Genomic DNA, 67,500 nt, shown 5'->3' on the forward strand with positions numbered 1-67,500 from the left:
AGCTGTCCAGCTCATCTTCCCCCCTTGTGGCTCGCCTCATTTATAATTAACCCAGATGACCAGGTGGCTATGTCCCTCTGTCCCTGCCAAGGCATGCTTCTTTCTAACCTCTGAACTTCTATCAGACATTCCCCAGCTCATGTTTACTGCTTGTGTCGTGCTTGCTTCACCAGCTTCACCTCAGCTCTAGTTTTGGAACACGCTGTGCGACCAGAGTAGCGGTGAGGGGCTCTGTCTTCGTGACTGGTGCAAATCTGGCACGCCATGCGTTGTAAATCTGTGCAAAGGTGTTAGTCAATGTAATTTTGCCTGTGTATTTATTTATTTTTCTTAAAGGCCAAGGCTAAGGTAACAACCAATCATGACTCACCTGTTTTCTTAATCTGAGCCGTGATTGGTTGTTGACACAAATGACAAAGACAGAAAGCAGGGAGCTGATGCTGCTTTCAAAGAAGGTGGGAAGTCGGATATATCGCATTTGGGTTCTCCCAGTGTGACCTCAAACTGTTCGAGACAAATGCAAACACAAAGATGGCTGATTCCGATAAATTGTTTGCTGTTCTGGTTAACGCAGTCAGGCCAAATAACATTGTTACGTGAACCTATTTAACTGACGAGACAACGACGAACACCTGGACAAGACACGTAGCTCAGTGAGTTGATTGCATAACAAAAGGGAGCGGGTCGACAAGCACAGGTGGATGTGATAAAACCTGACGAGACAGACAATAACAACGGTAGCAAGGAAAACATGGCAACTAAAATCCAACCAAAACCAAATCAACAAATAACAACAGAGTGTGGAGCTGATAAATATGTGCTACTTGTCCCAGAATAACTTGGAGACAGGCATTTTCCTTCTGCCCATCTTTCTTCACCTTCATAATGGCGTGGGGGTACAGAGGACAGGTCAGGGACCCAAGTCAGCCAACCCAATTTTAGCAATCAAGGAAGATCCTGTTTCTCTTGTGTAACAGCGATCGCTACAGGGTTTCTGTGCACATGTTCTGTGTAAGGTTACTATCCTAGTGATTGGGTGAGCCATTAAATGACATGCAACAAGTGAAATTCTACCTGAGTCATATTTATGCCTGTTGCTGCAGTAGTGACAGCACTTTGACGTTGTTGAAGAGTGCAGTCCCAGCTGACATTGCGCCAGAGTTGGGGTACACCCAGGACTGGACTGGTCACCAGCCAATCGCCGGGCAGTTTGACAGTTTGTGTGTCTTTGATTTTGCTTGGACATCCCTCACATTGAGCGGTGGGAAGTAATGAAGTACAAATACTTTGTACCTGTGTGTTAATTCTTAAAGTATATTTACTTAATTATTTTTCTGATGCCTTCTTTTACTCAGTGCATTTGATAACAGATAACTGTCCTCTTCCTTACATTGTCAAAATTGGTTTACTTTTTTAACCTAAGGTGTTGAAAACATAATATAAAGAGACTAGAGAGAGATGAAGCCATCTGTGGTTGAGATCTTGATTCATTGAGAATTTTTTGTCAAATAGGGATAGACCAATACCAGGACGATACAAAGATACAAAAACAAAGCCCTTAAAATTTAATTTCCTCAAATAATTGATGTGGATTTATGAATAAATATTGGGCTATGAAAAATAGATTTTTTTTTCCACCAAACCCTAACTGATACTGATACTTAGTATTGGTACCTGCCTAGAAAAACAACTAGTAAGCATTAATGACAATGGCATTCGATTCAGCACTAATTTCTAGGGATGCAACGATATCCAAACATCATGATACAATATATTTCAGGATATGAACGTCACGATACGATAATTATCACGATATTGTAGGGGCCTTGGCGATATTTAAAAAAGATCACAATATTGTAAAAAAAAACAAAAAAAACAGCTCATACTAAAAAAGCATAATTTTATGCTTTTGTACATAACAACAATGCATATAAACCACCTACAATCTCTGATAACAATATTGAGGCACTTACTTGGTAATGCAAGCACACATTGATCGCTTCACAAGCAAATTAGGTTCCCCTTCATCTGACAATTAGCATAGACTTTTACATAGAAGGTTAAAACATCCCCAATGAAAGTTAAATTGCACTAATAAACTAGCCACTAGAGGGTGCTAGAACTGCACAAATGGAAATCAACCTGACTTTTTTAACAGATGTGTTCCTTTTAAATATTGTGAACTTGAAGACGACGATATTGTGGCAGTTTTAATATCACGATATCACGATATTGCCCTTATCGTTACATCCCGACTAATCTCCCTCTCAATTTTATTCTTGTGACTGCCACACCCTGACGGCATCTTGCCTCGCTGTTTGTTTTGGCACTCTGCAGCACATCCGTCAAAGCACCTGCCACCCCAACCCAACCCAGCACCTTCATTCACACTCAGCCCGACAAGCATTCCAAAGGGTGGGCCACGTGTTCCTGTCATCCTCTAAATGGGTGACGATACCACTGTCCTCGCCCTTTAGGACCACTACAGGAAAACAGCTCACACTGGTTGTTCCACAAAGGTTGATGGCGGGACTGTGAGAACAGGTGTGTGGCAATTTTTTCTCCCCAGCTGTCCTCTTTCAACCACCCATATGCAAACAACCACATTTCTTTCTACTCATGCAGCCTAACTAGTAGGGTGGTCTCCCTTAAACACATCTTTTTTTCTTTTTTTAGGAAATGTAACCTTAAAAGAAAGCAAAACATTGTGTAAGTGAGAAAGGTCTCAGTCACCAGGTATCTATATGGGAAGTCTGAAGCATTATTGTCTACAACTAGGACAAATTCAATGGTAGAGAGGGAGTTTGTTTTCTCAGGGGTCTGAAATGGACTGATTGCATTGTGCCAGTGTCTCTCCTTCCTCAACCGTGTCTTTTCTCCCTATAGACTCTTGGCTGCTAAGGACCCCATTTAAGGTTGCTGATGGTCTTAACCTTTGGCTATCAGCAAGTGAGCACCCAGGAGAGGTCCAGATTAGGTGCTGTGATAGATGAGGTAAGGTAATAGGGAGGATACACAGTGGTCTCCTCTTCAAAGTGAACACTGCCTACATTCAGTAACACTATATGGTAGACACTTCATTCGAAGTGATTTGGTGATTACAGCACACAAGTAAAGCGACAAAAGTAAACAATTGATGTGACACTCTGAGCCATATTGAAAAGCACCCCTTAGTCATCTTGCTGATATGTATCAGTTTTAAATGCAATCTAATCTGGGTGGACATAGCATCATCAAATCTTAGGCTTTCACTGCTTCCTCAACTTGGGAGGAGTTGACAGAAAACACGATAACGCTGATTGACCTCCCACAGGCGTACAGACTGTTCGGATAGTGTGGTGGTATCATGTCACGATACTTTCAATGTGAGAAGTCCTCTGTCTTTGCAGCGCACAATAAAAGAGACACATTTTTTCCTCTCCATTCGATGGGCCACTCACAACCAAATATGCCAGTAACATAATATCCCAGCTCTGGGAGAGCTTTAACAGTCTCCTTTTAATTCACTGGATACTTCTTCTTCTTGTCAGAATCACAATAACTAGAAAAGGGAAAAGGTCAGCAGGGCTAGTGTCTGATTTATATTAGCCTGGCTAATTGTTGTAGCTGATCAGTTGTGGAGTAGTAAGAATACCTTTTTGGCATGTTGGTAGAAGGGACAATGCAGAAATTTTTATAATGGGCTGCTTAACTCATTCACTCCCAGCCATTTTCACGCGCCCAGCTGCTTTACTGGATTTTGACTGATTTTGCGAGGCCCACAGAATATTGTGTTCTTTTGCTATTAAAACATGGAACATAACAAAAGAAAGACTATTCTCTTCTTTCATCAGGGAAAAAAAGCACATTTGATCTGTTTCCGTTTTTGAAGAAATTATCATTAGAATATAGCTAAGTTTCATCATTATTTACAAATCTTTACAATTGTGGGGAAACAGCTTGTTTTCAACATGGCCCTGGTTGATCTCTGATCTCTGCTGCCAGCTGTTGGTTTTTGTAATTATTACCACTGCTTCACCTGTTCTTTGCAGTTGAGAGGCTGCATCAAAGCCTTCTGTATGCTCTAGCATTATAAATAAATAAATAAATAAATAAATAAATAAATAAATAAATAAATAAATAACGTATAAATACGTCTTTGTCACACTTAACACACTTAATGTAACTAGAACATATTTTTATGTTTTGGGTAGCAAATGAGTTAAAGGCCTTTTCACTCTGCACTTAGCACAGCATGCCATCGATTAGCTCATCCATTGTGTGCACAAGGTTGATTTAAAAATGTGTAATTCTTGCAGCAATATGACAATATATCTGCACATCTATTGGGAATTATTGTGGCGGGGTGATTTCAGAGTCACAACAGTAAGAGATTTTAGCTCAATATGGAGTAAAAGGAGGAAAAATTATCACTGTAGTATTGCAATCAAGGAGACACAAGAGAAATATCATAATGTGACTTGGTAAATATGACTGATGGACAGAAATCTCCACAACATTGAATGGCCAGGTTAGTAGAAATAAATTAAACTGGATTTGTACACTTGACAAGTTTGCATCAGCCATAAACTCACTTACATTTATTCATGGGCAGAGACCAGCTGTTACCTAAAGCTGTCAAAGCCAACAACTGGACTTTACAAGACCCTCTCTGTGAAACATCACACCAACTTTCAAACGTCTAAGCTTGATCAAAAATCAAACTTGCTAAGAGTTATGTGAAAATCCAGCTATTAAGAACTTGATATGAACTATATATTTTTGTACTCTATCGATTTTCAGAGACACCTAGCAATTCGCAATCTCTTGATTTGATAATCTGCTCACTTCAAGTGAAGTGTGGAAATTCTTTAATTCCTCAGGGCTGTTTTCTGTGGCGAGGGCTTGAAATGACAAGTTTAGCTGGCTGCTGCTCTCCCAACATACACTTGCGTGTTTGCTAAAAGACAAGACCAGCAGAATTAAACAGTCAATCAATACAGTCCAATGGGAACCAAATAATTCTGGGTCAAGTGTAATTTTGATTACTTGTTCCCTTTGAAAAGTATCTGTAATCTTGAAATATGTATATCACTTTTTTTTTTTTATATTATTGCTATGCTATTGCTGCTACTGGTTACACCTTTCCAGTTTTTCTTTGAAATTTCACATCTCATTTTGCAAAATCCTATTGTATGTGCTGTCTTCAAGATTGTGCTTATTTCCACCAGTGGATGTTTTAACAGCCTTGGATGTTGAGGAGAGTAAGGATGATTAGTAAGTAGCCAACATCCTCTTTACACTGAGCAGCTTTATTGGGAGCAACTGGCCTCAAGCTATTGGGGTGTTTCCAGTGTTCAACCATCCATCCATCCATCCATCCATCCATCCATCCATCCATCCATCCATCCATCCATCCATCCATCCATCCATCCATCCATCCATCCATCCAGCCATCCAGCCAGCCAGCCAGCCAGCCATAGATCCATTTATCCCATGATCAGGTTGGGGGGCATCAGCTTTACCAGGAAAGTCCAGACTTCCCTCTCACCAGCCACTCCATCCAGCTCCACTGTATCCAGGGTTGCCCGCTGGGCCTCCTCCAGGTGATACGTGCCCAGAACACCTCACTTGAGAGGCCTCCAGCAGGCATCCTAACTAGAGAGCAGCGGCTCTACACCCCAAGATACTCCTCTGTAGAGGGCACCCCACCCTTTTCTGCCTTCGGACCATTGTCTCAGATTTGGAGGTGCTGATTCTCGTCCTAACCTCTTCACACTTGACTGTAAATTACTACAGTTAGAGTTTACAAAACCCAACACCCTTAAGGCCACGGCCGCACCGAGAAATTCTGTCCATAATGGAAACAAATCTGACGCACTGCCAGTAATGGGGACGGAACTTTGACACTGATCGTACAAGGACAGAACCCCATACATCTACTTCCGCACCTCCTTCAACCATTTGAAGGTTAAATAACTGAATACAGTTCAAATTTATCCCATATCTCTTTTTTGACCTTTCTTGTTTGTGTTTGTCGATTACTTGACAGAATTGTCACTTCTGTGTGATAAAAAGGACCAAAATGGGAGGTAAACAAAGCACACTTTTCTCTTCTTCTTGTCATAAACATAGACATGACGAGAAGATAAAATAAATGAGGGATGTTGTCCATTATGGTCCTGGATTTCTTTGTTGAGTTTGGGTAACACTTTCATGCTCTTTGCTATCCACACTATGCCCTGTGCAGAATCCCGAACCAGATCAGGGTTTCAAAAACTCAACTCTGCGGGGCTGAAATGAACTGCTTGGAGAAAACAAGGCATTAAAGTCTGCTGCATTTTTTTGTTGGTGGTTTAATAAAGTGCAACCCACCCCTCCACCACCCCCACGTAGATGGCCAAAGAGCAGCTGGCTCTGCTATGCTCCCAGCAGATTCCGTTTTCTCACGCCACTTTGGTGCTCTGTGGCACCTGTTAATCCAACCTCAGGCAGCAGATGTTCCAGCTACATTCCATCCAAAAAGCATGACTATTGATTTGGAAGAAATCCCGACCAGAGCCCATCATAGTTGTATGCTTTGAATTACAAAAGTGCTCTGTTCCACCACTCCAGTTTGTACTGCCTAAAAAGGAGGCATATCGTTTTAGTGAGGAAATCTGTTTGTTGTAGAGCATGAACATTTCAAGTTTGATTGAGCAATCTGCCTTACTTTAAAGTTGCGGGGGCATTAGATAGGAATGAATGGCAGTTATTCCGAAGCTGCACATAAAAAAGTGCAATTGTTTTGTTATTTGTTATTTAAATGTTGTTTAGCAGCAGGCTACTTCCTGGTTCGTGGATAATAAGATAAGATGTTAGAATGATGAATGAGAGTCATCCATTTGTATTCTGGGGCAGGAAGAATATTGTAATTGTGACTCGAATAGTGAAATGACAAAATAAATGTGTCTATCTCAATGTATCTTTTGGTTTTATATGGGTTACAAAGCAGAATAGTTTAAATAAAAATAGACAAGACGTATTATGGAGCAAGTAAGCACGAATCTGTTAACATGTTCCAGACGTACCAGGAAAGTGAGAACGAAAGAGTGAAAGAAAGAGATGAGAAAGACAGGAGGAGTGAATGACAGGGATATTGCTAATTTAACAGAGATGAGAAGAGGACAAAAAGGAGAGAAATGCTTTTGTTATTTTTCTAAGCTTGAAAAGGGAGGCCCGCTCCTCACTCCTCTTGCCCCTTCTCCTCACTATTATAGCCAATGACCAAAACAGGGCTCTTTCAGACGAGTGCCATTGCAGCTGCAAGCTCTAAAGGACTATCAGACAATTGTAGGCCCTGTGGTTGCCTTGGAGATGCGGTTCTTTCCTCCCTGCCATGCAGTGTTAAGGAATAATCTGAATAATGCTGGGGGAAAACCAAACAACAAATGCTACTCTCTCCTTTTCGTCTCAAGTTTTTTCCCGCAATTCAAATGGACCAAGAGTCTGTGAGTTTTGGACCGACACATTCATGGGTGCAAGGCCCTTTGAAAGTCCTTCTCTTGTTATTGTGCTGCATTTTTTTCCTGGGGGTTGTGTGTGACATCTCCCGTGGACGCACTTTGAGTGGTTGTTTGTGTGTGCCTGCGTGCGTTTTCTGCATACAAACCTCATCTGTTTGCTAGCTGGACGCACTCTGGGAAAGTGTGCAGGCGAAGAATTCACACACAGGACAAAGGTCCAATTATGAGCCCCCACCCAGACAAGGAAGATGGTGGATAATGGGGTCTTGTGCATCTCCGAAGGGAGGTATGATGGTTTCCTTGCCTTCACCTCGTCCTCATTTCTCTTCCCAGCAAAAACATGTCACTATGTAAGAGCATGGAGCACATTTCATGTCTCATAGTTTTAATGTTACAACATCTGGAAAGATTAATAATGTTACAGCAATTTGCTACAACTTCAAGGTCATCAACCTTTTTTTTGAAACTGAGAGCTACTTCTTGGGTAATAATAATGTGAAGGGTGTGCAGTTTGATACGCACTTCTGATAACACATTTTCTCAAATCACATTTAATAAAATGTGATTTTAAGATATTTATGTGAATATCACACTGAATCACTGGTGAGCTATTTTTAGAAGAGGCCCTGTGGTCCTTGGGGGATACCTGGTGCCCACGGGCACCACATTATAGGATGACCCCTGGTATACAGTACCTTAATCTTATTATTACTTTCATTTATGTGAACTGAGAAAGCCTGCTGTCTTGTTTGAAGGCAAACTAATCTGTTGAGTGTTAGTCTTCTGGCATCCATTAAACTTCACCTCTAGCCTGTCTTTACTGTAATACAACTGATTAGATTAGCCAGCGTTGGGAGAATGTGCTGGTCACTATGTGTGTCAACTTTCAAGCCACAGCAGTGACTCAAGACTCTATAATGGTCGCAGTTCAGTACGTTGTGGTTGAGACAGTCAGGAAAATATCAAATCCATTGTGCGCCGTCCTAGAAACGGGACTATTTGACTGACTAATGCTGTGCTAGCAACAAACGAAAACTTGGGATGTCAGAGACAGATGAACAAGCGTAGCCTAATTAGGACGATGCTAGTAGCACTAGCAACGTAGATGGATTTAAAACCGGACCAAAAAATAAAAAACATTCTTTGTTCTGACATTGGCCAGAGTACATCGTGGCATCCTGGAGGTTAAAATAACTTATTTTAAAGTAAAAAGAAAGCTCAAGGCCATGTGTTAATGCGCCAATGTAGGCTACATTCTGGTATATGTTTGAATGAAATAGCCTGTTGTAAACAGAGTATCAGGATAAAGCAATATATAATTGCAGTGTATTTACCGTTTCAAACAAACTGGATTTTTTGGGGGGGACTGTGATGTATTTTTTTCAGCAAAAGTACATTCAGTAACCTATTCGAGTTGACTCAGTCATTTGGTGGCTAATGTCGTTAGAAATGAATTGTCTTACAATAATAATTACCAGTAGCTATATTTGTAATTTCATATTTGCACAGTAAATTCTGTAGAGTCAATTTGACTATATTTAGAGTGGGGCCAAATAGAGTCAATTTTAGAGTAATATTTACACTGGGAAGAAAGTAAAATAAAGAATTGGAAAAAATAAACAAAATAAAAGTGACTCAAGGTAGGAAAGAACTCATAAACTTCAGCTTGGGAGACAGCCGATCTACTCCCTGAGCCACGCAGCTCCTGCTTTCCACGATTCCATGGAATCTTCCTAACTCCAACAGACCAAAAACGATCTGGTCTCTTGGAGAAAAGCAAAAAGTAGGAGGGGCATAGCTCAGGTGGTAGTGTCGCATTGTGGCAGTCGCCCAAGCTAAAGGTCGTGAGTTCTAACCTTAACCCTTGAGTGAATTTTATATATATTTTTTATTTTACTCTTCCTGGTGTAAATCTGAGTTGACTCTAATAGAATTAAATTCACACTCCAGAATTTACTGTGTACGTATGGCTAAAAAGCATAGCAGCGAGTTATGTGTCGAGATATGCAGGTGTGAGTCGCCGTATGTAAAATACAGTCACCATGTCGTTAAATGTGTTTCCTTAAGCCCGTATCCTACTTCGGGGTGAACATTTGAGACGCTAGCGAATGTGGATTTCTCATCAGAATGTCGTGTTGTTTAATGGCTTTTCTCGTCCTTTACTTCCTCAAGTTATCTACATTCAGTGCCCCTGTCCGTGTTACAAATATGCATTCCTACACTATAGGCTGTGCGTGACACCCACAGGCAAATATGAATGCACGACTCCTAAGTGTGCATGCAAATGTGTCAGGAATGAACTGAACAAACATACAGTTGTGAGCATGCAAAGCGCGTTTGTGTGCATGTGTGTGTATATCTGACACTCAATCATGAGCAGCTGGTGAACGGCTCTCACACGCCAGGTGTGACTTGTTGCTCCAGGCTCTATATCAGCACATAGTAAGGCAATATGACACTTGGTCGCACACATGCAACCATCTTCAGAATGTGCACACAGCATGTATGCACCGAAATGCTGGACTGTATATACATGCACAGTAGAGAGTACATGTGTGAACATACGGTATTGACAGAGATGGCATTCAAAAGTCAGCATTAATTTAGATCTAGTAAGTTAATGGTTAAGAGTTGATCAAGAAAGAAAGAGCGAGAGAGACTTTGCACATTGATGGCTGATGTGATCGGGTCGCACATGTGGTAACGGCAACCAATAAACGGCATTTGGTTGCCATCTGTCTTTGTGGCCACCCTGTGTCCAACAGTTGGTCCTCAGTGTCATGCCATGGACACACAACCCAAATAACCATTAGTCCATAAAAAGGCGTACTTCCAGACGAATGCTTGAAGATTTGTATGGACAAGTATGTGCAGAGTTAAAACAACAGAGCTGTGGCCTACACTTGTTTACAACAGATAACTTGGAATCAGTAACACAGTATTTCCTTTAAAGGCATTAGGGCTGAGTCACCACATTTTCTTGAATGTCATCTTTTGTTTTTGAGAAGTAATAAAAGTCACATTTAATTGTAACAATAAACAAAGTCACTTTTATGGTCAAAACACTATTATATAAATAAGGCATACAGGAATTTTAAGACCCAATATATTAAAACATAGCAAATAAAAAACAGTTGCGGAAGAAATTAAAATAAATACTGGAGTGGGCCACAATTTTTCATCAGTGCTACTGGGGGGGTGTGTGTGTGTGTGTGTGTGCGTGTGTGTGTGTGTGTGTGTGTGTGTGTGTGTGTGTGTTGGGGGGGGGCATAGGACAATGCACTTCTTAACCAGATTCATGACCAATTTTAAATATGCTATTTTAAATATGGACAAAAAATAATGCTTTTTATATATATATATCTTTTTTGATCTTACATTTTTCAACGAATGTATAAAAAGTCCACTATTTTAACCCAATAACAAAGAATTTGAAGTAAAGAACAAAATAACCACATCCTGTATTTTTTTTTCCCCCTAGCGCAAAGGGCTCTCTTCCATAAAGATTGCTATTCAACAAGAAATTTTTGTGCATTTTTTTTTTTTTCTTCACAAAAATCAACTCACTGAATATTTTAATGTCATTGTGTTTGTCCTGCAGGTCATTCTAAAGCCGCAAAAAATATTGAATTGAATTAAAATTGAATTAAAATACAATTATACAATAATGGACCTATATTTACATTTACAGTGATTCTTTTTTTTTTTAAACATAAAATTGCCAAACTTTGCAAAATTCAATCTAGTATGCAAGATACACTCCAGTATGTCTCATGCTACATGGGAGGTCAGGTAACTCTGACCTTGGCATTTGCTTGTTTGCCTTTGGCAGTGTTCCACTTCTCTCTTCCACCTAATCATTCAAAGGTGCATCATGTGCTTCAACTCGATTTGGCCACCTGTTGAGCACGTTTGAACGAGGCATCAACTTCTTCTGATCACGAACAGTGAGTACTTTGGCCTATTCAACCTTGATAATCTGTGGAATTAATCTGTTTCTTATGAGGACATCAGAGGCGCTGAGAGACATCCTGAGGACGCTGGCACGTTTATCCCTCTCGGCAGCCGACTTCCATAATGTCTCCGGCTTCACATAAGCCACCGGCTGGGATTTAGATGGTATTACTATGTGTTGCTTTCTTTGTCCCTGGGGTCATCCATGTGAGGTGGAGGTGTGACCCTAAGAGAAACTCAGTCCAACTCGCAAGTACTGTTGTGAAACACACAATCAGGTGTGACAGAAATAATCCCCAGTGACAAAAATGGGAGTGTGAGGTTATTTAATATTTGTCAATGTTGCTATGGCGATAAAGCGGGCGGAGAAGACCCTGGTAATGTTGCTTGCGAGGGGTCAGCCCGCCTACCCCTCCTTGGAACACCCCACACTGTGAGGCCTGCGGCGTTTGAACACTGAAGGTCATGGGTGACACCTGTTTCCCGTCTCATCTCCCAACATCAAGTTGAATTGCCGGGAGAGAGGGGGGGGGTCCACCACAGTGAAGGACAAAACCTCCTGTGTTCGCTTCCTGCCTCAAGCAAGGAAAAAAAAAAGGCTGAGAAGGGGAAGAAATGGCCAAGTTTGTCTATTGGGCTGGAAAATTAATTTCCAAGGCAAAAGCATAAGCTTGCTTTTGAGAGGGAAAATGAGTTAAAGCCTCAGTTGACCAAAAAATTAATTTACTCAAGCCATAGAAATAAATCAGCCACAATTGTTATTCAATGAGTTCTTTTTTTTTTTTTTTTGCCAGCATTATATTCAAACTTCCCTTCCAAAACATTTCCCACTTATTACATTATTATTATTATTATTATTATTATTATTATTATTATTATTATTATTATTATTATTATTATTATTATTATTATTATTATTATTATACATGAAATCGCTCTGCACTTCCAAGCGACAGATTACGTCTATGCAAATAATGGTTAGTGTTTGCCCTCCTGTGGAGAGAAATGGTACTTCAGCGAGGTAATCCACAGTGCTGTTGAAAAGTGGTAAATACTTGAATGCAAGGGTTTGTCATCCTGCCCCCCACCTGAAGAAACGCACACAATTTAAAAAAAAATAAATAATAATAATACACTGACATAGAACATCTCAAGCAGGCCCAATTTTTTTGTAATAATCAGGCAGGCACACATACTCGATTACTTACAATTTACTCATGTTCCAATATGTACACATGCATCCATCGAGAAGGATAATAATGAAAACAAGCACTACAAAATCAGAAAATCATCTGCCTAAATTCAGTTTATTAGCTCTAATCCTTTTATTGGCCGTCTCCCCGGCCTGAACTCTGTGTTTGTATCCCAGATTGCAGCTGCATCTCTAAGCCTTCCACAATGACGTATTGTCAGTTTCATATCACTTCTTTATGTGCTCTTTATGAGTTGTTTTCAGAATGCATCAATGTTTGAGCTCATTTACTGAGAGAAAAGATTTAGCAAATACTGGCTGACATTCTTTTCTAGACAGCAGATGGCATCAGACTACACTTTCTTTGTCGTGCCTTTTAGGTTGTTTCAGGATATCTCAATTGTTGCAGATCTACACCTAATAATCACGAACGACCTACCAGTATAAATAATTAAATATGGTAGACAAGTGGTGAGCACGTCTGCCTCAAAGTTCTTAAATTCTGGTTTTGTGTCGCGTTTACATGATCTCCTGCATTCTGGTGAATTGTTCCACATTCCACAAACTTGTTTGGAATTTATCGATTTGGCGACCAAAGCGCTCATTTCACTTGGTGTAGTCTCATATGACAGCGCGCTTGCATTTTCGCCTCTGTGAGTGGTGGCCAACTTTAGACAGAGAGACAGAGTATTAATCAGCCCCCTCCACTCCCTCGCCCGCTGGACGCTCCCACAGAATGGACATCTGTGGCCAAGAAATGAGCCTTGAAAGTGTAATTAATGAGTGCGATGGTGAGATAATTACAGGAACAAAATTATCGATCAGGGCAGCAAAGTCTTAAAATCGTCTGACCTGTTAAGCCTTGCCTCGTAAAGTTGTCAGAAAATATGGTGAGTGAGGTAATATGATATATGTTTTCTTTTTTTCCCTCTCTCCATCCCAGGAGATTGTTTGGTATACATTAATATGCCTTGCATCAGAAATGTGAGGGAAAATGACATCTCGGTTTTGGGTCTTTATAAAAAATGTGGGGGAAAAATATGAGTACAAGTCAAACGTTTAGATACACTTTATCATGGTTTCAATGAGAATGTTCTTGTTCTACTATCTTATTTTCTTAAATTTCCTTTTTGCAGTGTGACGGAATGAGAAGTATGTTGACCCGGTTAGTGACGATTACACCCATGGATGAAAACCGGCTTCCATCAATGCTTAGTCCATCTTTAAAAAAATATATATAGTTAAAAATTATAGTTGTTATTTGTCAACCAAATGGGCGTCCATCAAGACTGGTGGAATGCCCATTTTTGGTTATCACCATTTATCATAATTTATATTTATTTTAGACTTTAATAATCCATATTTTATTTCACCGTAATAAAGGCATTGTTTTGATTAATAATAAAGTTTTTGATTGCTTCTCAAAATCCACAAATTCCAATCATATAATGCATTCATTCCTGAAACGAGTGAAGTTGAGATACAACTGAATCCATGAGGATACTGGCTGAAATGATTTCAAATAATTGTATGCACATCACAATGATTAAAAGAGATCCTCTACATTCCAATATGCACACCTCCATTTTGTCAATTTGTTCTCCCCCACCCCACCTCACCTCTTCTGTGGAGATAATGAGGCTGCAAGCTGATGACCGGATGAGAGATGGACACTCAGAGTGACTGGTTTATTTTGGTCGTATGAAAAATGATGTGTCGGTGTGAATAATTAAACAGCTTCAGCGACCCACTGATCCATCTGTCCACAGATCAATAGACAACATACAGCCAGAGCGGGCTATGCCAGAAGAGAGAAGGCTCAGAGAATATAGTGTGCGAACAAGTTAGCATAAATGGTGAGTTTATATATAGGGAAGAAGTGGAAGTATCCAAATGTCAAATAATTTCATTTCCTTTGAAATAAGTTCCAACCCAACTGAAGTAGCATTGATGTAGTTTAGCTACATACCCATCCATCAATTTGTCTCAAGACATCTTAAGTTGTGTCTTAAGACACATTTTTGAGATGTCTTGACACATCTTCTTAAGTCAAGATGTCTATAAGACGTGTCCATAGACTTGAGTCTTAAGATGCCTTAAGATGTCATAAGATATTCAGTGTCTTCAAGACACAAAAATCTGTTTGGGGGGCATCCCATGTGCTGCTCTGTCAAGGAGTGGCGTCTTCAAATGTTTGTCTTGAGACATCTTGATGTACCAAAATGTCTTGTGATGTCTTGATTTTGCTTATTAAGACATCTTGAGAAAAGTAGATGACTGATTATGTAGGCTACTCGTTCCATTTCATTGTAACTGAGCATGCTATGTATCTTCACTGTAGTGAAGCTTCATTTAGTGTAGAATACCATAACTAGTAGCCTAACTTAATACAACTAGCTTGCCTAACAAAAAATGCCTAAATCCAAACAAGTTGACTAGTACCTGTGAACCATTCTACTGCATTTAAGTATAGTTTGGGGCTTTGGGCTGTAGTGTGCTTCTATTAAATACAATAAATACATTTGCAAACAACATCAGAGTGAATCTCTTTACATTTAATATTAGACCTAATGCATATTTTGCTATCACTCCTGTTTTCCGCCTTCGTCCGCCATACATTGACTAATATTGAACAATTGCTTTAGCGTGACTGCTTTGTAAGTGGAGATCAAATTTCTATTTTATTTCTGTGTACTGAACATCAAATGCGGTAGCGGGCTCTTGTGTGGGATTGGAGGGCTTGTTCCTTTCTAATAGATCCTTGACCTTCGCGGCTCCCTGACAGCCTTCTGACATTAGTCCTTTGTGGTAGCGTCCGCTGCTCGGGCTCCTGTAATGCAAATTTCATGTCACGACATCAAACGGCACATTGATCAAAGGTCAACCCTCCTTTCTGTAGGTGTTTGATATCAAAATTTCTATTTCATCTCCAGCTGTCAAGGGCTGTTAGCGCTGAAGAGCAAAGGATGGCGGGAGGGAAGTGAGAGCAGGAGAGCTAGTTAGGACGAAAAAAAAAAAAATGAAAATCTACAGCTTGAGACTTGGAAAAGGGATCATCATGAACATAAACTGTACAATATGTATCCTCCCATCACACACAGTGGACATATATTCTGCCTTTTGTTCTGTACCCTTATATTTTCTAGACTAGACAGGAGACAAAATAAGGTGGAGGTTAGAAACAAAGCATCAGTTTTAGCAAATTAAGAAAACAATTTGTAGTGGAATATAAGTAACAAACCAACAAGAGTATGGACAATTCAGGGAAAAGTTGGGGTGTATCCAGAAATGTGACATAAATCCCACTAATATGTTAGCAATAGCATGCGTGACAAGGGTTACACAGACTGTAATTGTCTTAACAATTACATTGGCAACGTGACAAACAAGAATCCCACCTGGATATCGGATACGTGAATGCACCTCTGTTTATCACCATTAAGTAGCTAACACATAGAAAGTTTCAGAAACATATTTTTAATCTTTTTCCCCAACTCAGTTTTCCATTGTTTTAGGGATTTATATATTTTTCCTCTGTATGCTTGCATTTCTTTATCCAGATGGTAGATGGCAATACTGCTCTTCCCAAGAAAGTCCTGCTGCTGCTGTGTTACCTTTCTCTAAAGACTAAAAATATAACACACTGACTTGTTTTATTATATACGTGATTGTAATTAACTAATATCTTGTTATAGTTAAATTTCAATGGGACAACACACATCCAAAATATCTAGGTGTTTTGAAATGTTATGTTAGCACTGCTATTGCTAATGTATGATTATGCCTATTAAATTAGCAGACATGAACAAAAGAAATTTCCATATTCCAGATCCCGACTTCCCAAGTATCAAAACACCTACAAGTAATGTCTCGCTCTCCATTTGTCATTTTTAAACCTTTCTTTATCAAAATACATATGCTAGCAATTGTTACTTTTGTAATGTTAGCAACACTATTCTAGATATACCCCATTACAAAGAAATGGTGACAGCCAATTAGAGTCACTGCCCTTTGTTTGTGAAACTAAATTACAATATATTTTTGGAGATGGTCACTGCTATGTATGCGCTTGCATTGAAATAAAACGTATTAGTGAACGACAACTATAGCAGTGGTAGCTAGCTCCTTAAACAGATAAAGCACATGGCCACACAGTAGCTGCAGAGATAAATTAGTTGCATGGGGGGTAATTATTCTTCCCCTGATACAAATGAAGGCACAGGGGTTATCTCCCAGCTCATGAATAGGCTTTGTTTATAATAGAGAGGCTCCTCATCGCCACAAGGTGCTACATTAATTGCCTGACAAGCTTAACCACTGCTACACTCATGAGCATGACCAGCATAGAAGTGAGATGATTCCGTCTTTTTATTTCTTTGTGTAAGTGAGAGAGAGTGTGCGTATGTTTTCAATCTTGGCCTTGCCACCTGCTGTCAGACAGGGTGTGATGGTGTGGCGGGTGAGAATTAAAATGTACTATAGTTGGGAAAGTTGGGAGCCTGGAAGACGAAAATGAGATTGGGCACACAGGCACATAATCTGTATCAAAATGAAACAAGAAGATGGGAGACAAGATGAGCGAGGATGGCGATAACAGGCGGGGAGATGTGTTCTAGGACACTCTATTTAGTTCTTTCACACACACAACAATATAGACAGCAATCAAAATCAAATCTTATTTACACTAATGTGTTCTATGCACCCCTAGTCTAAATACAATATTCTGATGATTAGAATGTGAATTAGGTAGAAACAAGAAGAAGAAAAAAAAATCCACCAGTATTTATTCATCTCAGGGGGCAACCATTTTGCCTTGGACAGGCACTTGCTGTCGACTGAAAATGACATCACAGTGCCTAAGTTCTAAGCAGGGAATCCCACACTTACCTCTCCCCAGCCACTTCGACCAACTCCTCCGACGGGATCCCAAAGTGTTCGCAGACCTGCCGAAAGACATAGTATCTCCATCGTGTCCTGGGTCGTCCCGGGGTCCACCGCTACCTGTTCACATATTTATAAATGAAATACATCTGAAATCCACCACGATTCACCAAAACCGTGTTAGACTATCTGCGCTAGCATTTAGACATGGTCGAATCAGACAAAAGTTTAGACCGACTTTCTGCCACCATATTGTCACTCCTGTCAAATTGGCTTTGCACTGATACAAGGAAAGAAGATACCCCGGCATTTGTGCCACAGTGCAGATGTGTTGTCTATGAAAATAGCCAAAAGTGAGCAGATAGTCCGCAAACATTTTCTAGCCTTATTCTCCAACTGTCTGCTTGCATTAACCCCACCACTCGCCCCAAGCACCCATTTCTTGCTCTGTGCTCCATCTTGACACCTCAGGTCAGTAACTTTGACTCACTAACTGTACTCATTAGTATTCTAGAAAGCTTTGTGGCAGACATCCAGTTTCTGTGCAGGGTAAACTGAAGGCTAGTCGGTAGTGCGGTTGTACAGGATTCAACCGCTTCAAATAAAACCGACGGAATAGTTGGCAAACTGACTCATGGTCAAATACTGTTGATAAAACAAGCTTCTAAAGTGTTAAGGCAATTAAAGGCTTTAACATGTTGTGAAATTTAACTATACCAATGCAAACCAGGTGCTACTGTACAATGCTTTTTTCCTACAGTCAAAAACTTCCAGTTATTTGTCCTGATATACAATAAATACATTAAACTCCTTATGTATTCATATAGTTAGATTTTGAGTTGAAGTGAGTTTTTAATTTGTAAAAATATTCTCAATTTCCATAGTGTTATGTTTTCAGAATATAATCATATTCATGAAAAACTTTGTGGAAACCATCTTTTGTGACATTCTGAATGATCCTTGTAACATTGAGCCTGAGCATGCTAATTAACTGTAACTATTAAAACTTGTTTTCATCATTACATGTATTCATAAAAATTATTTTGAACAAGGATATATTTTTTCTCAGACTGAAGGAAATAATGAAAAGAACATTGTGACATCTTTTGCCACTTCGTCATTTTTGGTTAAGAGTCACCAAATCAAAGTGTACCCAAACTCAAAAGTGTCAAACTAATAAAACTAAAACTAGTCTCTAACGATAACTAAACTAAAACTAATCTAAAGATAATTACAGCAAAAATGTCCTCCATTTTCATCTTTGTCAATTAATATCATACGTGAGCTTTCGAGATTCATTTTAAATGTATATATTTCAATATTGCTGTACATCCATATTAGCTACGGAAGAAGGAAAAGTGTAGTTTACTTAATTACACAAAACTTAGTGGCCTATTGTTTTTTTGTTTTGTTTTTGTTTTTGTTTCTTACACTGGACCACTACTCCATTTATTGAAAACATCAAAAATCCAAAAATTAATCCTAACAAAAGATAAACTAAAACAACACATTTTGAAAAGAAACAAACAAACAAACAAACAAATAAACAAACAAACAAACAAACAAATAAATAAATAAAAAATAAAAATACCAAACCTGCACTGAAAACGAATTAAAACTAACTGCATTTTTAAGAATATTTTTATAATGAAAAGTCCAAAGCTATTATAATATTGGCTTAGAGTAGGGAAAATAACCAAACACTTGATAAAAGCATGCACACTTTTACACGTCATACACTTGCACTTTGCCAAACTAAATGTGTAAGTCCAAAACAGAATACAATATTTTATAATGTGATCTCAATGGCCATCATCTATCACCACCAATGTTACAAAAAAAAGTACCCTATTGATTTTATATTGATTGAACAGCTTTGCTCCTACACTTTGAGGAGCGCTATTATAACTTGCCCACTTATTGAGTGGCTTAGCCAGCGGTCATCGGATTAAGAGAGATAAGCACTAGTGAATATTCCAACACTTTTCCAATGAGTGCTCCCATTTATCACCCAGTGGGACCCGTGAATAATACATGTGCTTGTCGAGTCCGAGCACAGCCAAGCGAGGGCACTTGCAGTCGAAAAAAGTTTTACTCTCGTCCAAGCAGTTAGGCCTCCCTGAGGCTGGTTCCGACAGGTCCATTGGGAACAGTCTTGTTTGTCCTCTTCCTATGTCTTCCCCTGAGGCTATGCACACAGCCAATCAATCTGCTGATAATGCACACATCTCTGTGTACACACACGTACACAGTATTTTCCCTTACTCATTTTACCTTGGGCACACATTAGACCTGCTTTGTATCTGCTTTTTGTCAAACGTGAACTCTTTGCCTTTGTAACATGAAACATTAATGTCTGCTACACAATATCAACAAACATCCACAAAATCCAGGATGATCTCCCTCTGAGATGTGCCGCTGTTTGCAAGACAATGCTCCTGATTGTGGCACACTCCTCCGCAAGTAGATAAGATTCATGAATCCGATGGTTTCAGCAGGTGGCGGCAGGCAGCACTGCGTCCAACTGGGATCTTTCTTTCCCTGCCTGCGATCAAGCGCCTTGCAAGCACAGGCAACGTATTTAATGGGCTTCAATCAGATGGGGCAGAAATGGAGCAAAAGGCCTCAACCGAGTGCGTGCACACGGCTGCGTATACACCGTGAAATATCTTGTTTCATATTGTGAGAAACCCTATCCATAGACTGGTGTGGCATCGACTATATGACTGAGCTGATTAAGTGCTAAAGTTGCATTTGCTCCTCCTTGCAGGCAACCCCCGAGGCCAAAGACACCGCATGATTGCCTCTGTGTGCTACATTGCATCGGCAAGATGGAGCATACTCTCCTGGGGCATGACATAATGTAAAAGGAAAGTGGCTAGGAGGGGGGGGAAAAAAGCCCATCCCAGTGGTTTTTGGTGGGACCCCAGAATTCTCGACATGCAATCGGATTTGTTGATAGATCTCCCTGCTCCACTGCCTCAATATTGATGACAGGCGGAGAGGATTCATACGTGGCTGCACGCTGGCACACAACAGGGGAGTCTTCTAATCCAGTCTTACTATTAGCAACCAATACCTTCCTGCTGTGACCCCTCCCCAGCCCATACACCCGGTCTCCTTGGCTCACCCTGCTGCAGTGAGAAGCTCATCCATGCGTGTGAGCATCCGGAAGGTTGATTTGATATTGAAAAACTCTGTGACATGCACATTTTTGTCTCTCTTAAGTAATTAGTGGGAGCCTAAAAAAGGGGGGATTTTATTCAACAAAATCCATCAGCTGGACAAGGGGAGAAAATGATTAATGCACACAGCGGGGCGTGGGGGGGGGGGGGGGGGGGGGGGGGGGGTCGTTGGGGTGGTGGTGGGGGGTCGTTGGGGTGGGTTTGGGGGTTTGGTGTACAACCTTGTTTGTTTGTTTGTTTGTTTGTTTGTTTGATTTTGTAATTTGAAGGGCAGGAGAAACATAATTCCCAGAAAACTTCTAGCATTTCTCGCGAGTAGTTATGTTAACAGTTTCCTTACTGCCGATTTTAAAGGGGAAGTCACCCAACCCCCCTAAACCCCCAACCCCCCCCCAAAAAAATCTTATCAATAATATGTTCTATACACAGCCCCACTAGTCTAAATTTAGTATTTTGGTTAATATTGCATTAGTGGAATATGAGCTAAGCAGCAAAATCCAGCTGGTTCTTTTTTTTCTTTTTTCTTTTTTTTTAATCAACATCAGAAGGTGGCCATTTTGCCACTTGCTGTCGAATTAAAATGACGTCACAGTTGCTCAGTTCCCGGATAACAACCAATCACTCAGAAAACAGGTGAGCTGTGATTGGTCGTTACCTGAGCCATGAACACGATGTCATCTTCAGTCGACAATAAGTGGCAAAATGGTCGCCTCCTGAGATAGATAAAAAGGGCTGGATTTTGCTGCATAACTCATATTCCACAGATGTAATATTAACTAGAATGTCATGTTTAGTGAGGTCACATATATTATTGTCAAGAAATGTTGAAGGTTGACTTCCCATTAACTGATCACAAGTGCTACTGTATTTTTTTTTTTTACTACACATTGCTCCGGAGTATAAAACATACCAGTCAAAAAAAAAAAAAAAAAAAATAATACACACACATCATGATGAACAAAAAAGTCGCAGTTTTTGGGTAAATGTATTTTACAAAATCCAAGATTAAGAACAGTGGAGCTTCGACTCGCCTTTCAAAACGCCCGTTCCCTTATCGTGGGTGTGTTCGGAAATACACTCCGAATGCGCACTGGTTCACTCACACAGCGTTCGGAAGGTCAGAGAGTTGCTCAATTGTGTCGTTTGGTTATTCAGAGTGCCACAAAAATGGAGAGTCAGAGCTCACTGCACCAGGTAAGGAAACAGTTCAAACAAGAGCTGCTATTGCTTTATAACAGCGTTCAGAAATTATTAAAGGGAGCACGCTCTGGCTCTTCAAAAGCACATGCACACTCTCACACTGGTGTTAGGGCGTCAGAGTGAATTTCCTAACGTACCTAGTGTTGATGCAGCCAACAATTTCCGGTTGGATGCAACCTCCACCTCTGACTATGGAAATGTCTTCATTTTTAGTTTAAAATGACTTCCCTTAACTAGAATCTCGCATCACATTGTGGTCAAAAGTAGAATTTCAGTGCTTTAAATTAGTGTTGTTCCGATACCGTTTTTTTGGCACCCAATACCGATACCCAGCTTTGCCGTATCGGCCGATACCGATACCATACCGATGCTTAAAGTTTTTTTTTTTCCTCAACATGAAAAAGCTGTCCTGCTATTGGTCCAAAGCATTCAAGGGCCAATAGGATATCTTCGATCGGCATGTAGTGAACATGTCACATACCAGTGAACATCATGCACGAGCAAGATACAAGATGCTGCATCTAAAATCCTATATTAGTGTTGGAATTAATGGTATCGGCATGTTACTTGTGAGTAGTCACCGATACCGATACCACTCTTTTAATGCAGTATCGGCACATCTGCCGATACCAGTATCGGTATCGGAACAACACTACTTTAAATAGTAAATCCTTGTTGTGACAGATGCCTCATGCTAGCAGCGGCAGCATTTACGTCACACAACAGTCGCCATGACTGCAGTTCTTCTTTGTTTTCTAGTTTCTAGTTATCCTTCCAATTTCGTGTGCCGTTTGGCATACTTTTAGTGCATTACTGCCACTTTAATGGCAATGATGCATGACTACTTCTTCTTCTTCTTCTTCTTCTTCTTCTTCTTCTTCTTCTTCTTCTTCTTCTTCTTCTGCTGTTTTTTTTGGTAGTTGGTAAATACATTTGGTAATGTACAGAAAGTCAACACGATTAGGAAACGGGGATTTTGGGGTACTAGTATGAGCCTCCCCTTAAAAGGAGCAGAGGTTGATCCTGATACTGTAATACAAATGGCAGCTCTTCTCATTTATCTCTTAGGGTTTGCTTCAGAATACACTTATGGTTTGTATACCAAATCCAAAACCAGAAACCCTCCACAAGTACAGGTGTGTTGCTCAGGCTAGCCACTTTTGATTTCCTATGCTGGAAGTGTTTTGAAATTAAAAGATACCTGCGGGGAGACTCACACCATCTGCTCCTGAGCTCCTTAGGCAAGGCCATGGAGAGAGAACAGAACACCACAGCTAAAGATTGGGATAAAACATTGGGATGGACTCCAAGTCTGTATTTGCAGGAACCTCCTAGCGCTCCTATTTGTCCTCTTGTGAGTGACGGGATGGGGGAACCAATGGCTTTTTACAACATGTGCAGGAACTTGTCCAAGTCCCTTGAGGTATATAATAGCCCATTACCTCCATCTCTGACAAAAACACACATTTAAACTCCAATTACACCCTCTGCTTCTTCTTCTTCATGCATCTCATCTTGTCTTCTTTGGTTCTGCAATACATTGCGTCATTGCTAAGCTGGGACAACCCATTTAACCTCTGGCACTGTATCACTCTACTTCCTCAGATTGCTAAAGAGGGTCCATGAAGTAGGACAAAAGATGAGTAACATTAGGAATATTGTCCATTTTCCTTGTCAAACACAAAACAATCCAATTAAATTGGGTACTAAGACTCTTTTTTTTTTTCAAAGTAGACACATCAACTTTTGCTTCAACTGATGGCAGATTTTCCTTGGTGAAAACAGAGCAGCTGTTTTCTCTCTCTGACCTGGTGTAAACCAAAAGCACACACTCACCTACTCATGTATATTCTCAAGAGACACCTCTTCTAATTCCACTTGCATTTGCCATTCCTGCACTATTGCAGATTGAACAGTACATTGGGATTGCACACTGTAACAATAAATCTCTTGCTCATATTTCTGTGACCAGTAAATTCTGTGTGAGACAGGTAGAATGTATCAGGTGATCAGTTTCGATGTATCACGGAGCGACAGAACGCAGATCTATCATCAAATAAATGCGAGCAAAGGAAGCCCCTCTGTCTCATTCAGCAGATGTTGGTCCCAATTTCACAGGCTGCACTGTGGTGGAATGAAAAGGAATCAGGGAGGGAAAAAATGTGAAATTGCTTGCTTACATTGCAGTTGCAGTTTTATTTGTCTCCCTCGTTGTCATTTGACGTTAGTGCATTTTCAGTCTGCACAGAACAAGATAAGGACACTGTTTTGTAGGGTGCTATCTGCAGGTTCACACTCTTCTCGCATGAAAATATTGTATAGATGTCCTATTACAACCAAATGTCTGATTTTTATACAATTATGGAGATGATTAAATAGGAAAATGCATCTTGTATAAATATGATAATAGCATAAAAGTACAATGGAATGTCACACCCTACTTTGGTCCTATCTCTTACATTGCAGAGGAGCTACTGCAAGCATATAACGGGAATCATTGGGTAAAAAATTCTGTGCCCCAGAGCGGATGTTACATCACTAAAACAGAAAACAGAGATGAATGAAACAACTTTACTCATAATCATCTCAACTATATACGTACTATTTGTCTTGTTCATTTATAGATACAGATATAGATAGAGAGGCTGTATGTATATTTTGGAATATTGTTTACTTTTTAGGCCTGTGTTAATATCAGTATTTGTATGATGACTGAGGACTGAGACAAAGGTAGAATTTATACGTTCATTGTCAAACAATTGTTTCAAACAATTTCAAATCAAATTCTACACACAAGCCAATATAAATGAGTGCTGATGAAATAGAAACAAATCTAATGGACACGGCACAGCAAGGACCTTTATTCGTAAATCTTTAACCTTGTTGCTTTTTTCATTTATATGCCTCTCATAGGAAATTGTTGTGAAACTTTTTTTTGTTTTTTTTGTTAAACCACCATCTCAGGCTAACCCCGAAATCAAGCAAACCAGTCAAGAATGTACCTCGCCCAAAGTCAGCGAGGTGGAATAGGGCGTGACCCGAATGAGAATAAAAGAGACAAAGAAAATGGATGGGTGGGGGATTTAACAATATTACAATGCAGTGAATGCACAACATTTCGAAAGTATTTTTAACTGCATCTTATACAATGTAGTGCATGCACTACTGTACATTTTGATTTTTTTGGTAAATACATCATATGCAATATAGTGAAGCTGTAGAGCTACACTGTACATTTTGAAAGTATTTCTTTTTATTAAAGACATCATATAGGTTTGCTGTACAACAATTATGTCATTGGTGAATTCCTTTGCATTGAAAGGCCTGAATAATAGTTTCAGCTAATCCTTTGATTTCCCGTAAATGCCATATTAAATGAAATGACATTTGTTTGTTACTAGTTTAAATAATTTCAAATGAAATCCCTGTTGCACTGACCTTCTTGCTTTATAATAAATAATTTACTGTCACCGGCTACTGCACCAATGTGTATCATGTTCTCATTAAGCCAATAAACTTTTTTGCCCTATTTTAGATAGAAAGATTGTGATTGGCTGCCAGATTGGTGCCTCGGCCTCTGATTGGCTCCTCCTTGTTTCCGTGGCTCCACTGTGCACTCTGACGTTTTTTCGGTCTGCCCTGAGACAGACTGGAGAGAATGGCTGCCAGTGCAGGTTAGCAAAAATCTTCATCGTTTTGTGTACTAACTACTAGACGTAAATAACACGGCCGAAGTGATGGATGGTGTGGTTTTGTGCTTGTAGGCTACATTGTCAGGGATATTGTAGCTATACGTGACATGTTGTGTGCTTGTTGAAAGAGGCCGAGCTTTAAATGACTCCTCAAAAGTGTTTGGCTGTCGCTAGCTTGGCTTTGTGGCTAACGTTAGCCGTGCGGCTAACTTTCGGCCGGTTAGCTTGCGACCTACAGCTGAATGTGTAAACACTTGTTCGTGACCACAGACAAAGGTTTGCAAGTTTAAGCCGTCGTGTCGTTTGTCACTACTAATGACAAATACACCACGTCGTATGTTGTTACGTTGAAGCGAAAGTTAGGTTAGGGCGAAAAGCCCCTGAAGTTTTTTTTTTTAATTTTTTTTATCACCGAATTTGATCTGGTAATGCTTGAGGGATGGCTTGCTAAACATGAGCCTGGCGAGTAGCCGTCCGCTAAAAGTTTAGCAGGTAACGATTGTAACGTATCGCTTTGCCTTTTAATCAACAGCGTTGCGGTTGAGACCATCCGCGACGTGACTTGTGTTGTCAATTTGGAAAGTTGTAATCGAGCCTAGGTGGCTTACCCACCGAAGCATCGGTGAATTCAATTAGCGAGCTAGCTACCGTCTGCGGCTGTGTTTTGCAATCCCCTCATTTCAACTCTTTGTCCTGTCAAGTAGCTAGCGTTGCTCAACACGAGGTATTTGTTGTGAAAGTTTTATTCCCCTCCATAAAGATCATAAGAGAGAGGCTTCCATTTGGATTCCGCCCACGTGCCTTTACATGTGTGACAAGAAACAAATTTGTTTACAGAGGGACTAACCACAGGGAAAACTCTTCAACCATAGTTTATATTGGCTGATACACAGAATTAGTGGTCTTCAAGGTACGTATGTGGAAACGTTTAACAAAAAAATGACTATCAAAAAATATATACACAAAAAGGATTTTTCCTTATGAATTTTAAAAATGTATTTTCTATAAGAACCCACATACATCAAGGTTACTTTTCCAAAACACTTGAGGGTTGTTTTTCAGCATATATACAGTATATTAAAGGTCCTTTAATTCACTTTTAAATCAATAAGGCAGACTTACATTGCTAACCTGAATGTGTTATTGTTCTCTGTGATTTGTTTTATGGGACCTCCAAAGTTAATCCATGTACCTTTTGCTTTTGCCATTTCCAGTTGTCACACAAAAAACAAAGTGACATTTTAGCTGTTTTTGTTTTGAATCTAGCACAATAAAATGGGGTGGATAAATATGCAATATTTTTTACTTTTCAAATTTAAGATATGATCCCGATACCCAGCTTTGCAGTATCGGCCGATACCATACCATACCATACCATTCCCCCCCCCCCCTCAACATGTAAAAGCTGTCCTGCCATTGGTTCAGAGCATTCAAGGGCCAATAGGATATCTTAGATCGGCATGCAGTGAACATGTCACATATCAGTGAGTGTCGTGCATGACCAAGACACAAGATGCTGCATCCAAAATCCTATATTAGCGTTGTAATTAATGGTATCGGCATGCTATTTGTGAGTACTCGCCGATACCACTGTTTTAATGCAGTATCGGCGCCTCTGCCGATACCAGTATCGGTATTGGAACAGCACTAGGAAAGATGTTATCCATGTTAACCTCTACACTTAGACGGATTAAAGTTGAATACAGTCTCTTCCATCAGGTTAATTTCAAAGTAATTCTTCCTAAACTCTGAGCAAATAGTGTAAATTTAATTGTTCAAAAATGCCACCATCATAAGACATTATTAATTGTACACACACAAGTGAATTTCATCATGTTAGAGCTACTCACAAAGATGGGCACGCGTGACTGACTTGAGTCTGTTTTGATCACTTGTGACTTAAGGACACCTAAATTACTTCAGACTTGACTTGGACTTTTGAGTTTAACAACTCGTGACTTGATTTGATTCGAGACATGTTTAATTGATTGGTATTGATTTCATATGATATTGATATATTTTATATGATATATGAAATTCATTTGTTAATGTCCGTATGTGAGTGCACACAGAAAATGTCACTGTCACAATTGGACAAGTCACCTGTCAAAACTAGCTACGGAGAAGGATGCCCTCTAAAATTGGACAGATGACATCGCCATGTCATGTAGGGATGCGGAGAATTATTACTTCTGGCTATGAAATCTAAAAGTGTGTTTTGATAAAAAAATGAATGACAGAGCGGAATGCAAAATTTTCTCTGCAAGATAACGCACAGCAAGCATACAAAATCAAACTTTGTTCTTTGACATTTGAAGTAGGGATGCACGATAATATCGGTGGCCGATAATTATCGGCACTTATCGACCAATTTGACATCAAACAGATAAAACAGATAATAGAGAAATCTGCCGATAATTATCGGCAATTTGATTTCATACAGATAAACCAGATAATAAAGAAATCCATCAATAATTATAGACATGCCACGTTGGTCCATCTGTTGTGGTTGTGGCTCATATCAATAAAATTCAGCTTCATGGTGCTTTACATACATTGAAACATTGTGCAAAGTTTATACAATATTTCAGTGTATTTGTTAGACTTATAGTAGGACTCAAATATATTTGTATTCAAGTTAATTTTGCACACAATTATCGGCTTACTTATCGGTTATCGACATCAGCACCTCTATATTATTGGTTTATCGATATCGGTTGAAAATAGCATTATCGTGCATCCCTAATTTGAAGAGGTTATTGATCTGTACCACCCCAATAAGAAATTTTCTCTGGTGTGCGCACCTTGGCCACCAGATGGCCCTATAATACAGACGTGCAGACACACGAAGAAGAGTTTTGCAACTGACTAAAGGTTTATAACCTGCCTTTACGTGATCAGTATATTTGAGCCCGATCTGTGAGTTTAAATAAGCTTCTGTCAATACTTTGCTTTGGAAGTTCACACTGTTCCATTAGACCCAATGAATCATTTCAAGTTTTGTTTCTAACAAGATGTTCTGCTGACTTTTTATGCTTCTTGTGTGTTTAGAGGTAGGGAAGCTGTTACAAGTTCAGAATGGGACACCTCCAAGCACCAACTACAACGGGGTAGATGCCATACATGCCTGCAATATCCTTCAGCAGCTAAAAGCGTTGTATGATGAAGCTCAGCTCACAGACATTGTCGTAGAAGTGGACCATGGCAAGACCTTCTCGTGTCACCGGAATGTTCTTGCCGCAATTAGCCCCTATTTTAGGTAAGGTGATCGATAAGACTGATCTGCATCAAAAAATACATATTTTCTAGATTTGTTTTTGCACTGAAGTGGTACCATTGATTGTGCCCCATATGTTGCAGTTTTTCCGTTGCATGTTTTTGTTTTTGTTTTTGTTTTTGTTTTGTTTTGTTTTGTTTTGTTTTGTTTTGTTTTGTTTTGTTTTGTTTTGTTTTGTTTTGTTTTGTTTTGTTTTGTTTTGTTTTGTTTTGTTTTGTTTTGTTTTGTTTTGTTTTGTTTTGTTTTTGTTTTGTGAGGTTGTGCCGGGTGGGATGTTTTGGTAGATTGTTTGGTATCGCACTAGCCCAACCCCGCAACTTAAAGGGAACACTGCACACTGCTAACTTTTAACTCTTTTACTGCCACACGTTATCAAAACAAAAAAAAACTATGATATGACAAAGGCTACAATGCTTCCATCTGATGGCCATAATTAGTGTTTTTGATTCCACAACCCATTGACCAGGCAGCGCTGCACTTAGATGTTGCACTGAGAAAAAATAATAAAATAAAAAAACTTAGTTGACGTCATTTAACGTTTATGGCGGCATACGTCGTGATTTTACTGATTGTTATTAAATGTTTTTGGCGGTCAAAGAGTTAAGCTAGGTTCCAAGAACAATACCTGAACCTCCAAGGGTTTCATATAACATACTGTGTCTGCTAGACCGCTTTAATAGGTGATTTCACCTCACTTTGCTGCATATATATATATATGTACAGACCCGTCACCAGAGCCCAGGCTTAAGGGGGGCACATGAAATGCATGGGCGCGCCCAATTATTATGAATAACACTGACAGCATTAACTTGCCCAATATATTTGGATAAATTTATGTAGCACTGTCGTGCATCTATCCATTGAATGGCGCCCGCTGACAGTTTTATCATAGACCAAAGAAAAAAAAGGAAAGCAAAATCCTACCTCATTGTGGATGCCAAAACGATATATGGGTCCCGTAGTTTTTTTTTTTTTTTTCCCTCAAGTGACTCTTTAGTTGCCGACACGAAAGTAGTTTGTAATATGTCCCTCCTCACTTGTCTTGTGCACCAGCGTCGTCAGAAACTTGCAGCTTCACTTGTACAAAATGTACATGACTCTTGCATTGCACGCCGACTTATTTGTCGCGTATGCGTATAAGTCAGCGTAAGGCATACCGAGCATTATTTTCAGTAAGACTGTGGTGGCTGTTGCAGATAAGACTAAAACAAACAAAACCATACCACTATTTCTTCATATTGTGACATCTTGCAAGAATGCCACCAGAAAACATTACTTGTACAAACGGCCACCGTTGGCCGTAGCCGACGCCAAAAACAAGAACAATTCGGCGAGTGGCGAGCATCAGAAGCAATGAACTGAAGCAGCCAACACAAACGTAACATACCTCCGACACCGTGAGACCTTTGTTGCGTTTACTGACACTCGGATATAAGATTGCTAAACCGAATGAATGGAAAAATTTAATAATAAAAAAAAGGAGAACGATTTTACAGATCCATGCCTCAAATGGGCGGGCACAATCATCTTGGAGGGCGGGCACGGACCCCTATGGCCACCCTATATATATATATATATATATATATATATATATATATATATATATATATATATATATATATATATATATATATATTAATCACCTTTACTCTCAGCTAGTGGATTTGAAACAGGTGATAAAAAAAAAAAAAAGTTTATCAGGTGCTTTTAAGGACCAGCAAAAGGTAAGCTTATCCTCTACTGGTTGTCGACTCAACAAGGCTCAGTGTACAATTTGTTAAATGCATCCTAGCTTAAGCTGGTAGGTTTTTAAAGTAGATATTAGTGGGCATCTGAACATTTTTTTCAGCTTTGTTTCAACAAAATAACAATCAGGTATTTGCTGTTGCAGTTGTGATTCCAAAGTCTTGCAATAATCATCCTGTTTCAATTCTACGCTTGAAACTCCACTAAAAATGTTGTTGGCTACTTTGTTTACATTTCTTTTTTTTAAATTTATTTTTATTTTTATTTTTTTGACAATTGATGATCTTTCTCTCTTGTCGATCCCATGCCTACTAGGTCCATGTTCACGAGTGGCCTTACAGAGAGCAGCCAACGGGAGGTCAGAATTGTTGGAGTGGAATCGGAATCTATGCACCTTGTCTTAGACTATGCCTACACGTCCAGGGTCACGCTCTCCGAGTCCAATGTCCAGGCCCTGTTCACCGCCGCCAGCATTTTCCAGATACCTGCCCTGCAGGACCAGTGTGCCCAGTTTATGATCAGCAGGCTGGACCCCCAGAACTGTATAGGGGTTTTCATGTTCGCAGATGCCTACGGGCACCAAGAGTTGAAGGAACGCTCACAAGACTACATCCGCAAAAAGGTCAGTTTAACCCCGCTGATTGGCCTGTAAATTATAGATGTACTGCTGTTATTAATTCACTGCCTCAATGCAGCATTTGACTCTCACTCTACACAATACACATTTTTGTCGTAGCTTAAAAAATGTTTGCTTATCAAATAGGGGTGGGCGATCTTGCAAAAATTGAATATCACGATTTTTTAATTATAAAATCACGATTTCGATTTTATCACAATTTTTTTTTAATTAATATGAAATAGAAAGTAAATTATAGCATTGAGTAAATACTAGGCGAGTAAGGCTACACTTATTAATTTGTGAAAATGTACACTAATAATAAATACCTTTTGTGAAGAAAACTATTACTTATAAAGCAACAACACAACAACAAAAGTCACAGTTCTGTTTTAAAGTAGCGTCTTAAATTGCACACATTAAAAAAAAAAAAAAAAAAAAAAGAGGAGAGGAGCATGTAAACGCGAAGTTAAAACATACTGGAAAGTAAAAAGCACCTTTTTAGAAATAAAGGTCAATATTGTAACAAGTTAACAACCCTTGTGAGTGGATTGCGGGTTATGTAGTTTCCTATGGTCTGAAAGGGCCTTGAATAAAATGCAGAATTTTTTTTTATTTTTTATTTTTTATTTTTATTTTTATTTTTTTTTGCTAAGCTACGCACGTTAGCGTGTTGTTTTCTGGCATAAGACTTGGCTCGATCATTTCGCAAACTACAGAGGTCGCTTGTAAAAAAACAAAAACAAAAAAAAAAAGAACAAAAAACCCCCCTGCACATTTTGTATTTTTTTTGCACCACTATTTCTCTACAATTTGCATACATGTGAGGAATGGTGGTGTTTGGGGGGAAAAGTCAACAACATACGACTTGGCAGATTGTAACGCGGGCAGGCTTCATAGCTGGCTTTTTCAGTCAGTGGCAGAAAATGAGCTGGCCGTCAAATTGTGCTGAAATGCTTTACGTCACGATCAGACGATTCCACAGAAATGACAGATCGTCAGCCCTGGATATCGTCACATGATCTAATATTGTCACATCGCCCACCCCTACCTATCATCTATATCTATGTGAATTTTTGAATAATATGGTGTCATTTCACTTCCTATAATTGTAATAAAACTGATTGTAATGTGTTTTGTGCTTCATGGCCCATCAGGTTCCACCATGTCAAAACTGACAAGTGTTAACTGCTTTGAATTGTGTTCTTTTTATTTGTTTGTGGTAGTTCCTGTGTGTTTCAAGAGAGCAAGAGTTCCTCCAGATGACCAAGGAGCAGCTGGTCAGCATTTTGAACAATGATGACCTCAATGTGGAGAAAGAAGAGCATGTGTATGACAGCATAATCCGCTGGCTGGAGCATGATCTGAGTGGCCGCGAGGCCCATCTGACGGAGGTGTTTTCCCAGTGCATTCGTCTGCCTTTGCTGGATGACGCCTTCCTCAGTCTGATACCTGCACCCTTCGCTTGCGCCCTTTCGCTGTCGAAAGACCCCGTCGAGGCCAAAGCCCGCCTCACTGGCACCAATGGTTGCCCCCAGCGCCTGGGAATGACCGCTTCTGAGATGGTCATCTGCTTCGATGCCGCTCACAAACACTCAGGGAAGAAGCAGACGGTACCTTGCCTAGACACAGCCACAGGGAGAGTCTTCAAGCTGTGCAAACCACCTAACGATCTCCGAGAGGTTGGTATCCTGGTGTCCTCCGAAAATGACATCTACATCGCCGGTGGCTACCGACCAAGCAACAGTGAGGTGTCCATAGACCATCGTGCAGAGAGCGACTTCTGGCAGTACGAACATGCGGGAAATCGATGGCTACCACATGCACCTCTATTGCGAGCCAGAATTGGCTGTCGGCTGGTACACTGCTGTGGGAAGCTCTATGCATTGGGTGGCAGAGTGTATGAAGGCGATGGTCGAAATGCATTAAAGTCTGTGGAGTGCTATGACGCCAGAGACAACTGCTGGTCGGCTGTGAGTCCAATGCCAATGGCCATGGAGTTTCATAGCGCTGTGGAGTACAGGGATCGAATTTATGTCCTCCAAGGTATGTTAATCCGTCTTAGTGGAAGGTGTTTTTGTGTATACAACTCTCACAATGCAGCATTGGTCACATTTTAGATTTGCTCATGCCTGGACTTGCTTTTTAATAACACACACTTCTGAAGTAAGAGAGGATGGGAGGGAAATGTAACTTTACACTTTTTGCTGCTACATTTTCTTGTTAAATTGATACGTGAGTGAAGTTTAATACACAACAAAGTAGGGGTGTTAAGAAAAATCGATTCGGCGATATATCAGGACATTACCGCATGCAAGTCTTGTATCGATTCGATATGCGGCCTACTTAAACATCAATTTTTGATGGAAATATTCAACAAAAAGTCCATGGAGAAATGTTATATTAATGGAACATTAAGCCTTCATATTTTATTTGAATGCTCTTCAGACATAGCACAGATTGAATCCTGTTTGTTTAATACAGTGTTTTTTTTATTTTATTTTTTATTTTTGATACGTGTTTACTTCTGCTTAAAGGATCATTGTGCAGTTAGTCACTTTTTTACTTACTGCCACCTCTGGCCCAAAGTGTAACTGCAGCATATGTTAGGCTCGTTCATTGTGCGCGTGCGAGTACGTGCACAATCTTAAAGTGACAGCCACAGTTGACAAACGAAGACATGACTTCAAATGAGGTAAGGAAAACTCCGACCCTCCCCTCACTAAAGAAACTGAAGTGTGCGGGGGTCCGTACGGCTTGAATTATCGGTTATCGACCTCCTTGACTACTAATTATTAGTGTTGTTCCGATACCGATACCAGTATCGGGAGAGTCCCTGATGCTGCATTAAAACAGTAGTATCTGCATCGAAAATACTAACAAGTAGGGGTGTGAATTGCCTAGTACCTGACGCTTCAATCCGTATCAAGAATCATAGGTCACGATTCGATACCGATTAATCCCGATATGAATTTACAAGTCGATTGTTATGATTTTTTTTTAACTCAATTTAGAAAATACCATTCAGTAAACTTGTACATGTACACTGTAAGATTTGTATGAAAATTTATTATTTATTGATCTCAAACTTTAGTGTTATAACTTTGAGCCACTTTATTTAACAAACAGGTTGTAACCTTTTTCATGTTAGAACAGCATTGAATTAAAATATTAAGGCTTAATGTTCCATTAATATAACATTCTTCCATGCTTAAGGTGTGAAAGTTAGATGTTTTGTTGAATATTTTTTCATCAAAAATGGATGTTTAAAAAATCGATTCGGCTGCCTATTGAATCGATTCGAGAATTGCGTGCTGTAGTATCGCGATATATTGCCGAATCGATTTTTTTTAACACCCCTACTAACAAGGAACATGCTGATACCATTATATGCTATACCATTATATATCTATCTCTTGATCTATCTATCTATTAGGGGTGTGAATTGCCTAGTACCTGACGATTCGATTCGTATCACGATTCACAGGTCACGATTCGATTCGATACCGATTAATCCCGATACGAATTTATAAGTCGATTGTTGCGATTTTTTTTCATTCAAATTTAGAAAATACTAATCAGTAAGCTTGTAGAGTGTAAGATTTATATGAAAATGTATTATTTATTTATCTGAAATTTCAGTCTTATAGAGGTTGTAATCTGTTTCATGTTTGAACAGCATTAAAATAAAATATTAAGGCTTAATGTTCCGTTCATATAACATTCTTCCATGCTCAAGGTGTGAATCCTTAAAAAAAAAAAAAAAAAAAAAAAAAAAATCGATTCTGCCGATTATTGAATCGATTCGAGAATCGCGCGATGTAGTATCGCGATATATCGCCGAATCGATTTTTTTTAACACCCCTACTATCTATCTATCGATCTATCTATCTAATCTATTATATCGATCTATTACATTGATATATCTATCTAATCTATTATGTCTATCTTACACTAATATATGACTTTGGATGCAGCATCTTGTGTACAACAAAACTGGGTATCGGAATCGGGGGCCAGAAAAAAAATGGTTTCGGAACAACGCTACTAATTATCAGTATCGGCCCTCAAAAACAAGAGAACATGTCTATCACTATCAAATATATCAGTAATATACTCTTTTGGTCAATTGAAACCATTAAACTTTTTTTTTTATTTTATTTTTTTTTCTTCCTTTACTGAACTGAATCATTCAAATGGGGTCAAACAGACTACTAAATGTGTAAGTATTTTTGTGTGTATGTTTTCTACTTTGTCATATTCTTTTGGACAAGGTAGCACTTTCATGCAATTTTAGTTTATGAGTTTAGCTTATTTCACTCATATGGAGCAGATGAATAATGCAAATTTGAATTTATGAAGTAAATGCTAACCGTCCAGAATAATTACATTTTAATTTCATAATTTGAAGCTCTTGCTGCTGGCTGTAGGAACACAAGGTGTTACTGACAATACCAAGATGTAATTTTATAAAGTGCGAACACAAAATTTGAAGAGTTGAACAAATAAGTTTACTGTAGATATTTTTTTGCTAATGACAAGACATGAAAAGAACATGAAAAAAATTACAAATTACACATTGCATAACATGGAACTGAACAAGTATAGGTTAACAATTGGGGTCTTCACGTCCACTGAAACAATTAGACTCAAAATTGTCCTTTGATTGTCCACAGGTGAATATTTCTTCTGCTTTGACCCTCGCAAGGACTACTGGAGTCATCTTTCGCCGATGAGCGTCCCTCGGAGCCAAGGTCTGGCCGCCCTCTATAAGAACTGCATTTACTACATCGCCGGCATCTGCAGGAATCACCAGCGCACATTCACCGTGGAAGTCTACGACATTGAGAGGAACAGCTGGAGCCGCAAGAAGGACCTGCCCTTTGACCAAGCCACAAGTCCGTACATCAAGGCTATGTTGCTGCAAGGCAAATTGCACCTGTTTGTCCGGGCCACGCAGGTCATGGTGGAAGAGCACGTGTTTCGCACCAGCCGCAAGAACTCCCTTTACCAGTATGACGACGAGGCTGACGCATGGACCAAAGTCTACGAGACGCCCGACCGCCTCTGGGATTTGGGCCGCCATTTTGAATGCGTGGTGGCCAAACTTTATCCACAGTGTCTCCAGAGGGTCCTCTGATGTAGCTTGGCGTGTCGTGTGAACCGAATCTGTGAGGCAGAGGGAGTGGCGTGGTCCTGCCTGCCTTGTGCCTGGTGTTACCTCGGGTTTGCACCACAAAGACCGTTTTTGATACGTCTTAATGCCGTTGAACTTTTTTTTTGGTTTGACAAGATCAAGACCGGGGTGCTTTTCAAGATTGCAGTATTTTCTTCCCTCCCTCACTACTCACACTGATGCTTGCTCTAGAAAACCGTACAATGAATCATAAGTGCAATTACTCAACTTGTTTTGCTTATTGTTGAGCCATGCTGTTACTTGTTTTCGAAACATAAGTGAGGTTCTACAAAAGTACGTCTACATGGTGTGCACTCTGGAGATATGAATGCTACATCTCAGCATAAAGTCAAATTCTATATATACATATATAAATATATATATATAAATATATAAACTATATATTCATACGGGTAATATGAATAGCATTGCTCATTATTAGTTTGCTGACTCTGAGGTTTGTGTGCGTCCCTCTCACCTCCCTCCAAGTCAAATCTCTGACGCTCCTTTTATAGGTGACTTATTTTGAAGTGTAGTTGTGATTTGTAGTCGTTTTTTAAACTTGTATGATATTTGTGTGTCTCCTGCTCTATCCTCCACAAGCGTCAGTGTGTCAAACATTACACTGTGTTGCTTCTGAGCAATCTTCACGTTTTGTTTTTAGATTCCAGTTGCATGGGGGGCCTTGCGCCTCCCACCCATTTTCAGTTGGTGTCCATTTTATGTCACCCATGAAGACAACTTGTGATGTGTAATGTTGAAATATTCCCTCTCCACATTGGAGAAATGACAAGAGTGAACTTTGTGTCAACACTAAGTGGGAAGTTCAGACCAACTACCAGGTTTACCTCAGAGACTTCAGAGCTATTCCATTAGGAGGAGGATGAAAATAAGGACATTTCTGGACATTTTGTGTTAATGAAGCAACAGCATTGAGCTCTGTATGGGTTAATCTGGGGTGTCATTCTAACCCGTTTTGAAAAGTTAAAACGGCCTTCCACCTAAATGCTAACATGCATTTGAGGTCTTGTAATAAGTGATCTGGATGTTGGAAAGAGTTTTGTTGTAGCAATAATTCTTGGAACTGTGATTAGGCTACATGTCTTTATATGACTTAAGTGAAAGTGCGTTGATTATTTGGTGTGCTTGTCTTGATATCGAAATCACATTACGTCCACTGGAGCATGGGCGCAGGCTTGAAGTGACGCGTAATTTAGTGCAGATCACTCGCGATGCCGACGTGCCTGTGGCAACAAGGAGAAAGGCGTCAAGACTCAAAGGGTTCCTCCTGATGAACAATATCTGAAGTCTTAACTCAGCATTGCACTGAATCGCTCTCACTTCAACAGACCTGAAATGCAGACTCATTTTGCAAAAGCACCCTTCTGAAAAAAAGGCCATGAAACCGTCTTTCATATGCCACCACCAGTGGACTGACAGTTGGTGCTGCTTTCATTTTTTTGTCTTTGTTTTTTGACAATCTTTTACAGAAGTGATAACACAGCTAAGTGGCGTTTCTCAGCCTGTGTGACGTGTTCAGTACATTACTGTCAATTTGGTCATGCTGGTTTCTGTCATCTTTGCACTACTACACAAAAGTGGCCCATATTCTGAAAGAGCATCAGCAACATTATTACAATCATCCCAAATAAAATTACATGCAAATAAAGCATTCACACACACACACACACACACACACACACACCGTAAATTTGACAACACCATGAAATTAATACCAGAGGCGCTGACTTTTGCGGCTCAGTTCAGAGTTGATGTTAAAGCTTCATTCATGCAATTTACAGTTGGTAAGCGAGCAATGGGGAACTCAGGATTTCTACTGAAACAGTACTGTATTTTTAATTGTTTTTATGTGTAATATACTGTACTATAGGTTTGCCGTACTTGCACAGTTTTTTAAACTTCAGTTTCTTTTATAACTTGAAAAGTAGATGTTTTTTTTTCTCTTCAGTGTTTTTTCCTTCTTCCTTTTTATGTTATTTGCTATTTAGTTATGGTAGATTAATCCTGCTCTGAGAAGATTGCCTGCACGAGTAATACATTTGAATTGATCTCTCCCACCCTGTAGTACAGTACCGTCTCACCAAATATAAGCGTTACAGATCAATAAACTACATTTTAAATACCAGTCATGAGTTATACAGTACAACAAGCTAAAATGCTATTGTATGTTGAAGAGTTCATGGCTCTGGGCCGCAATACAAAACTCATCTCAACTGTGTGCATCCGGGTGCTACTTCACTATATTCCTCTTGCTTTTCTTTTCTCCACTTTGCTGGTTTTTGTCTCTTGGGTTTATGGTTTATAGTGGTGGTTGAGCTCAACTGTGAAATTCACGTTGCACATAACTTGAAAATAAAACAATTAAAAGTGAAGAGAAGTCAATTCATTCTGTACTCTGGACTGCAAAGGTATAGCTCTGTTAACGTCAATTCTATTTTTATTTTACGTCCTGGTTGCACATGCACACTGTACAGTAGAGTACTGTAGTCATCCGGCGCGGTTGGAAGAAAAAAAAAAAAAAAAAGGCGGAGCACGTGGTAGCTAGAAGCCTGCCTACTACACGTCGAATGACACGTGACCAGCAAGCAGAGCCGCATAAAGAAAGTTTGGCTAACTCAGTTTGGCTTTCGCGAAGGCTATTTACAAAAGGTAAGCTCACCAACCGACGATTTATATATATATTTTATTCGGAAGTGCTGTATAAAACGGTATACAAGTGCAAATTTCTTTGCCTTCTACTACTACAAGAAGACCACGTGTTAAATATTTACTCCCCTGAGATGATGCTATAATCTTCAATTATTAATGCGGCTTTTCGCTTGAATAGTTTTATAGTAGAGTGCACCACTTTGGGAAACGAAACGCTCAAAACAAAACTATAATATCTACAATACGTTAAGTTCCCATTGATTGATTGGTCACTTCTGTCACATGCTGACTAATTACGTCATAGATATTTGTGTACTTAAAAGTGGGGTAGTTATTCTTCGTTAATAGAGTAAATGGTGTGGAACATAAACGCCATATGTAAATAAGTTGTTTGACCACATATGAGCATGAACGTGGGCTGGGTATATGTTCACCTATAAACTGTATAATAATAATTGTCATACATTTTGAAATAACATGCGCTTTCCACTCTCGTTAGGAACATGTCCCCTGCACCAACCATTGAGCAGGGCTTCAAACCGCCAGATGGTGGCTGGGGTTGGATGGTCGTGATTGGGGCTCATATTTCCATCGGCTTTGCCTACGCTACGCCCAAAGCCCTCTCCATTTTCTTCAAGGATATCCAGTCAGACTTGCAAGCCAGCTCCAGTGAAATAGCATGGATCTCCTCCATCATGTTAGCAGCCATGTATGCTGGAGGTGAGTTGACCCAGTCCACTTTACAGTGGACCATCTAATGTCAATCACAATCCATTTGAGGATGCTCAGTGACCTTCATTGGCAAACAATTTCACAATAGAGCTAAAAATCTTTTTCAGGGTCAAAACAGTTGCTATAATAAAACTATTTTAAATATTTTATCATTGCTAACGGTTGCACTGTACATGTGTTAAACTAGGTTAAACATAAGTAATTTGTAAAAAACAAGTCTTAACTTTTATTATGACAAAGGAGCAATGTATGGTGTGGTATCACAGAATTCATGCCTCTCATTTTTATAACACACACATACAAATGTAAAAAAAAAAACTATATATATTAGGGGTGTGAATTGCCTAGTACCTGACGATTCGATTCGTATCACGATTCACAGGTCACGATTCGATTCGATACCGATTAATCCCGATACGAATTTATAAGTCGATTGTTGCGATTTTTTTTCATTCAAATTTAGAAAATACTAATCAGTAAGCTTGTAGAGTGTAAGATTTATATGAAAATGTATTATTTATTTATCTGAAATTTCAGTCTTATAGAGGTTGTAATCTGTTTCATGTTTGAACAGCATTAAAATAAAATATTAAGGCTTAATGTTCCGTTCATATAACATTCTTCCATGCTCAAGGTGTGAATCCTAAAAAACAAAAAAAAACAAAAAAAAAAACGATTCTGCCGATTATTGAATCGATTCGAGAATCGCGCGATGTAGTATCGCGATATATCACCGAATCGATTTTTTAACACCCCTAATATATATATATATATATATATATATATATATATATATATATATATATATATATATATATATATATATATATATATATATATATATATATATATAGTTGTTGTTGTTGTTGTTGTTTTTTTTTTAAATTTACTTAGTGTCTCAAAACCACCACAAATAGCCAAAGAAGAAGGCTAATGTACAGAGTCAATCACTAACCCTGAAAGGGACATTAAATCATATGAAGCAAAAAATTGAAGTGAATGAGGAAAATAGTTTATTTTGCTTTCCTTATCTGGCCACGAACCATACTCGTCACGTGAAAATTCTCCACAATGAAAGGAATTGTAGTCGTGTGAACTCCTCATGACATGGCAAATTGATACAGTAAGCGACTTCACATGACTGACTGCATCCATTAGCTTTAAAGGAACAAGACTCCTCTATCCATCCATCCATTGATTTTTTTTCTTTACCGATTTTCTTTACTGAAACTGAAAATATATTTTTAAATATTATGAGTGTAATATCCACCCTTTTCTTACTCCCCTTGTCTTGATTGTTGATAGAAGGAGCTACATGGCAAAATTAAAGTCACAATTAAAGTGTACTTCGCAGGTTTTTCATGAATTCATGGCGCTTTGCTCAAGGTTAACCAGTGAAAAGGTCTCTGCCTCACCCGACCTCAACTCAATGAGGCCAAACTGGTGAAATATTTGCCTCATCTGAGGCTCAGGCAATGGGCTTCATCATATTGTCCTTGGCGAGGCTTCACAATGTCGCCAAGTGGCGGAGAGCGACAGCGCAAATATATCAGCGGAAGGTCCCGCAAACTGTGGTCTCTCATCAACCCCCTCATGGGAGACACTTGACGGCCTTTTCTGAAATACTCGGACTCAAAAAGTCAAATGATAGGTGAAGTTATACTGACTGTGGAAATGTTTGTTTTCCAGTATTCCAGTTTTTCTGGTTTGACAAACCATAAACTTCAGAGTTACAGTCCACTGGTCCGCCTCAAATTTGTATTTGACAAACTTTTTTTCAAAGAGAAAATGGAAAATACTCATAATGGAAATTAATTAATGTATTCAAAACCTGCATGGTAATATTCTCATACAAGTGGCAATGGGAATTTACATCCGGAAGAAGAGCTTTGAAACCCTATAATGCCAAATGTATCATATTAAATACTTATTTTGAGCCCTCTATTTCATGATTATAATCTTTTCTTTTTTTCCCCATTAAAACCCTGACGTATATGATCTGACACATGCATTAGATCTGATAATCCATTAGAGGGCAGTATCACCCAGCTGATGACTTTTCCCGCAATCTTGCATAGTGGGAAACATCCTTTCTGGTTTGTTTATTATTATATTTTTGACAGTTATAAATGTACGAATTGAAAGCATTGTGACCAGATGTATCAAATATAACACAAATCAAGTCATATGGACCAAAGGACCAATAAATACTTTATTTACAAAGAATCAGAATTTTCTGTTATATATTTCATGGTTCAGGCTTTATGTCAGACTAATTTTGTACCAATTGCGAGTTTTTGGACTGACCTGAATCATGAAGGAGACATGCAATTTCTCCACAAATTTAAACAGTTCCTAAATTTGGAGGGTGTTCTTATTTATTTATTTACATTTATATATTTACATGTATTTATTTATTTATTTATTTAAACAAACCTCTAGTAGCAACCAGTGTTGCCACTATCGAATATTTTTTTTAATCGATTAATCAGCTAATCTGATTCATTTTAATTTTGCATTAAAGCCAAACCATTATTTCCTGATCACTGTTTATTAACCAGTCATTTGTGTTTATTTCATACTTCCTATTCATATAGTGATTAAAAAAAAAAAAAAAGGTGGATTGATGTTGTACTATATTATTGTTTCGGTCATTGTTTTCCAAAGTAAAAACAAATGTGTGCAAATGTCTTATTTTGATTAAAAACAGATGATAATCAGTCTTCTTTCATTAAGGACTACAGAAATCAGTGAACAATTACTGTTGATATGCTGAAATCTGAGATTGCTTGATTATTAAAATAGTTATCGATTAATTTGAGACTTGATAACGTGTCCATTAATCAATTAATTTTGACAGCTCTCGTAGCAAACTAATTTTGTTGTATTATTCTGCACTATACAACAATGAAGGATTTCTATTCCATTTGTTCTTTTCGTTAAATATTCTATTACCTGGTGTGCAACATTAATCAAAAAATGATCATGTTGAACATTGTGTGGAATTTTGTCTTCTCATAATTTCACAGGACCAGTAAGCAGTGCGTTGGTCAATCGCTATGGAAGCCGCCCAATAGTCATACTGGGGGGCCTGATGTGTGGGGTCTCCATGGGAGCTGCTTCCTTTGGGAACTCCATCATTTACCTCTACTTTTGCATTGGCGTCATTGCAGGTGCAGTAATCTAGTCCTTTATTATTATGATTATTATTATTATTATTATTATTATTATCATCATCATTAGTTGTTGTTGTTGTTCACCTAGAAAAGTAGTACACTGTATTTGAAGTAAACTACATGATGGGCACTTTCATGATGGTCATTGTCAAGTTTGTTTGATCAGTTAGATGTACTTGCTACTTGACATCGTTGCCCTCTGACTCGGTAGCTTTTTGTTCATGAGTGGTATCAGGGTGCTGGTTGCAGCTACTGAGGGGGCAGTTATGTGCTCAAAATGGAGCAGGACCAGGATGGTAAATAAGCAAAAAAAAAAAATACATGTAGGTCATGGTATAATATAGCGACCCACTGTTCTACTACTCAACCTCGGACCAAGGTTGTCACATGGGGATTCCTACCACCTTTAGTGGCTCATTAGCCTGCCAAGGACAACTGTGTAAGCAACTGGTCCCGCGTGTAATACCAGTGGGCACATGCGTCCTCTACTCATACACTAATGCAATAGGGCACTTTTAACTATTAGCCGGACATACACACAACTATGTGGTCCAGCAAAGCAATAGCTAATGTAAGCTGGACGATAGTTGACTATTGAATTACCGACGTTTTCTCAACCTATTGAGATATCCGAATTGCTCCCAAGTCCAACAGATCTGGTAAGGTCTTGCCTGTCATGCAAATGACTTTGTTGCAAATCACTAACCAGTAAATAGCATCTTTCTGTGAGCATTACTTTTTTTTATGACAGTATTGTTTCACATGACCTTCAGCATGTTACCAATAGCTTGTCTCTTGAATATAAAATAGTATTGGAGACAATTCCTACACAAATCATTGCGGTGTTAGAAAAAACATACCATTTTTATTTATTTTTTTGCTTTCAAAAAAAGTTTAAAAAAATTATTATTAAGAATGATTTAAAGGAGAAGTCAACCCCAAAAACGGCCTTTACAAAAATATATTCTAGTATGCACCCCTACTAGTGTATGGACACAAAATCCACCTGTTTTTATCCATATCAATCATTTTGTCACTTGCTGTCAACTGAAAATGACATCACAGTTACTCGGAGAGTCAGGCAACGACCAATCACGGCTCACTTGTTTTCTGAAGCTGAACCGTGATTGGTTGTTAACTGAGCAACTGTGATGTCATTTTCAGTCGACAGCAAGTGGCAAAATGGCCGACCCCTGAGGTGTTTTGATGCTTAATTCATATTCCACAAACACAATATTAATCAGAATGCCATTTTTAGATGAGTGAAGATGCATAGAATATATTATTTAAAGAATATTTTTGAATTTCCTACAGAATCAATGAAATTTCTACATACTTATTCAGAACATTTTTTTCTTAGGTCTTGTGGCAATGAGAATGTTTGTAATAATGTTCTGGGTTGATGCATTCCAGGTGAATTTCCCTCCTTTGTCTCCACACAGGCGGCGGACTCGCCTTCAACCTGAATGCATCTCTTACCATCATCAGCAAGTATTTTCTGGCCAAGCGTCCTTTAGCCAATGGTCTCGCTATGGCAGGAAGTCCCGTTTTTTTGTGCTTCTTGGCCCCTTTTAATCAATATCTACTGGACAAGTTTGGCTGGAGAGGAAGTCTTCTTATCCTTGGCGCGCTGATGCTCAACTGTTGTGTCGCTGGGGCCTTGATGAGACCCGTTGCTTCATGTAAATCTTCAATTCCTGCACCGCAGAAAAAGGCGGAGGAGCAGTCAGATAACGGCGACATCAAAAAATTGAAGCAAAGCGTTGGCAGTCGTGCCAGGAAAATCTTAGATTGGTCCTTTTTCAAAGATCGAGGTTTTCTTATTTACCTAGTTGGGAACATAATGTTCATTTTTGGCGCATACGCACCTATCGTGTTCCTGTCAGCCTACGCGGTTAGTCAGGGCGTGGACGAATACTCAGCAGCGTATCTGCTCTCCATTATGGGTTTTGTGGACATGTTTGTTCGCCCTGGCACCGGCCTGATTGCCAACAGCAAGTGGATCCGACCGAGAGTCCAGTACTTCTTCAGCTTTGCCATGGTCTTCAATGGCACCTGCCATTTACTATGCCCACTGATCCAAAACTACACATTCTTGGTGGTCTATGCTGTATTTTTTGGTGTGGGCTTTGGCATGGTTTTTGCTCTCATCTTTGAGTGCCTGATGGATCTGATGGGAAATCAACGCTTCCCGAGTGCTGTTGGACTGGTCACCATCATTGAGTGCGTCCCCATGCTGCTGGGACCACCCACTGCAGGTAACAAGCTTATATCTGCTTACTGTTATGACAGAATTATTGACGTTTGTATACGGGTGTGGAGAAAAACAAAGCACATGCGCATGGCTGTTGCTGTTAAGATGGACAAACAGAATGGTTCAAGTTCCACAATTCTGTTTTTATCTCTCATATGGCGCAGCTTCCTGTGTTGAGAGTATTGCGACAATCCAACAAACAAACAAACATGGAATTGGATAAGCTGAGATCTTCAGACGGCTCAGTTTTGTAAACCTGCAGTGTCTCTCAGCCTTTATTGAAGCACATACCGTATTTTACACTTCCAAATCTCATGGCAAACCACTAAAGAAAAATATCACAAAACATATACAGAATTAAACAGTACTGAAACAATTAATGACCTTATCTCATTCTACTGACAAATATATTGTAGTTGGTATGAAATCTGGGTCTGTTAAATTGACCACTATGCTGGTCTCCTCCCTCGAAGCCATGACTTGAATGGCAACCGTTGAATACAAAAGTACCTTCTACCTTGAATACCTTCTGTCATGTGGTGGATACGTAAGTAATAGCATAGATAGATGAACAATGATCAATTGTAGTTAAAAAAAAAAAAAAAAAAAAAAAAGACTAATTAATTGAAATGTCATAACTAACTCTGACCGCCAAAAACGTTTAATAGCGATTAGTAAAATCTCAATGTATGCCGCCATAAACGTTAAATGACATTAACTACGTTTTTTTTTTTAAATCAATGGGAAGTGCAACGTTTAAGTGCAGCGCTGCCTGGTGAGTGTGTTGTGGAATCAAAATCACCCACTAACTATGGCTAGCAGATGGCAGCATTTTATCTCTTTATCTATTTTCAATGGGCTGCTGGTGTATGGAATTACAATGAAACATGACGGAATCTGATGAAATAGAACGTTTTCAAGGATGACATGAACGATCAAAGTCTTTGACTAAACAAAAAATATTAGTGTCAAAATCACTGTTGTGGAGAAGATGTATCTTTTCACAAAAAGCTTGTTTTCTCCTTATTTTTCTAGTTTTGCTTTATTGCCACTCAAATAACTTATTTTCAAATGGTTATTACTAAAGAACAGAATAAGGTAGGCAGGTAGGCAGAATAAGGTTCTTTCTAATGAAAGAATGGAATGCGATCTTTCATTTGGTACCCACATTATATATGTAGTAAAAGCAAACAATAGTCTGTTTGCCTTGAAAGATGAGTTCAAATGTTCAAAATCGGCTGGAACTTTTTTTTTTTTTTTTGATAATGTGGCAGTAAAATAGTTAATTATATCACACGGTGAGTTCTCAAAACACACGTGCTGTCGGAATACCATAATTTTGCACAAAAAAATCCCAAATTGTCGCACAGTATTGTAGACATGATTCATAAAAATTCCAAATATATAATGTACATTTCATAGACAGTACCTCAATGTAAAAAAATAAAATAAAATAAAAACGTCAATTTACAGTTTAATGTCTGATGTTACAAATTTATGTAATATAAAATACCTTGATTAAAAAAAAAGCATGAGTGTGCATTGTGGGGAGCAATTGTGAGGTTAACTTCAAAATAAAATCTTCCTAATAATAATCCACAGACATCAGTGCCTTGGTAACATTTTATTTTGAAAATGTTCACTTGACTTGTCTTTCCGACTGCAAGTTGGATAGTTTGGGCCAATTTTTTTAAATTGCCACCACAAATTCTTGTCACAATCAATCGCTAATTAACGATGTTTTAAAAAACGAATTAATCACACTGACAGTGTGGAATTTGGCGCCTGTTCAAGCGTTAGCCACTAGCGGGGACTAGTGAGTGGGGCTAGCCCTAGTGAGATTTTAGACAAATCTCTTCCCATAGATTTTGGTCCATGGAACTTAACTGACGTCAGACCCATAATAACAATTTTATCACCTAAATAAATAGCACATTTGAGTAAGCCTGGTGTGTTAATAAGAAATCGGTAGGAACGGCAAATTAGTCAGGCGTCAGCATCAAAGTGTGCACAGTCCATCCAAACCGCTAATCCTCACGAAGGCATGCTGGAGTCTACCCCAGCTGTCTACGGGCTGTAGTATTTACACCTTTGAAAAGTAATGAGACGGCTGGAGCACTTTATCGCTGCTAGCTAGCGCGGCTAGCTTAGCTTGCTGCTGTTAGCTTGCTGTTAGCTAGTAGTCACCGCTAAACGCTGGCAACAGACAATACAATGTCAGCATAATTATGTCTTAGCGCTCTTACCTGGAGCTTGAGTCTGGACTAGGTTGTGTTACTGACGTCTATCGCAACAGTTTGTGGCATACAAACTCTGAATAGACGAGCACGTCGTCCACCTCTATCCAGCGACGATACACTTCAGGAAATAACTTCAAAATAAAAGTTTTACAATGCATTGATCTACATATACTACTTGGTAAGGTAAGCTTTATTTTGAAATTGGGTTTCTCACAGCCCCATGTACTGTCACGCATACTGCAAATAGTTTGACTACGACCATCTCAGCGGGTATCCGAGGCAGAAATGCCGAGGACTCGTTTTAGCCCTAGTATTAATAATCGTTTCTGTACAATTATGCCAATTTTGTAATAATGGAGGGTAGGGGTGTTAAAAAAAAAATCGATTCGGCAATATGTCGCGATACTACAGCACACAATTCTTGAATCGATTCAATGGGCAGCCGAATCGATTTTTAAACATCCATTTTTGATGGAAAAATATTCAACAAAACGTCTTACTTAGGGTTAGGATTCACACCCTAAGCATGGAAGAATGTTATATTAATGGAGCATTAAGCCTTAATATTTTTATTTCAATGCTGTTCAAACATGAAACAGATTACAACCTATTTGTTAAATACAGTGGCTCACAGTTATAAGACTGAAGTTTCAGATATATAAATAATACCTTTTCATACAAATCTTACAGTGTACACGTACAAGTTTACCGAATAGTATTTTCTAAATTTGAGTAAACAATCGCAACAATTGACTTATAAATTTGTATCGGGATTAATCGGTATCGAATCGAATCGTGACCTATGAATCGTGATACGGATCGAATCGTCAGGTACTAGGCAATTCACACCCCCTAATGGAGGGTAATAATGGAAATCGTAATTGAATTTTGATTAATTTTAGAGCCCTAAAACAAATGCACAATTTCTGGTTCGCAGTCCATAGGAGATATTTGCATGATAACCCAGGATTTGTAACTGCAAAATCATTGACATAAATACGGCAACTGTTCCCTTTGACACCTCTGAATAATTTATTGATGCCCTCATAGTGCACTGGTTGGTGTCAGCTCCACAGATAAGAGATTTCTGTGCGGGTTATTCAAAACAAAAGGCTTTGAAGAAGCACTGACGCTGCATAACTTAATCAGCTGCACACGCCAGCCCGCTGACAAACCTACTCTGCCGGCAACCTGAGTTTTAATGAGGTGAAAATTTATAGGCCCCGGGTTTGTCTGGTGCGAGTCTACCCTGTTCTGAGGCGCTCATTTAATTTAAAAGGGTAAATAAGTGCCTCCCTGCAGATCTTGCATTTTCCTCCAGTGGGCACAATCATGACATCTCTTCTTGTAACACTTCCCCCAAACCTTTGGGTCAATCCAATTAGATATAAGTGAGGTAAGTCTGTTTAATTAGCTTTGGCTGTTTAATGATGCTCCATTCAGTCTTGTAAGTCAGTGTAACCTGTGCCATATTTAAACTGGAGTATATTACAAAAGGTGACTATGCCAGATGGACCCCATTAATGCTTTGCCAAACAAAGCTCGTTTTAATGAGGATGGTCATTTGCGTACATCCACCATATGACAGTTATCAATCAGGTGGCACAACCTCCCTTGTGATGGTTGAAGGTGCTCCAGATTCAAAGTTTTATAGGAAGATATACTATTAGTATTGCAGTATTATTATTGTCATCATTGTCATCATTAGTATTATTAATATTTATTTGTTTGTTTGTTTGTTTGTTTAAAAAATACATAAAATGAAAATAGTAATATTTGCAGTACCCAAATGGTACTTTTATTATGCTGGATGGCAAAAATGCTTTCCATAGGCTTCCGATTGGATTTTGGCCAGATATATATTTTTTTGCCCTACTGTACTTTGTAATTAAATGACAGAAATCCTTAACCTTGCTCTCGCAAGATGAATTTTCGCGGTATTTGTGAGTTCACAAACTCCGGAGAATACATCTTGTACCAAATCCGTTGATTTCCACAGTGGTTCGGACCAATCACAGAGCGACATTGTGTTTGGGGCGGGACATGCAATTGTGACGAATCCAGGAAGCCAGCGCCGACTTCGGGGCTAACAAATCTAACATGGACGAATGGACGTTGCAATTAATTCTGTTCTTGCAGAATTACTCACCGTTTCTTTGTTGTTGAACAGCGAGAGGCGCTTCCACCCTTCGACAAGAATGAAGACATTTTCATCTGTGGCTGTGATTGGTCAAAACAAACCTGTACAATGCCGCATCGTCCAATCAGCTTGAATCATTCATACAGAATGTCCCGCCTTTCCCGAGCAAATTACAGTGGAGCGATACTAGTTGGATATTGCGGAGAACTACCTTGAGTGAAGCGCAATATCAATCTGGCTTATTGTCAGGTTACGAAATCCATGGCCAATAATCTATTAGAAATAATGAAAGATTGCAATGTGGTGACATGGAAAGCGCAATAGACCACATTGAAAGTGAGCGCGATAAACACCCACCGATTGATCCATGTCTGAAGGTGGGGGAGTTGTGGACATCTGGAGGCTTCAATCTAATCCAAAGCACATTTGTCCTTTTCCAAGCAGACTTGGCCTTGATCGTTAGGGCCTCTCTTCTGATTCGTTTTGCTGGCAGCTGACAAAATTGCCTTCTCGGAGACGCAGGATTTGCCAGGAGGAATGTAATGGTCCGTGGGCATTTTCCAATGTGGCGCCTCTCAATTTGAACCTTGCTCTGTTTGTCTCTCTCTCCTTTTCTCAAAAACACATATGTACATGTACAGCCACATACATTGATGAATTCATACAGGTAGATATGTGTTGTGATGCTTGTGTGTTTGTTCTTATCTCCTTACAGGGTCGCTGGTGGATAAATTTGGCGACTACAAGTACCTCTTCTTCCTGTGTGGCGCCGTGATTGTCTCTGGCGGAATTTTCCTGTTCGTCATGAACATTTACAACTATCACATGCTGGAAAAAAAGAGGGGTGCACAACCAAACCCAAATAACAAAGCAGGACAGGACCAAGCTGAGATGCTAAACACACTTAATCACAGTTTTGGCACAAACGAGTCTGAGCGCAAAGATGGGAGTGAGCCAGCGATGTGTTGAAGGATGTCATTAATTCCAATTCATTTTTAATTTCTCTGGTGTGTCTCTCTGATGCACAAGAGGATGTGTACTTCACACCTGTGAAGCCATTTGGCCATTGAGTCAGACAAGCGAAAATGTTATGAATCTTACCAATTGTTTTAATTAGCTGCAGGTACCAGGCCATGTGTGTGCTTCCGTGAAGCCATTGTTGTGGTCAAATGTTTACACTTGTAACCCATTTGCCAATACCACTGCACTGTTGTGCAACCGGTAGGCAGCCATAATGTTGTTTCAATTACGTTTACATTCCCCAATTTTTTTAAATGATTTTTCAATCTAGAATTATAATAATATTTCATATTAATAATAATAAAAATTGAACAAGTAAAAGACAGCAGGGATGTGAATTGAGACATGTTTAAATGTAATACTGTACCTCATTATTACAGTACTAGGCTCAGTAAGCCTAGGAAAAAACAAACACACAAAAAAAACAACGTTTGTAGACCAATGTACTGCTTCGGTTGAATAACTTGAAACAGCTCATAGGTCAAACTTATCTTGTTTTTACCTTTCACCTACTGTATGTGTGCCGCTCCTTTATACTGCTAAAAAGTACTATCTGGTTCTATCGATCAACTGTAACTGCTGGAAGTTGTGATCAGTACAACACAAGTTTAATCCAAAAAACACACATACTCTTGATGACGTGTTTTTAACAGTCTTGAGCAATACACGTCAACCTTTGGTTGTTAAAAGTGTAGAATGTTCCTAACAACTCAGCCGGCATTTGCTAACTAAGCTATTTTGTTACAAGCTACACGTTTAAATGCATGTCTTTTTGACATTGCCACAGTGATGAATGATCGTTGGATAAATAGTTTTTTGTACTTTTAACATCACTGGATCGTCGTTTTGTATACTGTACATTATAATAAGAAATGGCTAGGTCGTCAACAACTGTTGTCTACATTGCTTTACATGTTTATTTTGGATATGATCTTATATTGTCAGTCCTTCTTGGGTGGTACAAAAATGTGAGCAGATCAAGATGAATGTGAAATATTTGTCTGAGATGACTTAAAACTGACAGGAGATGGCGTATTGTGTAGTCATGTTGTGTGATTATGCTTGAAGATGACTAATGGTACTTTTCCTTGGCCAAATACATTCCTCTGTATTACCTAGCCATTTAATCACCACGTAACTGTTTTTATGTTCATGACCAGACTGAATTATTCCTTTCAGTACGTCCAAAAGGATTTGACTGAATGCATCTACTGGGTTGCAAAATGGCAACATTAAAATCAATCTTTACAGACATTGTGTGTTTCATATATCAAATGATTGCATCTGAAACTGTTTGTCCATGTTGATGATTCTCTTGAAGAAACGTCGAAGAATATTGGACCTGGTTTTTCCTTATCACTCATCATTATATCGCGCCAGACGAAGCCACGTTCATATCTTCAAAGGGTGTCGTATATGAAAATGCCTTCAAATCAACGCCAGCTTTGCAGTGCGAGTGACTTTGCCCAATTTTTCATAATTATGAGGCTTGGGAACAATTTTGGAAATGTCAGCAGCTTAAGGGCATGAGCAGCTAATGAAGCAAGGCCTGGATGGTTTGGGCTGGTGCGCCAAGCTGTGTTGAGCCTCACACACGTCAGCATATTAGCGGCCCACTAAAGTACAGCGGTTTCCACTTATATTATGTACAGTGGACATAAAGTCTACACACTGTGCCAGGTTTTTGTGATAATAAAACTAAGGTGAATCTTGGGGGTGGGGGGGAAGAGATCCGCGATTAGTTTGGCCCTGTACAACATAAAAATCTTGAAGTAAAAAACAACTGAGAGAGATAATATGGTTGCATAAGTATGCACACCCCTGGCCCTTATGCTGCATTCGAGGAAAGTGGGAAGTTGGACATTCCCGGCTTCAAACCAGAAAGTGTGTACGGGAACGCGCCCTTGAACTTGGAAATCCCACTTAAGAACCGTGGGGGGGGGGCTGCGGGGGCACCCCAACTTCACCGACCGACTACAATGTGACGTCACTCTCCAATTGGCGATCCCTTTGGAATCACAGACCGTGAATGGTAAAACACAATTTACTCGAGTATAAAAGTAGATAGCTTTCGTCATTTATAAATATTTGACGTAACGTCACGTAACACAACAGACAGTGACAGTATACCGCTATCTCCTGGCATTAAATTATACGGTCAACTACTGAACTGCTTGAAATGCTTATGAAACAAGATAAATACAATAAAGAAAAATTGCGAGAAAGTAAGTTTGGTGGAGGTCAAAATGTGTTTTGAGGGCTAAAATAAAAAGCAATTCATCATTATCCACCATTTTATTTGTTTAATTTTGCCTCGAACTGGAAAAAAACAACTGGGATAAAACCGACTTCCGAATACCAATCACAGCTCACCTGTTTTCTATGACGTGATTGGTTGTCTACCTGAACAACTGTGATGTCATTTTCAGTTGACAGCTAGTGGCAAAATGGCTGCCCCTTGAAATGGATAAAAATGGGTGGATTTTACTGCTTAACTATTCCACAAACGCAATCAAAGATGTCAAAAATATTCACATTCATTACTCGAGTAGAAGTATAGAAACAGAAAATAACTGAAAAGCACAACGACAAATGTGTGTGCTGCATCACCTCTAGAGGTGGGAATCTTGGGGCACCTCACGATTCGATTGCGATTACGATTCAGAGGCTACGATTCGATTATAAAACGATTATTGATTTCCCCCCCAGGCAGCAGAAAAAAAACAATGTATTTTTGTGCTTTTAATGTTTCGTACATTAGTTACAAAAATAGTACAAAAGTCCTCTCAGGCCTACATAAACTACTATTTCAGTATCAAGTTAACAGTTCAAAACAGTAAATAAAATACTCAAGTCCTCATTCTGTAACAACAGCTTTTAAGTATATTCAGTCTTCAACAGAATAAAACATAGCATTGAGCAAAAATATATTATTTTTATCCACTCAAAAGTGCATTGAGGTATAAATGAAAGACAATGTGAACTACTACTTCAATACAAATGCCTAAAAAAAAAAAAGAAGTGCTTTCCTGCTTTTTAAGTTGTGTAAAGATGAACATGTAAACATTAAAGTTTCTCAGAGGTACAAAAAAAAAAAAAAAACCCTCAAGTGCTTTTCTGCTTTTTAACTTGTGTAAACATGAACGTGTAAACATTAATGGGATCGTTCGGCTTTTTTAACATGAATCTCAATTTGATCCTCACCTCCCGTGTGTGCGATCAGCACTGACTTCTTTCTGACAGCGTTCGGTGACACCAGTTCTGGTTCGACGTTGGACGAGAAGAAAATAAAAAAGAAAATAGTCCAGCAAGCTGGCTGGGGGTCTCGGAAATAAAGCGTTTTTCTTCTAAAAACTATTTGTTTTCAAAAGCGTGATACATTTCCATCACAATACTCTTTTCTGAATAAAGTCAGACGCCATTACCACCAGCCACTACTTTTTTGTTCGTTCGTTCGTATCACTGCGCGGCGCCCTGTAGAACGCTAACCGACGCACTGCAGCCAGCTAGCTGATACTTCCGCCTCAAGTTGTTTGCCTTTTCGGAGCAGGTCTGATCTCACGAAGAGGTGGGTTGGTCAGCTCAGCCATGCTTGTTGTTGTTTTGAATGTCGAGGCGTGAGTTGTGGATGTGTACTCTCGGTCCGTCCCAAAAAGCGTCCCGAAGACCGCGCGCGCTACTGCGTTTCAGTTCCGCGTACTTTTCGCTCGTTTCGCTTCCCTTGGCATATTTATATAATCGGAATTTGGACGTTTGTGAATCGTTCTCGATTGTTGCACGGCCGAATCGTGAATAATCTAAGAATCGGAAATTTTGCACACCTCTAATCACCTCCACCCCAAAACTCATTTAAAGGCAATAATGACTGTAAAGTTTTATTAAAATGTGACGTTGAAGGTGTTTCAGCTGCATATTGGCTATGTTCATTAAAATTTATGACATTTACTAGGCCTGTTATGCAAATACATTAAAGAGCCATGCTGTACTGCTAAGTGTTTCACGGAGCGGAAGATATGATGACTACCATTAGTAACCTAAAATATTAATCAGTATTAATCAATCAGAATGCTGTGTTTAAGCTAGTGGTGGCACATACAACATCTTGTTGCAAATACTTTGTTGAATTGAATTCCCCTTTAAAATAAACTTCAAGCAGCCAAACTGTGTTGTGAGATGTGAGACCACATCTAGATGTTGATGATCTGCCTTTCTCCTGACCTTTGCATCTCCAAGAATCAAATCTGGCTTGTTTACAATTGCTGGCTGACCTGATGAATCGGGAGGGGTCTTCACTCGAGCGGCCAGTCCGAGACAAGCAGCGAGAGAAGAATGTGCTCCCACAGGGCTCAAAGAGCACTGGCATCTATCAGGAGAAGAAATTGAAGATTCGGAGAGCAACAAAGATTAGATAGGCTTCGAGTGTTGAGCAAGCACAAGGCGCGCCGATGTAATGCTTCCTCTCGATGGGATACAGAACATTGTGACGGAGGCACACGGTGACGCATGCGCAGGCGCTTTGGGGTTGAAGTCAAGATTTGATACTTTTGCGTGCTTGTTGCGCTGAGTGATAACACATACGTACAAAAAAAGCCGTGTGTTTGTGTCTTAATTGTCACATTGGTTTCAGCAAAAAACTTTTTTTTCCCCTATGTCAGGAATTGACGGTTCACTTTTGACACACTAAAAAACAGGTGGGTCAAAAGTAACCCAACTATGGATCAAAAATGGACCGATCCACTTTATGGGTCAATTTGAATCAATTTTCTGGGTTGTTTTGTACAAAATGACCCGAGTTTTAACACAAAGTTGGGTCAAATTAACCCAAGCAGAGGATCTCCCAACTATATTGGGTTGTTGTATAGCCTACAAAATGATGCACTTTTTTTTTTTTTTTAAACAAATCAATCTATAATGTTGGGACAAATTCCCACTGCGCAAAAACACGTCTTTTCAAGGTCATTTTTGGACGTCCAATCTCGGTCTGCTGAAGGTGCAGACTGTGACGCCAGATGATGTCTTTGTTTGACGTCCAAATGAGGGCTAATCCAAGTCCAAATTTTAAAGGCTAGTTTATTGCGTGACTTTGTGTGACACGCGCACACGCACACCCCCACCCACACTCACGCAATAAAGAAGAATGTGGGAGGAGACCGGAGTACCCGGAGAAGACCCATGCAGGCACGGGGAGAACATGCAAACTCCACCCAGGAAGGCCGGAGCCTGGACTCGAACCCGAGTCCTCAGAACTGTGAGGCGGACAATGCATATAAAACATTTCAATTACACCAAAAGCAATCCTATGGGATTTGGACTGATATTAATGTTAAAGGCGCAGTCTGCTGGATTCACTCAGGAAAATGCACTTAAATACAGGATACTTTAAATACAGGATGCACACACTTTAACTTTCTCTCAGTCTACACATCTGTGTTTATGTTAATCTTTGGTGGCGATTTCATCCTAACCCCCCAAGCCTGTATTTTGCCATTTTGTGTTTGTTTTGTAAACAGCGAGACGTTTCTGTGGAAAGACAGTGTTTACACCCCTCCAGCTAATCGCAGAGCGGGGGGTGGCGTGTCGCAAACGGGGCCGGGTGAACGTGTCGGCGGTGTGACGTCACTCCCGCGGCAATTTGAAATCACGCACGGATTTTGTTGTCTTCACTCACTCATTCACACACGTAAGCTTCTGTGAGTGAGTGAGTGAGTGAGTGAGTGAGTGAGTGAGTGAGTGAGTGAGTGAGTGAGTGAGTGAGTGAGTGAGTGAGTGAGTGAGTGAGTGAGTGAAAAAAAAAAGTCTCAAGTCGCAGACTCAAGGACAGATGGCAGCTTTGGCAGGGCGACGAAATTAGCCATTTTAGAGATTTTTTTTTTTTTTTTTTTTGGTATAAATCAAGCTAGAAATTTGGGTCAAATTGACCCAAGTAGATGATCGGAACCAATTTTCTGGGTTGTTTTACACAAAATGACTCAATTTTTGACTCAAAGTTGGGTCAAATGAACCCAAGTAGAGGATTCATCCATTTTTGACCCATAATTAAGTTATTTTTGACCCAACTATTTATAGCGCACACGCTCATTACTGTATGTATCGGCCTACATGTGATACAAAGTATTATTTGGGCGTTTTGGGGATTCAAAATCAGCGTTATTGGTCAATCAAGTACACGTATGTAAAAAACACAGGGAATTTGTCTCCAGTAGTATGACCTATATAAACAATGGGTCATTGACAGAAAAACAAAATATTTATTCTTTATTATTATCGAGGGAATTATTGCGAGGGAACGCAAAGATGTTTTGCGAGGGAACGCAAAGTTGTTTTTTTTTTCCTACCATGTCACATTAGGGGCTCCTAAAAAAAAAAAAAAAAAAAGCCAAAGAAAAAGCAATAACACACCTATTTTTATTGTTAAGGTCTTGCATGATACAGTGTGTGAAAGCGATTTTTATAACTGACTTCCACGCATACTGCCAGTTTTGGAAATGCTGATCTTTTCCTCATCAAATGGTTCGAGTGTTGCTACAGTTAACATTTGACACATAATAAAGAACAAAAGGTTTTGGGAAGGATTTGTGAAAGTAATTGAGAAGGTTTCTTACTTGTGGGAGGGAGGCTAGCAAACCCTTGTCCATCCATCATCCCTGTCACTGTCCCAACCACTGAGCAGTGGAGGTAATGAAAGTAATTTAACATACATCTATAATTAATATGCTATCTTTGGGCAGTGTGAGTGGGCCGAGCGAGGTGATGGAGTGTGTTTATTATGTGTATGCGTGGGGTCTGGCATGACGGGCATCGGGCAGCTGACATGGTAATTCACTGAGTCTCACTCCCGCCGTGCTGAGGTCAGATTTTGCCAGCAATCTGGGCCACCGCATGCCTCCATGCTCCCAGAGGTGCAGTACAATATTATGCCCCCTCTCATCATTTACTTCCTCTCCAAGAGTCCTGAAGTAAGGTGAGACACTGGCTCAGTGGGTTTGACGCCTCGGGCCTGTTCATTCGCTGCACTGTATGAGTCCTCTCCTTTGTCTTTCTTCTTTTTTTAATCCCTTTATTTTTCTCCGCCATTCTTCATCTTTCACTCTCTGCTCTCTTGCCAAATGAGAGAAAAAACAGAATAAGATCGTATTAGTATTCAGATACTCAGATTCAAATTCGTCAGAATATGACCAAGAAAATGCCGTGTTGAATTGGGAAGACGGCTTGGCCAAAATGGCTTTCAATGCTGCTACATTACAGCTCCAGGCCAACATGGCTGTGCCCATTAGCTGTCATGGCGTCTCGACAAATAGATTACGCAAACTGTCATAAGATGGCTTCAATACAACCAGTATTAAAAAAAAAATAATAAAATACAATAAAATTCAAAGTTTTCTTGATAAACCATATACATATATATTCAGGGAACAGAAGCTCAGTAAAGGAGAAGGAGTCAGATGGGCTGTCATGGAAAGACAAGCCCCTGCGTAGCATGTAGCACCAACAAATTGAAGAAGAGGCGGAAAAGGCTGGACTAAAAGACAGCACAGAGACACTAATTATGCCAGTCAAATGTGGTTAAGGTTTTTTTTATTGTTTTTTTTTTTATTTATTTTTATTTTTTTAGATTTGTTATTTCATGTACCTGTAGGTTCTATTTTGTTCAGGACATTCCAAATGGTTTGGATATGGCCACGTTTATTCAATGGTTGTTGATAATAAATGTTCAATTGATTTTCCATCTCACTTCAACTTCACAAACAACACAAATTGCAAATGTAGTAGGAACAGATTTTAAAAACAGAGGAATGAGAGCTAAAATGTATTTAAAGTTTATTAAAATATAGTTTAATGAAACGAGCTACCTGGCGTGGTTACTGCTCAATTTCACAGAGCAGATACAGTTGGTGAAAGTGGGCAGTTTTCTTCACTACAAACAAGTTTTAGACAGTTTTCGTAATCATGACTGACGTTACAGCTTGTTAGATCAAAACAGATGACTTTCCAACATTTCACGTCTGTATCTTAAACACAATTTACATTTTGACATAAGTGACATTTTTGAACTGAAAGACTTCTGATAGAGAAAATACGGATGTCACACGCCAGTCAAAGACTTGTTCAGATCAATCAAACGCACGTTAAATTTGCATGCCGTCAGTGCATATTTGTCTCGTCTTCATCTCAGTGATATGAGCATTCCACAATGATAAATATCAGAAATAAATGTTATCTTTTGTCATTAAAAAAGTTTTCAATCCCATTGATCACAAACACATCGCCACTCACACTATATAAAGCAAATCATCTCAACTCAGCTTCTTGTCCATATTTTATCGCACTGCCAAAATGAACATTTTCAACGACTGGATGTGACTGAGTTGGTTCCCGTGGAAATACGACAAGTGAGCTTTCAGTGGATGGAAATGAAGCTGCTCCTTCTCTTTCTTGTCCCCAATGACTGTCTCCTCTCGCCCCGTGTCATACTCGCCCTCTTTAAGGTTTTGTTAACAAATGTGACGAGGGTCACTTAGGTGTGCCAGACTGCTGTCCATGTGTCTCATTTTAATAGCTAGCATATGGAGGATGAGACAGCTGAGAGGGACAGGTGCTGACTCGCTTGTCCTGCTGACACTCACGCCAGATACATATATACAGTGTTGCCACAGTTACCTTGAAAAAGTAACTTAGTTACTTTACTGATTACTTGGTTTTAAAAGTAACTAAATTGCGTTTCTGATTACTTGATTTTAAAAGCAACTAAGTTAGATTAAAAGTTACTTTTTTAGTTACTTTCAGCAGCTGAAACACCACAAATTTTGACAGTATCTACAAATGTGAACAACAACAAATATGTCTTCTATATTTTTATATTTTTAATCAATTATTTAAATATACCGCAACAAAGGGCTGGGCGATATGACTGAAAAATGTATCAGTTTAAATATTTATTAGTAGTTATTGACAGTTATAATTGTTTTTTTGTGTGTGTTTTTTTCTCTCTTCAAAATAAGGATCAGGAAAACAAAAGGTTGATAATTTAATGTTAAATATAAATATTTAACCTTTAGACAGACACCAACACAATTAAACAGAATATGTGCACATTGTGAAGTATTTCAGAAACATAAATTTAAGACATGAAATAAACCTACCGTCCAGCCAAAAGAAATATGAAGCCACATTATGGAACAATAATTCGATCAAACACATTTTAACCACTTAATATATGCAAAAATATTTCCAAAAGTTAATTTCCCTTTTTAATCAACAATTTTTGTTTTTAACAATTTTTGTTTTTCTTTTGCCATCACATTCATTTTTGGTTAATGTATGACATCTTTTTTTTTTTTTTTTTATCTGAGACACGATGATGACCACAGAATCACTACTGTTTATATTTTGTTTTTTGGGCTGTCGTTCATTTTGAGTTTGATGACGTAATCGCGGGCACGTCTCAGTTCTCCTATCTGCTGCTCATGCTAGTTGTGTACATTGACAGGGAGCCACAAACTGAGAAATGAGATACTTGCAGTGTGCTTTTAGCATAGCTGGTGTGTTGGCTGTGGGACATATCTGTGTCGTTTGAATCCATGCATTGGATCGTCACGGAAGTTATTCTTTTTGGCTCGCGCGCAGTACCAACGCCGGCCCGGGACATACAAGTGCACCGAGAGGACTCGATAGCCATGGGAAATACCGAGATGTACGGCACCGGCTTCTGCTAACTGTCTCCAGTTGCATGTGTCGCGAGCACGGCGTTGACGGTAAAAGTTGCGTAACGTCTTTGCATTATGTTTACAACATCCGGGGAATGAAGCGTCTCTGAGCGCTACTTTGCTAGCTCTCTGTAAACACGGAAGTAGCTTGAATAGTGATGCTACTGAAATGTAAACAAAACAAGTAGAGCACGGCGCAGAACTCTTGCTATTGTTATGAAAACCATAAAGCCTCACTCGCAACCGAAATGACTGTAGCATCAGCTGAGAGATGCTTTTCCAAGCTTAAACTAATAAAAAACTATTTAAGGTCTACCATGTCACAAGAACGGCTAACTAGAGTGTTACTTCTGTTGAAGTAACATTCAACAGAATGTCACAAATGAACCCAGCAGCGCTGCAATATAAAATAAATGTAAACAAAGGAGGCAAAGTAGTCCACACATTTTTATAAGGCATAAAAATAAAATTCTGACATTTTCGGTCATAAATTAAATGCAACAACGACGAATATTTTCCAAAGTGCAAAGTTTCAGCTTTAGTTATCCATCCATCCATCCATTTTCTTGACCGCTTATTCCTCACAAGGGTCGCGGGGGGTGCTGGCGCCTATCTCAGCTGGCTCTGGGCAGTAGGCGGGGGACACCCTGGACTGGTTGCCAGCCAATCGCAGGGCACACAGAGACGAACAACCATCCACACTCACAAGCACACCTAGGGACAATTCGGAGCGCCCAATTAACCTGCCATGCATGTCTTTGGAATGTGGGAGGAGACCGGAGTACCCGGAGAAGACCCACGTGGGCACGGGGAGAACATGCAAACTCCACCCAGGAAGGTCCGAGCCTGGACTCGAACCGGAGACCTCAGAACTGGGAAGCGGACGTGCTAACCACTCGACTACCGTGCCGCCCAGCTTTAGTTATATATATTTGAAATTGTAGTTTCATTTAGTCAGAATTGGTCATTTGCTACTTGTGACATTCACAAACGACCTCCTTTCCAAATGAGCCCATCAAGACTGCTTTGTTCTCTGATCGTCATAGTAACTGTTGTAAATCACCAACACTGTGTGCTGCATTTTAATACCTCTAGTTGCATGCAAGTAAATTTTCTCTGTACACAACAATATAATGGTGTTTCTGAAACAATGACCTTGCAACTCCTCCTTCTTTCCATATTCTCCCCCTTTCTCTTGTTTCTGTGATTCTGGCAGGCAAAAAAAAAGCAGAAGTTGTTGCAGGGCCCGGGCAGCTGACTCTATGGCGATGCCTGCAATAAGGTCGCATCGGAGGTGTTTAATTAGATGAGCCACAACCGTCCCTACGGATGGAGCTTTTTATTACCTCAATATGTCAATCATGACATATGCACCAGACACACACACAAGCCCATGTACACCCCCACACACCAGTGTTTCCCAGTTAGAGGGCAGGGTAGAAAAATGATTGACTTGGGAAGAACAGAAAAAGGCCAGTCAGAGCAAAAGGTGGCCACTGTGGTGCCCGTGTGACCCAGAGGAGCGTTCACATCTCTCCTTGCTGACTTGTTGCAATTTGGAGGTGCTTAGACATCTGATTGCTGGGTGACTTTGGCCAACGCAAGTGAGTGGCATCTGTTGGATCCGGTCTGCGGGCACCATTAAGCCAGCTGGGTGTATCACTTAACCGTGTACGTGGGGCGCCAAGGCCATTAACTCACGCCAGCAACTATGAATGACTGCACTGCAACATCATGCATGCCAGGACATCATTTAGCCACAGCAGAGGATGACTGCGAGACATCAACACACACAAACACGCACATGGAATAGTCTCTGATCGCTGTTTGGATTTGTCATCATCTTTGATTGCAGTTACAAACTGGGGGTCACCGACATTAAACTACGAATCAGTGTTGCCTTTTGGCCAGCCCTTGGTTAGTAGTAATATGTGATGCACGCTGTCACGTGAACAAAGACACATTCAAACATGTCTCCAATCCTTGTTGGTGAATAAAAATATAATTAAGAAGTAAGTTTCATTTATGAGGAAATAGGGATTTAACGCTAAGCGCGATATCGTGATATCATGATAATAAACCTGCCACAATATTTAAATATCGTCATGTTCACGATATTTAAATGCAACACATCTGTTAAAAAGTCAGGTTGATTTCCATTTTTGTAGTTCTAGCGCCCTCTCATGGATAGTTTTTTAGTGCAATTTAATTTTCATGAGGGATGTTTTGGCCCTTCTATGTTTAAAATCTACACTAATTGTCAGATGAAGGGGAATCTAATATGCCTGTGAAGCAAGTCAATATGTGGAGGAATATGTGCATTCACAACAGAAAAAAAAATAATTAAGACATAACAAAAATTATCCTCAAAATTTCTGATAAACATTCAATTCACTGAAAATGAAGGTGAACCTGACCCCCCCCAAAAAAAGGATTTAAAAATATTGAGGGAACAAAAAATTCAACTGCATCCTGAGAAACCCTCGGATCATTAACAATGTTAGCACAGAATGTCCCTGTTCTTACTTTGCAGAGCCGATCAATTTGCCATTGATCGATCGGCAAATTATGACACCAATTGTACATCATGCAAATCCGATCCGGCTGATCAGATCTCATGTGTAAAGTCTTAACATTGGCCTCGCATCTTGTTAAAGATTCATTAGCATCAACTTCCATTTGACCTCCTGCTGTTTATTATTACAGCAGCTGTGAGCCAAATTTTAATTATGATTTGAATATTCTTTCATAACAATTGGAAGCCTGCATGGTGTTATTTACAATGAATTTAGACAATCTCAAATAGTGTCAACTCCTCTGTGTATTGGGGGTCCCTAATTGAGTCACCATTTAGTCAACTCATTTCAAGTCATTTCCTTGCTTATGTTTGCAAGCAAACATTCACAATCTGTGAATTGTCATGCATGTATGATTTTCATACACTTGCACGCACTTTTTTGGCATGGTCTGCACCTGCTTTCGTTGCACGTGCTGCCCGCCGGCAGATATTAATAAGCTCGCCTCGGCCTGCTCGGATCCCTGGGGCACAGTTCTTAGCGTGGGGTGGCATCCCCAGTGCCTGTCTGAAAGGTTTTCGAGGAGAATGGAGTTCCTCCGGGGGGGTCCTGAAATGAAAGACAAATGTCTTTTATGGATATGAATGAGTAAACTCCTGCTGTCATTTCTCTCCGCATTTCCAAGTTGTGCTCTGAAGCGACTTCATTAAGAACAGTGTGACCTCTTCTTTGGTGACCTTACTCAATGGCTTCGGCAGTGGGGTGTTAAACTGTACACTACATTGCAGGTGGTTCAAGTGATTGATTACATTTTTACAAGAGCAATGTAGAACCAGAGCCAGTAATTGGCACGGCGCTTTGTGTTTCTTTTTTCTCATTATTTCTAGTCCTCAGCGTGTTTGATTTATATTCCCTCTCACTCACATGGCGAATGATTTAAGAAAGCCATTTGAAAGCCACTGGCAGTGAGTTGAACTTCTCTCTCGCCAGAAGAAGAATGACGCAGAGTGGCCAGAAGAGGTCAGTGTTGCTCCACTGATGAAGTGAAGGCCCGGTTTTAACGCTATCGATCATCCTATCCGTATCTCTCACTTCACTTCCTCCTTTCTCACTCTTCAACCTCTCTGGATCACACTTGAGGTGTAAGTCCCACTTCTTTTGTGAGTGAAATTGCAACAGCACATCAACATTCTCTCTCTTCAGGTAGTACATATTTGCACTCTCTCAACAACCTTGTGCTGTGATTGGATTTGACTCCACTTAATCTAATGGCTTGGCTATGGAGTAATGAGAGCCTCGCAAAGAGCGAACTTCACATTATATTATGTAAATATCGTGAATTGTGGCTCACAGAGGTTAGGTTTAGATTTAGCAGTCAATTTTTTCCTGATTTGACTTGATTGTTGATTGTTCTGACAACATGATGCAGACGAATATGAGTAGCAATTGGAGAGATAGTGTACCATTTTCTTATCAATGAAATGTACATGTAGCACTTCTCATAGACTTATTGATACAACTGTTTGTCATACATGGTGACATTCTTGCTGTAGAGGCAGAAAATGATGTGAAAATGCTGTGGCGAAATCAAGGTATTCAAGTTAGGTGGCCTTAGTGAGTGTAAACATAAGATGGCCGCCGATGGCGAGTAAGTGGCAGTGTTTGTCTCAATCTGACTAAAGGACCCTTGACACCTCCGAGCTGCCATGACCTGCTTGCATAGTTTCTTATGGCCACACTAAAACTCTTAACGCAACTTCTCTGTATGCCCATCACACATTTGGCAGCATGTGTGTAATAAATACTAAAATAGGATAATTTGATCCCACAAGTGCAACACAAAAGATGGGCTTTGAAAAAGGAGAGCCAATGAGCATATTAGAAAAAAATTAATAGAGTTGCTCGGGAGGGACACTAACAAGATATTGACACACACGAGGGGAGACAGATTAAAATTTCACCATCAAAGGATCCCTCCCATGCCATATTGATTAGGGAATGTGTTGTTGTCAACGTTTAGATTTGATTACCGCTGAAGCTGAAACACAAGGCTGGTAATGGCCCTGATGCCTTTTGCATATTAAATACAACACCGATCTTACAGGAGTCATTAATACTGCTTGCTGTAAGGTTATGAAATTCCTGGCATGAACGGCCAATCAGATTTGCATGGCGGTAATTAGGACGAAGCATGGGAGGGCGGCGTTACATGCATGTTTCAAGCTAATTTTCCCACTGTGGACATCTTTGGTCACACTCCGCTTAAATGTTGGCAAGGTTTTGAAATGTTGACGTTTTGGCATTTCTGCAGCTGGGAGTGATCACATGGGGGTGATTTCGCGCCTCGGCAAATGGCCGGCGGTGACAAACGACACAAACTTCAACATCAAAAAATGATTTTCCTCTTCTTTACTTGGGAGGATGTTTGACTTTGTCCATCAAGAGGGCCTCTTGACTCTTTTAAAACCTTCCCTGTCCAGTCTGACTGGATTGTATTTTCCGTGTACTATTGGCCCACATCTTATGATGGTGATTTGTAGACAAACATGCATATCAAAAAGTTGTTAGTGTAATTTGTGAACATCAACTGTGGGGCCAGAAACTGACCTTCAGTGACAGTTCGCTGGATGTACTGTAAATGTTCATCTGTATATGCAGAAGCCACGAAACCAAATACTTTTGCCTATAGTGTCATGTACAAAAGATAGCAAGATAACATCGTTTGATCTGGTGGTATAAAAGCAATAATTAGTACATGTGCAATTTGAAATGTTCTGATTGCTAATACTTCAAATGCTGAAGCAAAAATCAAAAAATATTTTACATATTGTTGGTGTTTGATAACAACCGCATCAGGCCAACTACAGTTTCACATCTATGTTTTTTTTTTTACTGCCACCAGTACAAGTACTGAGCATAAATCGATACCTCTAGTACTTTTGCTACATGAATCCCCCCGTAGAGCATGTAAACTTATGATGAATGTCTATAAAATCCGACAGAGTGTGGCAATTGTTATGATATTTTCAAAGGTTTGAAGTGGCCATGAGTAAAGATGTACATGTGAAATTTGGTGATGATTCATAGAATTTTTTTGTCATTAAGCAATGTTTAGCTTTTTACATGTGCAGTTGTAAAGTTGTAAAGTGCAAGTGGTATGTAAACGTATGAGCATGACTTAATATCTCAATATAGCATTTTTTTTTTTTTTAAACTTGCATGAATTGAATGGATTTTGACTGATTTTGCGAGGCTCACAGAATATTGTGTCCGATTGCTATCAAAACATGGAGCCTACCAAAAGAAAGATTCAAGTCTCTTCTTTCATCAGAAAAAAAGTATATTTCTATCCATTTCCGTTTTGCAGCAATTCACAATAGAATATAGCTAAGTTTCATCAATATTCACATTCCTGGTGTTGCAACACGGCCCTGGTTGATCTCTTATACTCTGCTGCCACCAGCTGACCATTTTTGTAACAACTACCATTGCTTGAAGCATTCTCTTCAGTTCAGAGGCTGCCTCAAAGCCTTTTATATGCTCTAGCATAAAAAAAACATAAAAACGTATAAATACGTCTTTGGGAGCATGGTAATATTTAAGATAGAACGTATTTATACATTTTTGGGAGCAAATGAGTTAAAACCCAACTGAAGCACTAATCACAGATGAACAAATTTCAATTTCAATTGAAAAACATTGTTATTAATGTGAAAAATGTAGATCTTTTCATTTAGACCACAATTTTTGATTTAAACTTTTGACACGATTAATTAAAAAAAAAGTTTACATTATTTATCCATCTATTTTCTTAACTGCTTGCTTCTCACAAGGGTCGCAGGGGGTGCCGCAGCCTATCCCAGCTGGCTTCGAGCAGTAAGCGGGGGTCCACCCTGAAATGGTTGCCAGCCAATCACAGGGCACACAGAGACGAACAAACATCCACACTCACAAGCACACCTAGGGACAATTCGGAGCGCCCAACTAACCTGCCATGTTTTTAGAATGTGGGAGAAGACCCACACAGGCACGGGGAGAACATGCAGACTCCACCCAGGAAAGCCGGAGCCTGGACTCGAACCCGAGTCCTCAGTACTAGGAGGCGGACGTGCTAACCAGTCTTCACTGTGCCGCCCAGATTTACTCATAATAATAATAATAATAATGTAGCACATTTCAAGCAGTACAGCACAAAGTGCTTTATATATATATATATATATATATATATATATATATATATATATATATATATATATATCCATCCATCCATCCATTTTCTTGACCGCTTATTCCTCACAAGGGTCGCGGGGGCTGCTGGCGCCTATCTCAGCTGGCTCTGGGCAGTAGGCGGGGGACACCCTGGATGGTTGCCAACCAATCGCAGGGCACAACCATCCACACTCACACTCACACTCACAAGCACACCTAGGGACAATTCGGAGCACCCAATTAACCTGCCATGCATGTCTTTGGAATGTGGGAGGAGACCGGAGTACCCGGAGAAGACCCACGCGGGCACGGGGAGAACATGCAAACTCCACCCAGGAAGGTCCGAGCCTGGACTCGAACCGGAGACCTCAGAACTGGGAAGCGGACGTGCTAACCACTCGACTACCGTGCCGCCCTATATATATATATATATATA

General features: G+C 39.5%; 2 protein-coding genes across 2 annotated transcripts; both read left to right on the forward strand.

Moving 5' to 3' along the window:
- The first annotated feature begins 25,476 nt into the window (after positions 1–25,476).
- On the forward strand, positions 25,477–37,963 carry kbtbd8 (kelch repeat and BTB (POZ) domain containing 8). Its single transcript, XM_077530258.1, has 5 exons — positions 25,477–25,570; positions 28,640–28,847; positions 30,927–31,233; positions 32,454–33,273; positions 35,904–37,963. The coding sequence occupies exons 1-5, from the start codon at positions 25,555–25,557 to the stop codon at positions 36,365–36,367; spliced, it is 1,815 nt and encodes a 604-aa protein (XP_077386384.1). The 5' UTR covers positions 25,477–25,554; the 3' UTR covers positions 36,368–37,963.
- A 961-nt stretch (positions 37,964–38,924) lies between these two features.
- Positions 38,925–51,887, forward strand: LOC144024333 (monocarboxylate transporter 2-like). Its single transcript, XM_077530535.1, has 5 exons — positions 38,925–39,073; positions 39,573–39,793; positions 42,835–42,978; positions 44,424–45,239; positions 50,331–51,887. The coding sequence occupies exons 2-5, from the start codon at positions 39,577–39,579 to the stop codon at positions 50,582–50,584; spliced, it is 1,431 nt and encodes a 476-aa protein (XP_077386661.1). The 5' UTR covers positions 38,925–39,073; positions 39,573–39,576; the 3' UTR covers positions 50,585–51,887.
- Positions 51,888–67,500: the final 15,613 nt, after the last annotated feature.

This window comes from Festucalex cinctus, chromosome 8 (genome assembly GCF_051991245.1).
Source record: "Festucalex cinctus isolate MCC-2025b chromosome 8, RoL_Fcin_1.0, whole genome shotgun sequence".
Classification (NCBI taxonomy): domain Eukaryota; kingdom Metazoa; phylum Chordata; class Actinopteri; order Syngnathiformes; family Syngnathidae; genus Festucalex; species Festucalex cinctus.

Bases quoted from the DNA above. Each gene is read 5' to 3' on its own strand.
- kbtbd8 (XM_077530258.1), top strand. The intron at 28,848-30,926 runs GTAAGGTGATCG...CATGCCTACTAG, and splicing joins GCAATTAGCCCCTATTTTAG to GTCCATGTTCACGAGTGGCC. The intron at 31,234-32,453 runs GTCAGTTTAACC...TGTTTGTGGTAG, and splicing joins AAGACTACATCCGCAAAAAG to TTCCTGTGTGTTTCAAGAGA.
- LOC144024333 (XM_077530535.1), top strand. From the start codon at position 39,577: ATGTCCCCTGCACCAACCATTGAGCAGGGCTTCAAACCGCCAGATGGT. The intron at 39,794-42,834 runs GTGAGTTGACCC...ATAATTTCACAG, and splicing joins AGCAGCCATGTATGCTGGAG to GACCAGTAAGCAGTGCGTTG. The intron at 45,240-50,330 runs GTAACAAGCTTA...ATCTCCTTACAG, and splicing joins GCTGGGACCACCCACTGCAG to GGTCGCTGGTGGATAAATTT.